At 45.9% G+C, this 72,089-nt stretch overlaps 1 pseudogene; it reads right to left on the reverse strand.

The window, feature by feature from the left end:
* Positions 1 to 30,684: 30,684 nt before the first annotated feature.
* Positions 30,685 to 35,170, reverse strand: LOC146172606 (spastin pseudogene; annotated as a pseudogene).
* Between the last annotated feature and the right edge of the window lie 36,919 nt (positions 35,171 to 72,089).

Consider the following 72,089-nt stretch of genomic DNA (forward strand, 5'->3'; position numbering starts at 1 on the left):
ATATGCTGCATTAAACATGTTTGAAATACGAATGTGAGTGATGGAATGTCGAATTTTCGGGCGGTGTTTGTAACTTCTGTAAACGTCGTTTTAGAAATCTTTTAAAAATCTACACCATAAAGTACAGTATGTGGAAGCGATGAACATTTGCAGCTGTAATTATGATATGCGTATCCCTGCTAATTTTTTCTTCATTCTTAATTTCTTAATTTTAGACTGAGCGTACCGTTCGAGGTCAAATGAAAGCAGCCCTAGCGAGACAATTTAATCCTACCAATAGTAAATGTTGCTATTAAATAGGGGCTCTGATCTTTTTATAGTAACAATCACACGGCGCTGTGTTGTGTTCTGATCCTGGAGCTCAAATGCTGTGCATTGAGAGAGGGCTGATGCTGACAATTCAAAATTGAACTATAAGTTCAATCTGCTCAGAAAAAGGACCCGGTCAGCAGTTTCACTCTCGAGAACAGACAAGTAAAACGAGCATTGCGATATAAGGCAGCGTATGCAAATGAGCGTCAGCTAAGAATTTTGACTGTTATTTGCTGTTAGTGTTAGAGGGAAAGCTAGGAAAATGGCGTGTAAACTTTTAAATAAGAGTAATTAGGCATATCCGCTTTGCACATGCTTAAACTCATGCAAAGGTGTGGTCGTCTCGCTTCACGTAAAGGACGTTTCTATATTCTCATTTTTCTTCACCTACGGAAGGACAAGAGCCCTGTATTTAATCTGAACCCATTCTGACAATCGCCTCTTTTTGTAATAAAAGAACCCTGAGGCTTGCCAACTTATCCCCCGTTTACAAGGACAACCTTAATTTTGACCCGACACCCCTGAGCACATTAAACATATCACTGAATACTGCTTTCTTAACTATATCATAAATCACATGGTATAGTTGAGCTCCGTTAAATTGTGAAGCTTCTCTGCTAACGAGTAACCTGCAAACGTTTTTGTTTCCAGGCGAAACTGCCAAGACCAAAATTGTGAAATATGGAAAAGTGTACCTGCCGCAAATAATCATGAAGTAATCATTAGATGAAAGCTCTAACTTTGACCTCTTTCATATTGGAAGGACCTACACAGTCTCAACGACTAATTCTTTAGCGTGCAAGCATGTACATGGCCACGTAGTTTGCATGCTCTCTTAGAGCATCTGTTCACGTACTGGCACAATGTGCTTCTACAAGCTCGCACAAATACGTGACCAGCTCATTCTCATTCAATCTTGCACAGTGGCTGTGCGTGCTTCTGTGAGCTCGCTCATGGGCTCATTCTAACTCACAAGAACTTGTACTATCTCATGCGTTCCTGCACAGTGGCTCTACGTGCTCTCATAAATCCACGTTTAATATCCCAAGAACTCACATATTCTTATACATTCTCATTCACTCTCACTCTTTCTTGTACAGCTCAAATAGTTTTTTCAGTAGGGTGCCCAGAATATGTATTCAATATCAACATACGAGATCTTTTACTGTCCAGCAAAAGACAAGAAGATTGAAGATTAGGTTTACCTTTGTAAAATCCAAATTTTTAGGTTTAGAAACTACTGCGCAGCCAGCGACACCTAACACATCAACTTGGGAAGCCTCCTTTAGCATTGGAAATACCAGAGCAGCCAGTGACACCTTACGCACCACCCAAATGGCAACCTGCTTTAGCATTAGAAGTTGGGGCAATAGAAATGACAGAGCAGCCAGCAACCCTTTGCGTACCATCTAAACAGCAGGCTACTTCAGCATTGGAAGGTGAGGAAATGGTCCACTTTCTGAGCCTGCTATTACTAAAAATAACTTGGGTTCAGTTCAGTTCAGTCGTTCAATCGTGTCCGACTCTTCGTGGTCCTATGGACCATATCACGCCACGCTTTCCGGTCTGTCATTATCTTCCTAGCATCACATAAATTCATCTGCAGCGCCTCGAAGATGCCATCTAACCATCGCGTTCGCGGCCTAGCCCTACTCCGGTAACCCTAAACCTTTCCCATGATCAAACGTTTCTCTAGCGACTCCTCTTTTCTCATCAGATGACCAAAGTAGCTAAGCTGTAACTTCAGATTTTGACCCTCCAATCAGCAGTCAGGGTTTATGGTCTACAGTATTGACTGATTTGATCTTCTGGCAGTCCAAGGAACTCTCAAGAATCTCCGCCAGTACCACAATTCAAACGCGCCAATTCTTCGGCGGTCAGCCTTCTTCACAGACCGACTCTTGCATCAATACATCACACTGGAAAGGCCATAGCACGAGTTATACGGATCTTGGTTGGCAGTCTGATGTCTGTAATCTTTACTAGGCGGTCAAGGCTTGCCATGGCTCTCTTTCCCAAAAGCAGACGTCTCCTAATTTTATGGCTGCAGTCGCCTTGAGGGGTGATCTTGGAGCCCAGGAAGAGAAAATCTGTCACGGCTTAACTTCTTGTCCCTTGATGCTCCGGGACTTTATAGGGCGAGACGCCATGATCTTCGCCTTTTTAATGTTCAGTTTAAGCCCAAACTTTTCACTCTCTTGTACGCGCATCAGAAGTCTCTTGAGTTCCACTTTACTTTCTGCCATTATAGTGGTATCATCCCCATATCTAAGGTTGTTGATAAGTTTTCCAGCAATATTCACTCCAGCTGAAGAGTCGTCCAGACCGACCTTGCTCAGCATATAGGTTATATAGGCAGGGCGACAGTATGCAGCCTTGTCTCACTCCTTTCTCAATCGGGAACCAATCAGTAAGACCATGCTCAGTTCTCACTGTTGCCTCTTGTCCTTCATACAGGTTCCTGAGGAGAAAGAGGAGGTGAATAGGAACTCCTATCTCTTGGAGAGCTTGCCACAATGATCTACCCAGTAAATCGCTTTCCCATAATCAATAAAGCAGAAGTAGATGTGTTTCTGGAACTGTCTTTCTTTTGCCAATATCCAGCGCATGTTTGCAATCTGGCCTCTCGTTACTCTTCCCTTGCGAAACCAAACTTGCACGTCCGGAAGCTCCCGATCCACATACTGCCGCAACCTACATTGGAGGATTTTCAACGTCACCTTGCTAGCATGCAAAACAAGCGCGATCGTGCGGTAGTTGGAACAATCTTTGGCACTGGCTTTCTTTGGAATGGGGATGTAAACTGACTTCCTCCAATTCTGTGGCCACTGCATTGTTGTCCAAATTTGTTGCCATAATTTATACAGAACGTTAACAGCGTCATAGTTAAGGTTTTTAAGCAACTCAGCTGGAATGCCATCAATTCCGCTAGCTTTGTTCTTAGCAAGCCTGGCTAAGGCCCCTTCAACTTCACTAATCAGGATGCCCGGCTAGAGATCAGTGATCACAATCGTCTTATGTTGGGTTTGCACACCCGGGTCTTTCTTGTACAGTTGTGTGTATTCTCGCCACCTCTTCTTTATCTCTGACGCTTCAGTGAGGACCCTGCCTCGTTTGTTCTTTATCACGTCTAGCTTTGCAGAGAAGTTTCCTTTGATATCTTTGATTGTATTATACAGGGCTCTTGTGTTCCTCAATTGGCTGTTGTCCTCAACTGCTAGGCACTGTTGGGTAGCCGACCCTTATTGTGCTAAAGATTCTCCTTCTGTCACTTAAACAATTGCACTTCTCGCCCTGTGGTTAAGCGTGTGTCTTCAGACAACATGTTTTTATCGGTGTCTAGGAACCTCGAAAGAAGACCGGGTGCTACAGCTGGAGCGACCGCTCAACCTCGACCTCCTCAAACAGCTTTCAGCTGAAGACACTTAACCATGTTGAACGTCTTTCCTGGTTTCTCTTCTTTTCTTTTATAACAGGGCATCGCCTACGATTTACTCCAGTATTGTACTCAAATGATATTTCTATGGCAGACATTGTGTCTACTTCCCCCTGATGCTGCAACCACCATTTGGCGGTTTAGTCTGAAACTGAAAATAGAGCTCTATATTATTAACCAGACACATACAAACTCCAATGTGGTGACTCATGCTTACCTTTCCGAAATAACCTTTATCTTTCTACACCGTGCATTCTCCCAAATAAAAAAGTCAATGGAAAACTAGTGTCTACCCCTTTATGGTGTTATGGCCTTTAATGACTACCAGTGTTTCTGCACAGGGCCTGCACGTCCCTCTGAGTGTTCTGCATTACAGTGAAGTGTACAGTGATTGTCAAGTACAATCTCTTTAGCCTCTCTACTTATTCTGCAGTAATTGTGTTATGTAGTGTACCTGTTACGGGAGCACTAGTCGGCTGTATACAATAAAGTTCTAAATACAAGCTGTTAGTAAAGTGTTTTTCTAATCCATCTCCTGCAAAGAAGTAGGTTGCCAGTCTATATCTGCATGCTAACTAGATTTGCCTACTTTGGTTAACCGTTCTACTTATCAAAAAGCCCTGAAGGACCCTCTGATAACGATGGTATTTAGAGGGGCGGGGGACCGAAATGGAGATGAATATTAAAATACAAATTGGAATACTACAATCGTAGCATTTTGCGTTATAGTGAATGGAGCCGTTAGAAAAAGACAAATTCATATATTAAAAAGGGAATAATGCTTACAAAAAGCACGCGACTGGATAAGGGCAGTTTGAACGATCGTAGCATGGAAAATTTTCAGTGGACGAGTGCAAGTCATATATGGTGCTATAGGTAATATATTGCAAGATAATGGAGCGCGAGCAAGTCTGCGACCTGTGCTATTGGTTCAATTCGCGTGTCTGTCAATTGCATTGCTTTAGACTGCCTGGCTTTGCATTGCGTGCAGCGGGGTTTCGTTGTAAGCTTCGTCTAATATTTCAGACGATCCCTACAGAATCGTGCATTGTAATGTTCTTTCTACCGGGGGATGCAAAACGTTTCCACGCAAAACTTGCATAATATTGTCATTACTTGTGTTTTTACATCATTAATGTCACAATTACGAGCTACTGCAACCGTTTCGCCATCTCTGACAGATCATGCTGTGCCAGCATGTTAAGCGAATCGGATGAGTTTTTGATGTTATGTTTTCAGAAAATGCACGATGCGCTTGGCATCGATGCCTGTGCCTTTACACGGCGCAAGGAAAAATAATGCCTGTAAATAGAGCGCGATGTACCTGCCAATAAAAAAAAAGCGAACTGCTTTAAATCGTCTGCCCCGCCGTGATCACAGCTCCTGTACGCCCAAGGAGTGGCTTTCCCGCAGAGCCCCCCTGCAGACGGAAGGAGCGGCTTTCCCGTAGAGCTTGGAACATAATGGCGGACCTTCGCGCTACTCTGCTCCCTGCGGGAGCATATACAGGAACACTACTCAAAGTGGAAGCGCAGTGCCTCTAGCGGGAGAACCACCTGCCGGCATGGCACGATCCGGCATCGCCCGACGACTTGACCTGATAGCCCATCTCTCGCAGCTGGTATGAACTAGATATGGAATACGAGGTACTTCCTTGAGCCTGCTTAGAAGTTACTTGAGCAACAGACCTCAATATGTCAAATGCAATAATTTTTTTTCAGATTTCTTGTGTGTTACTCAAGGTGTGCCGCAGGGATCTATTTTAGGCACACTTTTATTTTTAGTATACATAAATGATGTTTGTAACATACCTGATTCACCTGATTTGGTCATGTATGCTGATGATACGAATATATTTTTCACAGCCCGAACTCTGCCAGATTTAGAAACTACTGTAAATGACTACATGGTAAAATTGCACGCTTGGATGCAGGCAAATCAATTTAGCTTAAACTTGTCCAAGACTAGTTATATTATTTTCAGACCTATCAACGCCCCAATCCATTACTCACTTGATATAAGGTATGCTAACAAACAAATACAGCAGGTAACCACTCAGAAGTTTCTCGGTGTCTGGTTCAATGAACACCTATCCTGGAATACACATATTTCTAAACTTGCCACAGATCTTAGCAGAACTGTTGGCTGTCTCTACAGGACCAGTGACCTTTTACCTGTTTCATTAAAAGTATCTATGTATTATGCTCTATTTTTTTCTAAGTTATCTTATTGTGCACTGGTGTGGGGCACCACAACAAATAGCAATTATCACAAGCTTTTGATTCTGTAAAAAAAGGCACTCCGGGCTATTGAGGGTTATCATGGAAGACCGGAACACTTACCAACATCACCTCTATACCAAAAACAATCTACTTCAAGCTAACCGAGTCTACACATACCGCTTGTTACAACATATCCATAGCAATAGGCTTTCCTCCGTCTCTCCTAATCGATTTCCTACTAAATACCCTCTCAGACAACACAGGAACCTCGTCCCAAAAACAAGGATAAATTACGGTAAACAGAAGCTTAATTACCAGATTCCAACTATTCTCAAAAACCCATCCCTATGTTCAATGTTCCATCTCTCTAAATGCAGATTTAAAAGAGACATAAAAAAGCAGTTGATACTCTCCGAAGTGGAATAATTGTTTAGTCTGGTTTTGTATTTGACAAATGCAAATTTTCATCATGTTATGTTACTGTACAATTTTTTTTCCCTTTCCGTGTTTTGTGTGCCATATGCTGTTATTTCTTTTTGAGTGTACAGTGTACACTGTTCCTGTTTTTTAGGTTTTACTCCAGTATCATTAATTACCCCGTCTGCTGTAATGTTCTGTTATCGTTTGTTTTCCGTGTTGCGCGCCGCTGTGAACTGTATGGGGAACTGTGACCCCGTCAGGCCTAACCGCCTTTTGTCGCAGTTCCTTCTTTCATTTTTTGAAAGAGAAATAAAGAATATCTGATCTGATCTGATCTGAAAAAGTCATAGAGAGCGCGCCGCCTCTAGCGGGAGAACCGCCGGCCGGCGTGGCACGATCTGGGATCACCTGTCGACTCGACTTCGTAGTCAATCTCTCGTAGCTGGTATGACGTTACAGCGGGCGGGGCGCCTCTAGCGGAAGAACCGCCGGCCGGTGTGGCACGATCCGGGATCGCCCGACGACACGACTTGGTAGCCCATCTCTCGCAGCTGGTATGACGTCATAGGTCATCCACGGTTGGCGCGTAAAGGTCAAATGATGTGGCATGGTCCGGCATTACGCGAAAGGTCATTCATGGGCATGATATTGCTTTCGCAATAAAATGCGCAGACATATTTTGCAGTGCTCGACTAAACTTTAAAATTGTTAATCAGTCACAATGCACCTCCTTTAACAATTATGGCAGATGTTTGCTGATTAGAGCGACACTACGCGCGTTTTAAGCAGCCTTAACTATGAGTCGTCTAGTGGGCAACAGTCGGGCCTTTGGCGATCTGTTTTAAAGTACTTGCCTCAAAAATGCAATGAACATTCATAAGATTCCGGATGCTCAGCCGAGTACTAAAAGTGTGTTAATAACATCAAAGTATATTATATTAGCAAAAAAAGTTGGCTTAAGGCTTAGCTTGGTTAAGCCTGGCAGATTGCGAAGGCACGGTGCCGCCGCTTGACTGCAGCAGATCGTTCCAGCGTTGCCTTATACGCATCATCCGACATACCGTAAGGCTGCGCCCCGACTACTTCGAGGAGCCGACCCACAGCCTCATTTATCCACCTAGCATGACGTCACAAACAGCGAGCGCCCTCTCTTGGCTGCGACACAGAGCCTTGTATGGACTAGCCGCCATCATCCGATGGCGCGAGCTGGGGCCCCGTTTCGATCTGGCGTGACATCACACGGTCACGTGAAAATGGCGTGACGTCGTGCTGCAGCTCCTGTAAGGACTCACCGCCACCATCCGATGGCGCGAGCTGAGGCCCCGTCTCTCGGTCTAGCGTGACGTCACACGGTCACGTGAAAGGTCATGTATGGAGGCGCCACGACACCCCAAAGGCTCGAAGTACTAGCAGTATTGCTTTCGCAATAAAAGTACAAGGGTAGTCGGAAGTCTTCAGGCAATGGGTTCTGATTCTCGTTGCAATAATCTGGCACTTGAGATCCTATTAAAGCTATCATAATTATCTCAGAGGGTATAATAATCCTTCTTATACCCTCCATCGGTATTTTGAGATGTGTTCAGGGGCGTCTTAACTGCCTCACTATACCGCTCAGAAGCAGACCCTGTGGCCTGGGGACTTTTGACTACGCCTGTACATAGCTTATGCAGAAATTGAACATCTAAGCTCAATTCAACGGCAAAATCTGTCTGCCTCGTAATTATACTTGATGTCTCACGGCCTATCTGCTTCTTAGTGCAATTTTTCTCGGTTGGGTGTTTGGTTAAATGGTTAATAGGGTTTACCATGCCAAAGTAACTCCAATTTTTGTCCCCCTTAGTTAGCCAACCTTCTTAAATTTAGGCTTCGCAACAGACACGCCTAACACGTGTTGTAAACGCTTTCTTGGCCGACATGAAGCAGATGTGCTCAAGGGTGCTTCAACTGCTGTAAGGCTGAGAGCCGCGAGTACTTTTCGCTGTCTTACCGACAGCGTGAAAAGGCCCGGGCAGCGAGAAATCGAATGCTGAACTTTTTTATTACGATACCCATGGTCGTGACGGGCGATACTTGTCTGCTCATGGAAGAAGATCCTCTTCCTGCGGTGTTAACAACAGTAATTCTAGATTTTTGACTGACACTGACACAAAGTCCTCTTGTTTCATAATCCCTAATAAATTGTTTGATCAGTCTCTTTTACAGGTTGTATTCCCGATGATTGGAAAGTTGGAGAGGTGGTTCCCCTACATACGTCCTCAAATAAACAGTCTCTTGACAACATTCGTCTATAGCACGCACAAGTATTGCTTGTAAATTAATGGAACATGCCATTAACTCTCGTATTACTATCTGTTTAGAATCAAATTCCATTTTGAACATTGCCCGGTACGGAGTCCGTAAGCTATTTTCATGCGAAACTCACCTCCTTGACGGCGGGTCTCATGCAGATTGCATACTGATTGACTTCTCTAAAGGGTTTGACAACTTCTGTTCCTTAAATTAAGTAATCTTAACATAGACTCTAATGTACTTGCATGGCTCCACTGCTTTCCGTCTAATCGGGCCACTCTTATTACTCATCTGTATAAATGACTTGCCGGCTAACATTTCTTTTTGAATTAACCTTTTTGCAGATGACTTTATTATTTACCATAATATAAGAGACGACAATTATGTAATATGGCTTCTGTCTTACATTAACAAGGTTCTCGATTGGTGTGACAGCTGAAATATGAAACTGAATATTGACAAGTATAAGCATGTGCGCTTTTCTCGTATTTCATGCTTACCTAATACCTATCACATTAACGATGTTTCTCTTAACACTGTGTGTATCTTATAGATACCTTCGTGTTTACGTTTCTTCTAATCTGTGCTGGAAAACTTGCGTTGACTACGGTATATAAAACGCCAACCACATGCTTGGATATCTTCATAGACATGCTTCTCGTTGATTCAGTTCATTAACATTATTGCTTTATAAAACCCTTGTACGCTCAAAATCAGAATATTCACCGTCTGCCTGGAACCCCGGCATTGAATCACTTGTTTCCGACTTTGAAGCTGCGCAGAACCGCGCATGTAGTTTAATACTTTCTAACTACCCCATAACAAGTAGTGTAACTGTCATGAAATCAAGTTTGTCCTTTCATGATTCATTCATGCACAGAACTTGGGTCAGTTACAATACCTTCCCTATAATATCGTTGTTATGCCCGATTATAACTCATTTCACAAAACTGTTGTTTTTGTTTTGACGCTTGTATGCTTGTAACAAGGACAATATTTACTTTTATTGCCCAAAAATGAGGTTGTAATGTATACTAAGGGCATTCTGAATGTATTTTCGTCTTTATTGCAGCTATTTCTATATAAATATTTTTCTTTGTTATGGCCATACATATTTTAGTCTGATGTATCCTTACTCCCCTTTGTAATACCCTCGCGCCGTGAGTGTAAAATAAATAAATAATAAATAAACGTGCGCCATAATGTTCTAGGTATAGGCGCCACTGTGTTATTCGTCTCACGTGTTTCTAATAAAACTTGTGCTAGACAAGCAACCTGCCCCGAGGTACCCACTACGGGTGGCCCGCACGCTTCAATCGGTGCTAAGGGTAATTCGAGGAGCACCGCCTGCAATTCATGAATGGAATATCCGTTACGAGAAAAGTGTACGCGACTCTCTGGAGCTTATCAGTATCTCCTGAAATAGAGAGTAAGCTTAGATGATAGAGAGAAAACAGCCGTGGTCAACATCATGTATCTGCTTCTGTAACGACAGCGTTAAAATCCCCGTTCTAAAAAAAGCTATGATAGGTGACATAGATTTTAAGCCTTAGAGTTTATACGAGGTCACGCGACCACGTGGCATCGCAGATTTTTGTAGGTGGGTCCAACTCAAACTGTCAATACAAATAGGAGGCTGAGCCTCCAAGGACCTTTGCATTCCGATTCTGACATATGGCGCCCCCAGGTCACGCAGTGCGTTCGAACGGGTTTGTTAAGTCAGCGAATAGCAGAGTAGTGAGGTATTCTCCATCAACCCTCATCCCTAACTGTTCCCGTTCCAAGTCTGGGAATACTTCCTCCAAGCAAGCTGTGAATAGTGCTGTGGAGATCGCCTCGCCTCTTCGGAGATCGGCTAACAATTTTTTTATGGGAAGTTCGTCACTCAGCTTACGCAGAACTATGGTTGCTGTGCAGCCACAATAGATATCTCCCAGTACTTTCATGTATGGCTCGTCAACATCCTGATTTCGCAATGCCTGCATGACTGCCAAAGTCTCTACTGAGTCAAATGCTTTTTTGTAATCAATGAATGCTATATATAAGGACTGGTTATATTCCGATCATTTTTCTATCACCTCGTTTAGGATATGGGAATGCTCGATAGTGGAATATCCTTTCGGAAAACCTGCTTGATCTTTTACTTGATTCAAGTATAAGGTTGTCCTGATTCTGTTAGCGATTATCTTAGTAAACACCTTTTAGGTAACAGACAGTAAGCTGATTGGTCTAATATTTTAAGTCCTTGTCTTCCCCGTTATATTAAATTACTATTCTCTCATTATTCCACAGGGTGGCCAGATTTTCTAGCAGGATATCCCCCCATGCCCTTCAACACATCTCTAGTTAAGTGATCCTCCACATCTGCTTTTCTCCTTTTCCTAGTATCCAAGTATCTTGTCCATACCGTGATGACATTGCCCGCCTTATCTCTTAGAGCTTACATCTGAATTTTTCCTATGCCTAATATCCTCTTCATCGCTTTAAGGCTGCCCGCGTTCTTTAGAGCATGCTAAATTTTCCCAAACGTTATACTTCTTTTTGTCGGCCTATTTACGGCGGCTTGTTGATTAGCTTTGATATCCCTGCCAGTGCTATCCTGCATGTAGGGTTGAAAGCTTTCATATTGTGGCGTTTCTTAATCAAATCTTTCGTCTCCTTAGACAGTTTATAGGTATCCTCTCTAAGATCCTACAGCCTTCTTCTACCGCGCAATTAGTAATGATTTATCTGACATTATTGTTCGTCACTTCGTCGTCGGTTAAAGCTGAAAATCTATTTGGTAGTGAGATCCTAAATTCCTCTATTTTCGGTTCTGAGCTACATTCTATCTTTGATTACGGACTTCTTGTTTCGCTCTCTCTGTTCAGAACTAGACTAATTCGAGACCTTATCATCCTGTGGTCACTGCGTCGCACCTTTCCGATTACCTCTGCATAAGTTCGAACACAGTACGAAACCAGTTTCATTTCTTGTCTCCCTGGTAGGGCTTTCCCATGTGCATTTCCGGTTCTTTCGTTTGCTAAAGAAGGTATTCATGATGCTTAAGTTATAGCACTTTGCAAACTCAACTAGTAACTCCCCTTTCTATTCCTAGGACCAGCTCTGTAGTCACCTGCTGCTTGGGTTCCAGCCAGCTTTTTCCCTACCTTGAAATTCGAGTCACCCATTAGTAACGTTATACTGCGTATTTAATTAAACTTTGTATAACTAAAACTGACGTTTAAGCGCCGCATCTAAATTTATTCTTGTCTCCATCCCCCATTGCAAATCAAATGTCTAAACTTTAGCGACGGACACCGGCTTGTATGTTTCCTCTGTGTCTCCGTGTTGCTCCTTGCGCTGTTTTTAGAATGCTTACCAACTAGTCCAGCATATCCCACGTATACTGAGCCATCTCAAGTATTTTCGTTTTTCATCTAGAGGGCTGGCATACTAATTCAGGCCTGAATATTAGGATAAAGTCACTTTCTTGCGATGTTACGCGCATAATATTTTTCAATGTGTGGCATTTAAAACATTAGATGATTTTTATCATAAAATACTGCAGTACATAAAAGAATGCAAAACTTGTTTGAGCTGAATTGCTAAAGAGAATTATAAATATCACATGTTTTTCCTAGTTGCTGATGCAAGAAAAAATGAAATAGTTTTGCAAAGATTCATTCATGGAATCACATGAAAGAACGTGAAATATTCGCCTAGGATTTGTGATTGGAACTTCTTTATTCAGATTTGATTTACGAGATATTACTTTAAGTAACTTTTATTGTTTCGCAGAGAGTTAATATTGTTTCGCGGAGACAGTGCTTACACTCTTCCCCTTTCACTGACTGAATAAAATAAAGAAGTTTTGTCCTCCTCCTCTTGTTTCCTCTCCCGAACGGAAGTGACCATCCGGGCCGCAGGTTATATGAAGGTCAATGGTTAAAGTGTTTCAATCGCGACACGGGTACTACCTTTGTGCCGTGACAGCGACGATCATGAACACTCGATGCAAGGGTGTTTAGGTAGTTCGCAGGGGATGTTTGCTTCGGGACCGTGTACGCGCCAATAATTCGGCTCAGAAATTTTTTCACAAAAGATGGGAATGCGATTGGGCGTCCAGAGCGATACTTCGTCGCCAGGGCAGAAGGATACTGAGCGGTGGGTGGAACCATAAGTGCTTTTTCTGGAAGTTTGAGTGGTTTCAGTTTGGAGGCGGGCAAGCTCACGGCAGTGAGCGATGCAAGAAACGAATTGTTCGTACGAAGGTATGTCAGAATGGTTGGTTGGTTGGTTTGTGGGGTTTAACGTCCCAAAGCGACTCAGGCTATGAGAGACGCCGTAGTGGAGGACTCCGGAAATTTCGACCACCTGGGGTTCTTTAACGTGCAGTGACATCGCACAGCACACGGGCGCCTTGCTTTTCGCCTCCATCGAAAAGCTGCCGCCCAGGCTGGGATTCGATCCCGCGTCCTTGGGAACAGTAGTCGAGCGCCGTAACCACTGCGCCACCCCGGCGGGGTATATGTCAGAATGTGTGGTAGCTGAAAAGAAACATGCTTCGAGCGGGAAGGCAGGGGAGCGGCCATAAACAAGAAAAGAAAAGCGGATAATAGATGGCAGTTGGTTGCAGGGCAGTGTTGTAGGCAAAGAGGAGTAAAGAACACCGTTGTTGTGATGAGGGTGAATGTAAGTGGACAGCATGTTAGAAAGATTGTGATGAAAGCGTTCTGTGAGGCCATTTCTTGGGGGGGGGGGGGTCTTAAGTGGACGTAGTTTTGTGTACTGTGCCCGAAGCATGAAGCACTGCTGCGAGTACGGAGGAGATGAACAACTTTCCATGATCAATGAGGAGGAGACGTGGAAAAAATGTATGGTGTGGAGAAAGAAGTTAGCGATTTCAGCAGCAGAGCCGGAAGGAAGAGCAGCGGTTTAAGCGTATCAGAGATGGTCGGCCGCTGTAACGACCCAGCGGTTGCCCGCTGGTGTTCAGGACAGGGGTCCATACAAGTCGATGCCGGCCGCTTCGAAAGGCGTGAAAGGACATGGGAGAGGCTGCAGAAGACCGGCCGGAGGTGACGCAGACCGCTTGCGTCGTTGCCAAAGGATGCAGGACACGACGCATTTCAATACAAAGGTTCACAGGCCAGGCCAGAAAAAACGGCTGTTGATGCGATTGTAGAATTTGTGGTAGCCTAGATAGCCAGCGGTGGGATTGTCGTGAAAGGCTTGCAGAATCCGAGGGCTCAGAGAGGGGGGAATTACGGGAAGCCAGGCGTCCCTTACGGAAATCCCATATCTGCTCCAGATATGGAACATATGCTGCCAGATACAAATATATAAGGCAGCAAATAAGACCTTATCTGAGCCAGATAAGGTCATATATGCGCAAAATGTTGCCCGTATATGGCTCAGATTTGGCCATATCATACAACATATAATCCATATCTGAACGGGTAACGGGACCTTATATGCCTTGATCAGGGGCATATATAGTATCCTCGCGACCTTATGTGGCCTGATAAAGGGCATATATGGAATCGTCATGACCTTATATAGACAGACCAGGGCCATGCCTGGCATCAACAGGACTTTATAAAACCTCATCGGGGCCTTAATTCTGTAAGCGCCATAGTGATTGTATGTTAGCAATATATGACTTTCGTCTACCTTCTGCAAATATTCAATATTGGCATCATGTGGTCGAGCTTAAATTTTTCTACACTCAGCAAGGCCTGCATGCTTAGTGTTAATTGTATCCAACTTAGAAAATATCTACGACTCCTAATATTTCAAATATTCTGCAGATTTTCATCATCATCATCACCATCAGCCTGATTATACCCACTGCAGGGCGAAGGCCTCTCCCATATTTCTCCACTTAACCCGGTTCTGTGCTAGCTGCATCCATTTGAACCCTGCGAACTTCTTAATCTCATCCGCCCACCTAACTTTCTGCCGCCCCCTGCTACGCTTTCCTCCTCTTGGAATCCAGTTTGTTACCCTCAGCGACCATCGGTTATGCTCTCTTCGCACTACATGTCCTGCCCATGTCCATTTCTTCTTCTTAATTTCTACTAGAATGTCGGTAACGTGAGTTATTTCTCTGACCCACCCTGCGCGCTTTCTATCTCTTAATGTTACCCCTACCATTTTTCGTTCCATAGCCCTCTGGGTTGTCCTCAACTTAAGTAGAACTCTCTCGGTTAGCCTCCACGTTTCAGCCCCATAGGTGAGTGCAGGCAAGGTGCAACTGTTGTATACTTTCCTCTTCAGCGATACCGGTAAGCTGCTAGTCATAATCTGCGAGTGCTTGCCAAATGCGCTCCATCCCAATCGTATTCTTCTTGTTATTTCCTTTTCGTGGTCCGGATTTGCGGTTACTACCTGTCCTACGTAGACATATTCGCCTACTACTTCCAGTATTTTGCTACTTAATGTAAAGTGCTGTTCCTTCCCGAGGCTGTTGAACATTACCTTAGTCTTCTGCATATTGATTTTCAAGCCTACCTTTCTACTTTTCCTGTCTAGGTCATCAATCATTATTTGCAGTTCATCCCCCGAGTTGCTTAGAAAGGCAATGTCATCAGCAAATCGCAGATTACTGAGGTATTCCCCATCTACCCTTATCCCTAACTGCTCCCATTCTAAGTCTCTGAATACTTCCTCTAAACAAGCTGTGAATAGTACTGGGGAGATTGTGTCTCCTTGCCTAACACCTTTCTTTATGGGAATTTTGTTACTTTCTTTATGCAGAACTATGGTTGCTGTGCAGCCGCTATATATATCTTCCAGCACTATCAAGTATGGCTCGTCTACCCCCTGATTTCGCAATGCCTGCATCACCGCCGAGGTTTCAACTGAGTCAAATGCTTTTTCGTAATCTATGAATGCTATGTATAAGGGCTGGTTATATTCCGAGCATTTTTCTATCACCTGATTGATGGTATGGATATGATCGATAGTAGAGTACCGTTTCCGAAACCCTGCTTGATCCTTTGCTTGATTGCAGTCTAAGGTTGTCCTGATTCCATTAGCGATTACCTTAGTAAATACCTTATACGTAACAGACAGTAAGCTGATTGGTCTGTAATTTGTAAGGTCCTCAGAGTCCCCTATCTTGTGAATGAGGATAATGTTTGCATTCTTCCATGCTGCAGATTTTGCTGCACTATAATTATTACACCATGTGTTCCTTAATCCAAGAGGGCGCTGGGTTTTGACTACATGCTCCTCTTTCCGTCTACTAACTCGCATTTTCATTTAAAATGCGGCGGCAGTCCGGTGCACAAACGCATGGTCGGTTAAGTTGAGCGTTTCAAAATATCAAGAAAATGATGGAAGTTAGTGCAGCGGTGGCGTAGCGGTAGAACATCCGCCTCGCATGCAAGAGGACCGGGGTTCAAATCCCGATGCTGCTCAATTCTCCACCGGATGACAAAAAAAAAATCCGCGTGTCGATGGAATTGCATATACAGGTTTGGGGTGCGACCTGATGCCGGTAAACACCTCCGGCAACGCACTCCCTCACCAGAACAGGAGTTGGCCACCCTGGTGCAGTAATTGGCCACAACCTCCTATGATAAGCTCCATAAAACCCCGGCCCTCAGTCACCAGCGGCTGCGGAACAACTGACCACGGCGGCGGTCAGACCTGTGACGCAGCAGGGGGTGCTAAGAAAGCCTGGCTCCGCTGGGCAGGCCGCCATTGGAAACTGACCCTGGCAACGTTTAATGCTAGAGCCCTTGCTAGTGAAGCTAGTTTAGCAGTGCTGTTAGAGGAACTAGACGGCATGAAATGGGATGTCATAGGGCTTAGTGAGGTTAGGAGGCCGAATGAGGCATATACTGTACTGAAGGATGGGCATGTACTGTGTTATCGAGGATTACCAGAGAGGCGACAACTAGGGGTAGGTTTCCTTGTCAATAAGTATATAGCGGGTAATATAGATGATTTCTATAGTAATTATGAGAGGGTTGCAGGCATCGTAATTAGGCTTAATAAGCGGTATAAACTGAAGGTTGTACAGGCCTATGCACCTACATGTAGTTATGATGACCAGGCAGTTGAAAGCTTCTATGAAGATGTAGAATCGGCAATGCGAAAAGTAAAGACGCAGTATACTGTACTAATGGGCGACTTCAATGCCAAGGTAGGGAAAAAACAGGCAGGAGACAAGGCAGTAGGTGACTATGGCATTGGTTCTAGGAACAGCAGGGGGGAGTTACTAGTTGAGTTTGCAGCGCAATAACTTACGAATCATGAATACCTTCTTCAGCAAACGGAAGAACCGGAAATGGACATGGAAAAGTCCTAACGGAGAGACTAAAAATGAAATCGACTTCATAATGTGTTCAACCCCCGCCATTGTGCAGGATGTAGAGGTAATCGGGAAAGTTCGATGTAGTGACCACAGGATGGTGAGGTCCCGAATTAGCCTAAATCTGAAGAAGGAACGCAATAGATTAGTAAGAAAGAAACCCATCAACGAATTAGCGGTGAGGGGGAGGGCAGAAGAGTTCAGGATCTCACTAAAGAATAGGTATTCAGCTCTAACTGAGGATGGCGACATTACCTGAGAGGCAATGAACAATAATTTCAGAGATAGCATTACTGAGTGCGCGGTAGAAATAGGCGGTAGGATAGTTAGAGAGGATACCGATAAGCTGTCTAAGGAGACGAATGATTTGATTAAGAAACGCCAGAGTATGAAAGCTTCCAATCAAAAAGACTATATTGAATTGGCCGAGATATCAAAGCTAATCAATAAGCGCAACGTGGCCGATATAAGGAAGTATAACATGGAGAAAATTGAGCATGCTGTAAAGAACGGGGGAAGCCTTAAAGCGGTAAAGAAGAAATTGGGCATAGGCAAAAACCAGATGTATGCGATAAGGGACAAGGCGGGCAACGTCATCACTAATATGGACAAGATAGTCAAAGTAGGCGAGGAGTTCTATACAGATCTCTACAGTAGCCAAAGCAATCAGGACTGTAATGAGATTGGCGGTAGGGAAAAACAGTCAGATGTTCCACCAGTGACGAAGGACGATGTCAAGAAAGCACTAGAAACTATGAAAAGGGGGAAATCAGCTGGAGAGGATCAGATAACTACAGATTTGCTGAAGGACGGGGGGATATCGTGCTAGAAAAAACTGGCCACCCTGTATACGCAGTGCCTGGTGTCATCGACGGTACCGGAAGCATGGAAGAATGCAAACATTATCCTCATTCACAAGAAAGCGGACTCTAAGGACCTTAAAAATTACAGACCAATCAGCTTACTGTCTGTTACGTATAAGGTATTTACTAAGGTAATCGCTAATAGAATCAGGACAACCTTAGACTGCAATCAAGCAAAGGATCAAGCAGGGTTTTGGAAACGGTAGTCTACTATCGATCATATCCATACCATCAATCAGGTGATGGAAAAATGCTCGGAATATAACCAGCCCTTATACATAGCATTCATTGATTACGAAAAAGCATTTGACTCAGTTGAAACCTCGGCGGTGATGCAGGCATTGCGAAATCAGGGGGTAGACGAGCCGTACGTGAAAGTGCTGGAAGATATATATAGTGGCTGCACAGCAACCATAGTTCTACATAAAGAAAGCAACAAAATTCCCATAAAGAAAGGTGTTAGGCAAGGAGACACAATCTCCCCAGTACTATTTACAGCTTGTTTAGAGGAAGTATTCAGGGACTTGGAATGGGAGCAGTTAGGGATAAGGGTAGATGGAGAATACTTCAGTAATCTGCGATTTGCTGACGACATTGCCTTGCTAAGCAACTCGGGGGATGAACTGCAAATAATGATTGATGACCTAGACAGGAAAAGTAGAAAGGTAGGCTTGAAAATCAATATGCAGAAGACTAAGGTAATGTTCAACAGTCTCGGGAAGGAACAGCAGTTTACATTAGGTAGCGAAATACTGGAAATAGTAGGCGAATATGTCTACTTAGGACAGACAGTAACCGCAGATCCGGACCATGAAAAGGAAATATCAAGAAGAATAAGATTGGGATGGAGCGCATTTGGCAAGCACTCGCAGATTATGACTAGCAGCTTACCGGTATCGCTCAAGAGGAAAGTATACAACAGTTGCACCTTGCCTGCACTCACCTATGGGGCTGAAACGTGGAGGCTAACCAAGAGAGTTCTACTTAAGTTGAGGACAACCCAGAGGGCTATGAACGAAAAATGGTAGGGGTAACATTAAGAGATAGAAAGCGTGCGGAGTGGGTCAGAGAAATAACTCAAGTTACCGACATTCTAGTGGAAATTAAGAAGAAGAAATGGACATGGGCAGGACATGTAGTGCGAAGAGAGGATAACCGATGGTCGCTTAGGGTAACAAATTGGATTCCAAGGGAAGGAAAGCGTAGCAGGGGGAGGCAGAAAGTTAGGTGGGCGGATGAGATTAAGAAGTTCGCTGGGGTCAAGTGGATGCAGCTAGCACAGAACCGGGTTAAGTGGAGAAATATGGGAGAGGCCTTCGCCCTGCAGTGGGTATAATCAGGCTGATGATGATGATGGCAGTTCAGTATACGGCCCCCTCCGAGCTGTCTAGACGGTGACTCTCCCTCAGAGACAGCTGGCGATTGCTACGTGGAGGGCCGCACTGGCTAGACAGTTACTCCTCCTCTCCCGCGTTCCCCTCTTCCCACCTCAAACAGCTGCAGCCCCTGCGTCGCGGGCTCGCATTTCATCTCTCCTCCTCGCTGCCACGCTCTATACCGCGTAGGCCGCGAGCTCTTTGTTTTGTGTGTGCTTGCTTCTTTCTCCTCCCCCTTTCAACTCCGTGCGCCTAAGCACTTGTCTCGTTCCTTTCGCGGTGGCAGACATCGGAGATCGGTGCGGCTGGCGAGCGTGCTGCATGTTGTGTATGCTGGTGTGTGTGTGCCAGCGCCTGTTCGTTATTAGCTGTGTGCATGTAACAAAAATGCGACAGCAAACCTACAAGAGCTTCAGTCGGACTGTAGGCACAGAGGAAATTACTGTGTCTCACTGCGGGTGGAAGCTGCCTCCCCAGCCTTGGCAGTGAACCTGATGGTCGATTTAGCTTTTCGAGGCTTCTGCCGTGGGTGGCCCGGCCAAATCTTCACCATTGCGTCGGATCGCACCCTCATCGTGCCGCCTCATCTTCACGCCCGATCATCAAAACCGTGAGCGTGAGACTTCTTGTCGGGAACTAGCACTTGCGAGCCTCAGGATATTGTTCCCTTTATTATTTTGATGGAAAAATTTTCCAATCAGTAAATTGGATGGTAATTGCCAGTATGTGATATTTTTCCGTACATTTCGTTGCTAATTTGTCATTCGCTTCAGCAATTTTAACATATTTCAGTGAGTGGACAGGGCCCTTCGTTGTTCATTATTATTATTATTTGCATTACCTAAGTAGCTTCATGCTTGATTTGGTTTAGCGGCACCTGTCATGACAAATGCCATCGGACATGCTTTTTTGGATTTCTCTCCAAATTTGAAAGGCAACCACGAGTTAGGCGCGTTCGCTCATTTTGCACTGCAGTCTCTGCTTAAGGTAACACCAGTACTTCCTGACAGCCTATATGTACTTTGCTAAGGTTTAGGTATTATCAGCAGTCCCAGCAGTGTGTGTTTTATCGCCCTGCAGTTTAGCGGTACCTTTTCCGGGTATCGACAAACCTTTAAATTCCCTTTCAATAGTCTAGTTCGATTATTAGTCGTTTATTTTATTTAGCTTCGCAAGTAAACCAGCTCAAAATAAAAGCATTTACTGGTTAAAGCTCTGTGTGTAAAAGAGTAGAATAAAAATGTAATATCTAATTTAATAGGTTAATGTTTTCACTTTAACTTCTCGTGTAGATATTATTCTGTTCAGATATCCCATTAGTTTGTTATAGTATCGCGCCTAAATGAGTAGAATCTCAATATTTTCTAACGAATGAGCATGCCTTTGACCCTCGGTATACACACGTAATTCAGCCCCGTCTTTGACCGATTCCATATAGGCAGGGAAAAAGAAAACCTGTGGTTTCAAAGCTATTTTCTTGTAATGTTTGAAATAAAAGGGGAAATTCAGGTTTCCATTGGTAAACTTGATTGAGCGTGCGTTTAGCTGGAATACTGGAATTGTCTTGTGTATGGTGTAATAAAGTGTTATGTTGATATGCAGATATATAGATCTTGTTACGACCAAGCATCCGCATTTGCGCGCTCTATTGTTCGCCTGTGGGCATGGATAAGTGCTGTGAATATGTGGTGATGGTCCAATGGCTCTAAGTGAGCCTGTTTCCAGGAATCCTGTTTTGTAAGCCTGTTTTGCTTTGTGGACACTCTGCAAATGCCAAATTGACCCTGCCAAGAGAACGTCTGGAAAAACACAAAGAAACGTCCCCCTGCGGGAAATGCAGGAAGTGCTTTCTTTCTTTTGTTCACCCTTCCAGTCGATAAGCCCTATCGTCCAGTGAGGAATGCCTACTTTCCAAAGGAGACGACAGAGTGACATGTCCGCTGACGTGCAGGACAAGAAAGGAGCATGACGCATACAGCCATTAAGTGATTTCCCAGGAATGCAGGAAAGATTTGCAATTGTCGAAAACGGACAATGCTGGGAGCGGATGCGGCGCGCACGTGTACTTGGGTTTCTGAGAAGTAAATCCTCTTGCCGGAACCAGCTGCCTATCGATTCTTGGCTGAAGAATAGAAATGTACCTCCTCTCCTCGCCGTTCCCAAGCTTTTCCCGCCAACAAGTGATCACGCCCAACGAAACAATGCCGGACCAGTCAGTGCTTCAGACCATCAGTGCAGTGATGTGTTCGATTGGATGCCGATATCTGAGGGGCGTGCCCTGGATTTGGTTGGTCAGCATCTTCAGAGAGGGGCTGGACATAGGGGGGGTTTTAAGGACGCTGCAGAGCACGAAATGTCGCTCTGGGCCCTGGGTAAACGGCTCATCCAGTCGCTTCTCGCTATGAACTCTTAACGCTTGCCATTTTGCTGATGTACCCATCTTTTTTCGTGTAAATAATCTTGTAAATAAGTTTTCTCAAAGTGCCATTAAACCTGCTTGTACATATTTCACCAACTTCGAAGATTCAATCCTACTTCAACCCCGAGTCTCTGCACGCTACCAAGTGAAGGCCGGGTCGACTTAGTCCCAGCGTCACGACAACTGGTGACCAGCGTTGGGATCTGGATCTACAAGCTACAACATCTGGTGATTCGAGGTGGGATCTGAATCTACAAGCCACTACATCTGGTGATCGGAGGTGGCATCTCAAGCAACAAGCAGGCGCAACAATCGGCCAACAAGAGAGCAGCTCGGAACATCGATCGCATGTGTGGGTGAGTGCTTGGCTTTTCTTCTGATGTGGACCAGGTTCTAGAACAGGGTTAGATTTTAGAACTGGTAAAAAGTGTTGAAACGCCTTTAGGTTTGGTAGTTTGCACTGTTGTTTTGGAAGTAGCCGACACTCGGAGCGATCATGGACCTACAAAAGCTGCAGAAACCGGAACTGTTGCTATTGTGTGAGGAATTGGGAATTAATACAAGTGGTTTGGCACGAAAACCCTTGATTATAAAGGCAATCACTGATTTGGGAACAGATGATGAGGAGCTCAGTGAAGCATGGAACCTCATCGGACAAAAAAAGGAGGAGCAGCTCAGACAGCAGAAAGAGCGGGAAAACGAGGAAAAGAGGCGTGAGCGTGAACTTGAGAGGGAAAAAGAGGAAAAGAAGCGTGAACTTGAGAGGGAAAGAGAGGAAAAGAAGCGTGAACTTGAGAGGGAAAAAGAGGAAAAGAAGCGTGAAATTGAAAGAGAAGCAAAAAGGCTGGAGCTAGAAATTGAGCTCCGGAAATTAGAACTAGAGTTGAGCAAGAGGTCGGGCAATTGTCCCCAGCTAGCGGTGCCTCTTCTCAACAAGGAGGCAGATTTCAAGATGTCAAAGTACATGCAGCCATATGTGATATCAGGGGATATCGGTCTGTATCTGGCTAACTTTGAGCGAACCTGCGAAAAACTGTCCTTCCAGCGAGACACTTGGTCTCAGAGATTATTGACGGTTCTGCCCAGCGAGGCAGCGGAGGTTGTCGCGCGGCTAAGCAAGGAGGACGCGGACAACTACGAGAAGGTCAAAGCTTGCCTTCTGAGAAAGTATAGGCTTAGCGCCGAGGCGTTCAGACAACGTTTTCGGAACGCTACTAAGTCCAGGGACGAGAGTTACCCTGAATTCCTGTACAATTTAAGAGTCAATTTGGGCGAGTGGCTAAAGAGCACTGATTCCTACAGTGATAGGGACGCTGTAGTCGAGCGAATTCTTTTGGAGCACTTTTATAGCTGCCTCCCAGAAAAAGAAAGAAATTGGTTACAGGACCGAAGCGACATTAAGTCGGCAACTGAAGCTGCCGAACTCATTGAGGAGTACGCTTCGCGCCGACAATTCAGCAACCCAGCAGTGGATAGGCTCCGCAATCCCAAGTTCAGTGTGAATAACCGTCAGAAAAGGCACTTTGCTAGATTTGCAAACGAAGAAAGGAAGGCTTCTTCAGGCAAACGCCCTAGAAAGGACGGCAGTGAGAAAAGTGGGGAAGTGACCAACGCGCAGAACACAAAGAAAAAGCTTGATGCTAGGAAGCCGCTCACATGCTTTAGGTGTAATGAGCAGGGTCACATTGCCGTCGACTGCCGGAAAGAAAAGATTGCTTTCTCGTATGTCAGTGACTGCGATGAAAATATGCAGCTTTTAGAACCCTACCTGCATGACCTAGTAGTCAACGGGAAGCCTTGCAAGGTACTGCGCGATTCGGCCGTAACGATGGATGTTGTCCATCCGGCGTATGTGTCGCCTTCCGACTATACAGGACAGTGTGCGTGGATCCGCCAGGTAGTGGAGGAACAGAGTGTGTGCTTGCCAATCGCGAACGTGGTCATCGAGGGCCCTTTCGGCGAGTTAACAACCGAGGCTGCCGTTTCAGAAAAGCTGCCTAAGTGCTATCCGTATTTGTTTTCCAACAAATCGGACATGCTACTGCGAAAGAGGGGCATCCTTTTCGGAGACAGTGTTGTGCAAGCCTTAACACGTTCAAAGGCGCGAGAACTAGCTACACTGCTCATTCCAGAAAAATCCACAGCGGAGGAAACGGCAGTTAAAACAGTGGTCGATGCGGAAGATAGCAGGTCAGAAAACTTTGAGAGCGAGGCATCTCAGATAAGTCAACTAGAAAGTGAGCTTGATAAGACACGGAATGAGGACGTTCTAGAGAGTAACCTCTTGCCGCCAGTGTCTAGTAATCTCACGAGACTTTTAAGTGGAACCCGAGAGGACTTAGCTATGGAGCAAGCCGTGGTAAATCTAACGTTACACCTTCCCGAGGAGATGGGGGACAACTTGATTTGCCTCAGCGGAAAAGGAAGCAACGCTCAGGAGTTTCTCAAAAAGACGGAGCAGAGAGGAGAACTAAAGAAATCCCAGCTGTCCGATCTGGGCGAAATAATAACAGAGTTTGAGGCCTGCTTCGTGGACAGGCCAGGCAGGACTGATTTGACTGAGCACGATATTGAGCTGACTTCAGACGTGCCAGTGCGATCAAGGTGCTACCGATTTTCTCCAAGGCAAAGAGAAATTCTGGATAGGGAAGTAACTCGCATGCTGGAATTGGGAGTAATAAAACCCTCGGAAAGCGATTATGCTTCGCCTATGATCTTAGTAGAAGCTCCAGGTAAAGACCCTAGGCCTGTGGTAGACTACCGAAAGCTAAATTCTCTCACCAGGGATCAAGTGTATCCTATTCCGAATATTGAGGAGAGAGTAGAACAGGTCAGTAGAGCGGCATATGTGACTACGCTGGACCTTACTCGAGGATACTGGCAAGTACCGCTCACTGAACGCGCCAGCAGATACGCGGCTTTCGTCACTCCGACGGGCAGCTACCAGCCAACAATGATGAGTTTCGGGCTCAAAAATGCTCCATTTTGTTTTTCTCGACTCATGGATAGGGTTTTAAAGGGGTGTGAAACATTCGCGGTGCCTTATTTAGACGACATTGCGGTTTTTTCCGACTCATGGGCGGACCATATGGTACATCTAAGAGCTGTACTGAGCCTTTTGCGTCAAGCTGGACTAACCGTAAAGGCCGAGAAATGTTGCCTGGCAAGGGCGACCGTGGACTACTTGGGTCACAATGTAGGTCAAGGTTTCAGGAAACCCAGCGAGATTAAGATTTCTGCGGTAGCAGACTACCCGCGGCCGAGCACGAAGACGGAAATTCGAGCATTCCTGGGTCTGACTGGGTACTACAATCACTACATCCCTAACTATTCAGCTTTGGCTAGCCCTCTGACCGACGCTCTCCGCAAGACAGAACCGACAAATGTAGTCTGGGACGAACAAAAGGAAGCCTCCTTCGTAAACCTGAAGGCTGTGCTGATTAGCCGTCCGGTATTGCGAGCTCCAGACTATGACCGAGAATTCACGGTCCAGTGTGATGCCAGTGATCGAGGGCTAGGTGCTGTTCTCTGCCAGAGAGATGACGACGGTAATGAGCACCCCGTGCTCTACTTGAGCAGAAAACTGAGTTCTAGAGAGAGGGCTTATTGCGCGTCAGAGAAAGAGTGCGCTTGCATTGTATGGGCCATTCAAAAATTGAAGTGCTATCTTGGAGGGGCCAAATTCACCGTAGAGACGGACCATTGTCCCCTGGCTTGGCTGCAAACTGCGACATCGAAGAACAGTCGCCTTCTTAGGTGGAGCTTGATTTTACAGCAGTACAATTTTGAAATAAGATACAAAAAGGGGAAGTTAAATGGGAATGCGGACGCGCTTAGCCGCTCTTTCTAAGCGGTCCGAGATGTTCCTCACCATGTATCCAAATTGATAATCAGGTTTTTTTTTTTTTTCGTGCGCTTGTATATGTGTGGCTATGTAAAGCAGCACGTTTGGTTTTCTAGGAATACGTGGGTCCCGAACGTCTTGAGAGTGGGCTTTTCTCGAACAACAATGGCAGTTTTCTTTTAACCTGGTCTCTTCAGCCGGGAGCCGAGTGCTTGCTTCGACATGTGGTTGAGTTTCAGACAGCTCGAGCAATTTGGCCTACAACAATCGAGACAACGCGACAAGCAACAGCGAGCTTCAAGCGTTCACGTGCAGGCCATTAAGTCGTCTCTTCATGCAGCAGCTGGGACTGCTGCCCTCCGAGACTCTTCTGGCGGGGGAGGAGGCTGTTACGACCAAGCATCCGCATTTGCGCGCTCTATTGTTCGCCTGTGGGCATGGATAAGTGCTGTGAATATGTGGTGATGGTCCAATGGCTCTAAGTGAGCCTGTTTCCAGGAATCCTGTTTTGTAAGCCTGTTTTGCTTTGTGGACACTCTGCAAATGCCAAATTGACCCTGCCAAGAGAACGTCTGGAAAAACACAAAGAAACGTCCCCCTGCGGGAAATGCAGGAAGTGCTTTCTTTCTTTTGTTCACCCTTCCAGTCGATAAGCCCTATCGTCCAGTGAGGAATGCCTACTTTCCAAAGGAGACGACAGAGTGACATGTCCGCTGACGTGCAGGACAAGAAAGGAGCATGACGCATACAGCCATTAAGTGATTTCCCAGGAATGCAGGAAAGATTTGCAATTGTCGAAAACGGACAATGCTGGGAGCGGATGCGGCGCGCACGTGTACTTGGGTTTCTGAGAAGTAAATCCTCTTGCCGGAACCAGCTGCCTATCGATTCTTGGCTGAAGAATAGAAATGTACCTCCTCTCCTCGCCGTTCCCAAGCTTTTCCCGCCAACAAGTGATCACGCCCAACGAAACAATGCCGGACAAGTCAGTGCTTCAGACCATCAGTGCAGTGATGTGTTCGATTGGATGCCGATATCTGAGGGGCGTGCCCTGGATTTGGTTGGTCAGCATCTTCAGAGAGGGGCTGGACATAGGGGGGGGTTTAAGGACGCTGCAGAGCACGAAATGTCGCTCTGTGCCCTGGGTAAACGGCTCATCCAGTCGCTTCTCGCTATGAACTCTTAACGCTTGCCATTTTGCTGATGTACCCATCTTTTTCGTGTAAATAATCTTGTAAATAAGTTTTCTCAAAGTGCCATTAAACCTGCTTGTACATATTTCACCAACTTCGAAGATTCAATCCTACTTCAACCCCGAGTCTCTGCACGCTACCAAGTGAAGGCCGGGTCGACTTAGTCCCAGCGTCACGACAATCTATAGTTCAAAACCTACATGCCATGCGGGCTAGATCTTTAAATCAAGAATTAGGTTGATAAGGCATATCTGACCAGATATGCCTTATCTAGTACTCGAAATCAGGAATTGGACAGATCAGGCATATACAACCAGATATGCCTTATCTGGTACTGGAAATCAGGAATTGGGCAGATATGCCTTATATGGCCAAGATCTGCCCTAATATACCATATCTCCCCAATTCCTGATATACCTGATCCGGATTTTTTTTATAAGTCCAGATATGGCATTTCCGTAAGGGGTGGCCCAGTGGGCTGTATTTGTGCCAAAATAGCGTGCCGTCCCTTAACTTGAAATTGTTAAGCTGGCTATTGGACCTCTGGTAACACCATTCAGACGATCAATCAGCTTTCGACATTACCATTCAGCACGTTGGCGGTGAAGGAGATAGCAGTCTATTTCTGGCGCGGGAGCAATGAAGGCGGTGGACAAAGGCTGCATGACTATAGGCTCTGAACAGTGCGGTTCCGAAGCAGCAGTTGAGGAAGGCGAAGACATATGTTGCAACGGCGAAGGATTAGGACAACGAGAGAGAGAGCATCGGCATCCGTGTGCTGCTTACCCGATTTGTAATTAACTGCGAAGTCGTACTCTTGAAGACGGAGAATGCATCGGCCGGAAGACCGGGCAGGTTTTTCAACGAAGTAACCAGTATAGGGCATGATGGTCAGTGATGACCGTACAGATATGGACGAAGATTCTGAATGGCCCAGATGACGTCGAGACATTCTTACTCTGTAACAGTGTAGCTTTGCTCAGCAGGAGTCAGAGTGTTGCTTGCATAGGCAATAACTTTCTCCGTAGAGCTGTCTTGGCATTGCAGAAGAACAGCGACACTGCCATGACTGTTTGCGTCAGTGTGCAAAATAGTCGGAGCATTACCATCAAAACAGCAGATGATGGGATCCAAAGTCGGATCACGCTTTAGAGCTTAAAATGCTGACTCACAAGCAGAACACAAGACGAAGGGCGTATCGATGTGGAGAAGCGCATCTAAAGGGAGGAAATACAGGAAAATTGTGGATCAAACGGCAAAGTAGAATGCCAATCCCAGGCAACTGCGAATATCTTTGACCCGATTCAGACGTCGAAAGCACAGTGCAGCAGCAATTTCCTCAGGATCAGGCCTAATTCCGTTGCTTCTTTTGAGATGGCCAAGAACTTTTATACATTTTGATGCAAAGCAGTATTTCTTCGTGTTCAGCTGAAGGCCAGCGTTAGGAAGTGCTGCCAAAACTTTGTGGAGGTGAGTGAGATCATGAGAAAATGTCGAAGAAGAAATTAAGATGTCGTCCAAGTAACAGAGATACGTTTTCCATTTGAGCCCTCGTAGAGCTCTGCCAATCATGCGATCGAATGTTGCAGGAGCACTGCAGAGCCCGAAGGGTATGAAATTTAATTCGTATAAACCACCCGGTGCGGCAAAGGCGGTCTTCTGTGTGTCATCTTCACGCATGGCAATTTGCAAGTAACCTGATCGTAAGTTACGGCTCGGGAAAAATTGGGCACCTTAAAGACAGTCAAGGGAGTCGTCAGTTTGAGGAAAGGGGTGCACATCCTTGCGAGTATTCTATTGAGAGCACGGTAATGTACAGAGAATCGGAACGAGCCGTTCTTTAATTCTCTTCGCTAACACCACGGGTGATGACCAAGAGCTAGACGAAGGGCTGAGCAATGGCAGGGGACGTGGGGTTCACAAAGGAAGCATGCGTGCCCAGCGAATGCAGTATATAAATGTTAGACCGGATATTTTTAATAGAGAGCTGCTTGCCAAGTATGAATTTCTTCCGAATCTACAGCCTACAGTAAAGCACTGCGATTTCCTGTATTGGTCCGCACTTGCAAATCAAGGCATGTCAATAGCTCAGAAACACAAAAAGGGTAAAGTGTTACCTGCTCTGCTGCCTTCTTCCAAGAGGGTAAAGTGCGCTGCACCGAGGCGTCGAAACATAGATAATGAACCTGGCCGACTAGCGCCAACTGGATAAGATTTGTTTTTGGCTTCCAACACTTCGACTGCTCTTTATAAAGCGAAATATTTTCTATCCCCACAGATCAGAAAAGCAGTCGGCGAGGTTTTCACTTTCACGGAATCAAACCACAATTATTCGTCCGCAACAGTACGAAGCCAGCGTGAGCATGTGGAAGGGGAGTGATGCGGGCAATCGTAGCATGCTTGCAAAAATAGGGAGCCCAACTATACACGCCTCAGACCAACGAGTGCATGGGTCGGAGAACGGGCTTGCTTGCTAGTCCGCCGCTTGTGATCTTGGAAGACGTGCTTGAAATCGACTGAAGGTCACAACAGGGCAGAGTGAGTTATATAAATATGTCTAGTGCTTCAGTGGACAATCTTGAATTCAGAACTGCTATATACAGGAAGCTAAAAAAAGATTGAGGAACATGCTCTTTGCCTTGGCGGACGTAATTTAGTGCAACAATTATTTTAGTTACGAATTCAACTATTAAATACTTATTGCCATTATCCTTACCGGGTGATCGAAGAAAACAGAGAATTGGACGCCACGGGCAAGAAAAGGTCATCTATTTTTAAATTAAAAAAAATTTCTTAGGCTCGTAGGTTTGTGGAAATCCGCCGCTTTTTTTCACAAAATGGAAGCCTAAATTACGGATTGAAAGCTATTTATTAAAACTAGAAAGCACGCTCGAGCAATAGATATTCCATCAATCCTCTCCGCAACGCAAGAATGCTTAAGCCAGCTTTATCAGCCGAGATCATATCGGCGGTCGAGAATGGCGCTCCTCTTCTTCCTCAACTGAGTCTGTGTGGAAGCTGTTGCGTAAGAAAAATGAAGAAAACAAGCCACGATGGCGCCCCATAACGCCTCATGCCGCCTTCGTCACTTGAGAGTGTCCAATGAGTGGGCGCACCCGGCAAACCCCAATAACTTCATGGGGAGGATTGTGCGATTATGTATCGCCCTACTCTCTGGCCAGCGGTGGCCAAGAGATCCTTATAAAACTTCTGTGTGTAGTATAGGCTCCAGCTAAACCTTTTGAATTTACTCGAATACTCACTATGACCTCTATGAGTTTCTTGCATAATAATATTACCTCCATTATCAATTGCCGTTTCAGGAGTCAGTTAAGCGCACGAGACGCTCAAAAAGTTCAGGGAAAACAGTACATGTGCTGCTGATTCAGCAGTGAATACAGCGCCTAATTCAAACTACTTCACTATGCCACTCCACGAATATTCCTGCTCTCTATCTCTCAAAAAAAAACAACCACCATGGAATTAGCAATGACGCTAGTTTTCCTTTCGTGGCACCGTAGATCAGGTAGTTTTAATATGCCGCAGTGGTGTGTGTAACATATCATCAGCGGACGCTGCGTCCACACCTAGATTCCTGCTCGTCTAATGTGCTCAATTTCTGTTCCTGTGGAAAGAAGTGCCGGATTTCGACACCTGATAGAGTTTTCAGAAATTATTTTTATTCTATTTTAAAAACTCGGATACCATAGTCTTACCATTGGTTTCAAATTTCACATTGACACGAGCCACCCAAATAGGTCAATTAGAAAGATAGTTCGAAAGCATTAGTTCAATAGCTACGAAAAAACAAGAATTTTAAATTACGTGTGCTGTGGCTGAAAGTTTCTTTCTTAATATGTTTTTCTATTTTGATCTTTCTATTTTTTAGGACTTACTCAAATGTTCACTCAAACAACCGTATGTACTCTTAAGCATATAACGAGTGAAAATGTGAGCGCGTATGTTCTAGATGCAAAAGGCTCTACGAATTTGTTCGAGCCCCACTTAAATGCTCATAAAGCTTTTCAATAGCTTCTCCAGGAGAACCAGCCGGCTGTTTTCATCTGGCAGCGTCACATGCACTGGCTTTGTGCAGCGCCTCAATTCCGCGTCGTCCAGCCCCTGAAGTCTGTAAGTACGCCCATTACAAACACTCGCTTTTCACTGCCAGTGTGAACCCATCAAATTCCACCGTGTTCACTCGTGCTTGTTGTCTATCCTCTGACTCAGCAGAGATTCACTCTAATAAATAATGATGATGCTTGGATGAAGCTCCCGCGCAACAGCAGAGAGTGCTGGCACCAACTTCTCACACTTGCCAAGGTAATTTGATGTTGCAGCACTGATTTTCAGCAACACTGAGTTGGAGTCCTGGGCAACTGTCTGGGCCTGCATAGTCTTCCCATTGCCAGGGGGACCAAATAGCATGCGGGCCTTTGGGTGGTGCTCGCAGGCAAGTGAAGAGCTCTGGCCGGTCTGTGTGCAGGATAATCCTCTCACTGAGAGACTGCTCGGCAACCTCCTGACCGGCAATGTCACTGCAGAGCACTGTGGCCCATCCGTCCCCGATCTCGTCCAGGATCATGTGGGCCAGCCTTGAATCATGCCTCCTTGAGTCTGGACATCGTGCTATTTGGAGTGTGGCCGCCGTGGAATGACCCGCCGCGTGCACTGGGTCACGTTAGTGGCATTGTCTGTGCTGGCTTCCGGCCCTTTTGATGGTACTGAGCATTTGGCTGTTTCGCCTCCAAGCACCCAATGGTTGCCGTTGGTGTTTTTACTGGGGCAGCATCGTTACCTACCGGTCGGCTGCCGACCCGCGATGTGGACTTGGCCGTTGTCCGAGGAAAGGGTAGTTCATTGCGTGGCAAGGTTTGAGCCAAAGCTCGGACGCCGTGCGTAATCATGCTACCTCGTGAACACGCAGGCGTCTGGCTTTTGATAGCCACACGAGAGCATGTCTGTGGTGTTAGCATGGGCAACTTGCAGCGCCTGTACCTGTCATGTGGCTGGTCATTGTTGGAAACGCCTCCATTTTCCGTCATATTCAGTCAAGACGGGACATCCTGGCTGGTGAAGGCGGTGTTATGGCCAAGGGCCGTGCTCTGCCACACTCAACGTCTCTGGCCATCCTGGGGCCGAGCAACACTCGTATGCCCCTGCAGGTCGTCGCCTAGGTGCTCAAACTGCACCATGCTTTCTAGGAAGTCTAGCCTGTCCCTGACCATCTGTACGTTCTTCCTCATCTTGTCTCTGAGCCTTTGTGGGCACTCCCAGGTGAGACTTTTTCATTGAGAAAAGTAGGAATGCCCTTCTGGAGTTCAGTCTTCTTGCGGTAGAAGTCAGTCACCAGTTCCTTTAAATCATCATTCTTCTTGTATTTAAGTGCCTTGGAGGGGACGTGGAATGCCTTTTCGTGGTGCTGCTTCTGCCCAATGACCAGGTGGGCATCGGAATCCCCACTGGCAGCCGCCATCACCTCAGTGCCGTCCGCTGCCATAAGATGGCTCTCGATCTGGACGGCGACACGGCTGCCGCGGCGTACACAACCGAGCACCACCCGCACCTTGCTGCACACCCATCGCAAAAGCCAGCAAACTACAAGCACCGGGTAGAATTTCTAAATAACGCTCAGTGCGCCCCGGTGACAGGGGGCTCCCGTAGCATCCGGCGTGTTGGTGCTGTCGTCGGCGGTGTCGTTCGCGAAGTTGTTCTGCGGCACGGCGCCGCAAGTAGCCCTCTGTACGTCGTCATAACAAGCCACTTACGACAGGTAATAGCCCCAGATCCAGTCCATGAGAGGGAAATAACAAGGAGAACAAGATTACGATGGAGCGCATTTGGCAAGCACTCGCTGATTATAACTAGCAGCTTACCGGTATCGCTCAAGAGGAAAGTATACAACAGTTGCATCTTACTTATACTCACCTGTGGGGCTGAAATGGGGAGGCTAATGTTCTACTTAAGTTGAGGACTATGGAACAAAAAATGGTAGGGGTAACATTAAGAGATAGGAGGCGTGTAGACTTTTGTAAGAGAAATAACTGAAGTTACTGACATTCTAGTGGAAATCAAGAAGAATAAATTGGTATGGGCAGGACATGTAGTGCGAAGAGAGGATAACAGATGGTCGCTTAGGGTAACAAATTAGGTTCCAAGGGAATGAAAGCATTGCAGGAAGCAGCAGAAAGTTTGAGGTGCGGATGAGGTTAAGAAGTTCGCAGGGGTCAAGCTGATGCAGCTAACACAGGACCAGGTTAATTGGAGGAATATGGGAGAAGCCTTCGCCCTGCAGTAGGTATAGTCAGGTTGATGATGTTGATAACAAACCATTAGTCAGCTATGTATATATGTGTGTGTGTGTGTGTGTGTGTGTGTGTGTGTGTGTGTGTGTGTGTGTGTGTGTGTGTGTGTGTGTGTGTGTGTGTGTGTGTGTGTGTGTGTGTGTGTGTGTGTGTGTGTGTGTGTGTGTGCGTGTCCGTGTGTGTGTGTGTGTGTAAGATGAGGTAGGAGCGCCCACACGAAAACAATGGTTTATTTCAGACGTTTCGGTCGGGACCCGGCCTTCGGCAAGGAAGGACGAAGGCCGGGTGCCGGCCGAAACGTCGGAAATAAACTATTGTTTTTGTTCGTGCGCCTCTACCTCATCTTATACATATTTCAGGATCCGAGAAGACTATACATACATACATATATATATATATATATATATATATATATATATATACATATATATATATATATATATATATATATATATATATATATATATATATATATATATATAATCTATATGCAATAAACTTTTCTTGATTGTAGTAGCCCTTGTTCTGCCCTGCCTTTCCATCTTATCGTTTATGGCCGTATGCCTTCTGGTCATTTTTGAATTCTTATAACATCAACGTATTTTACTAGTCGAAAAAGTATATAACCCTCGGAGAAATCGAATATCCGAGCTCCATTGAATGAATGGCGAAATATTTTCCCGGCAAATCCTCTCGCCATTTCACGGGCTATACATATTTCTTATGCGAGCATTTTCGGTTGGTTGGTAGGCTGGTTATAAGGTTTAGCATCCTAAAAAACTAGTACTTTTCGCACCGGTAGTTAACTAATCTTGGGTTTGGGTGGCGCAGACGACGCACCAGACACGTGCTATAAAATGGCTCTTGGTCGGCATGAAGTAGAAGGATGAAAGGATGCTTCTATGACTGTATGGCTGAAATGCTGTTTGTACATTGCGATGCTTTCGCTGCAGCATGAAAGATTCGCACACAGCAAGAAAAGGAACGCTAGATTATTTACTACGCTATCTGTGGTCGTGAAGGGCGATGCGATTCGCGTGGGTACGGTGAAGATTACCGAAATATGTGTTACGAAGTTCTAGGTGTCTGTGCGTTGCATGCGTCTCACGTGTTTCTGAGTAGAATTGTACTATAGCCGCAACTTATCTCACGGAACCTAATACGAGTGGCCCGTACAGTTCATTAGGTGCTGCAAGGTATGCGAGGAGTATTGCGTGTAATTGATGTATTGAATGTCGCTTACGCGATAACCCTACATAACTGTGTGGAACCTGTACACATATCTATTGAAACAAGGAACCAGCTTAGATATTGTTGTGGTACGACGAGCTGTGGATAATATCACGTATCTGTTTCTCAACGTGGAATCGTTAAAAACTTCGTTCCCCAAAAAATTCGGCGTTCGCGGTATCAGCGTCATCGTCAGCGCTGTGAGAAACAAACCACGGGTATGACTTTGGCAGCTGCTGGAGGCGAATACTGATAAGCCTTAGGCTTCAACGACATCACGAGACCGCTTGGCATTGCCGATGTTGTAGGATCGGCTAACGCTGGCTTGCTAATTCTGATAGCAGGGTGAAGGGAATCAGGATCCTTGTATTTTGAGCCTGACATCCCACTCCTTGGCCAAGCAGGTAGCTTCGAATACGCCTTTGTTAAGCGGGGCTTCACGACTATGTCGGGCGGCCTTTCTCATAACATCGCACCTGACGAAAGTGCGTTAAATGCTATTTATGAGGTAACAGAAATAACAAATGAAGTGATGGGTGATTAAACGAGTAGCAAACTGCATGATCGCGAATCGGCACTTCGATTCGCCGACGGAAGCTGTTAGCGCTGTCACGTGATGCCATTTATTGCGAAGCTTAAATGTCCCCTTCCACGTCTCGTTTTGTTCTCCTCGTCTCTCCCTCTCAACAGGAAATAACCTGCTAAGGTCTAAGTGTTGTAGCGTTCGGCGTTGAGCAGCTCTACTTAGAAAGCGCGAATTCTACTGCTCCTGCGGTTGCCTGTCTTGTCCAAATATCAACAGGGAGTTTAACTACAGTAGCTAGTCTTAATTCTAATCTTACTGGCTCTGCTGGCAGTACTCGACGCTTGTCTTGCGCCTCGAGTGTGCGCGCTGGCGCTGACACTGGAGGGTCCCCGCGGGCATCAACAGTAGCCGGCTGCGGCGACTCGGCCATTTAGTTGATATTGACCGCATTGCGCTATGCACGTCAGATAAATACAGGTCTGCCTGGGCCTAGACATAATGCTCCATGTTCCCCGGAATGCTTCCAGGTCGGACTCAGCAGAGATGGTTGTGGGGCCGTTGGGAAGTGTTGGGTACCTCGTCAAATATGGCCAAGTTGCTGGACCCGGAGAGGCGGTCCGTATGCCTCGCATAGTTGTCCATTATGGGCAGAAAAGTTCGGAGTTAGGTGCCGTGTTAGATTCGGAAACTGGTCCTCTCGAAAGGTCAGCCTGCTAATACACGCGTAACTGCCGCCGCAGCTCATACGGAAGCCACGTCTCGAATGCCAGCGCGTGGCACTCTTGTTCTTCTACCTTGATAAATGGCACGTACCCACGAAGGGGGATTGGATAGGGTTCAGTGTGGGCTGCCCAATGTCCTACATCTACTGAATAATTGTATTTTAGTATTTATCAACTAAACAAAAGACCTAAGATTTAAGATCTCAAAATTAAATGAATGAAAACAAAAATACGGAGCGAAAATCTGGAAGTTTGTAAATTTGGAATACAATTAGCAAGGGAATCTGTCCGTAGCTGTGATGTAGTTATGTGAATACTGACAAATTTAAGGCAACGCAAATCCTTCCGCACTGGACCCAAAAGAAAGTAGAAGCGGGGCCGACAACGTAAATCCCCGATTGTGGTATTGGATTTTTTCAATGTACCCTTCTCTGATGCGAAAACCTTCGGAAAGCGATAAGAAAATTTTAAATATTTTCAATCTCACCGCAAGCCTCACAAAGGTTTGTGGGACTGAGCCCGCATCTACATTAGTAAAGATTTAGGCGGGGAATCCTGCATCACAAGCGAGTCAGCGTTACCCCATACTGCCGTGATTTACATGAACGAACTTTTCATGAGTATATGTGATGTTGGTATTCGGCTGTAGGTAGCAAAGGATCATTGCGTGAAGCGGCTAGGTATTGATATCGCTGGAAACGGGGCATTCCAAAAATGGTGATATTAGGGATGGTACATGGAACAGGCGCGTCAAGAGCTGATTTAGCCAAGAAGCGTGCCGCTTCGTTGTGAAAAATGCCGCAGTGACCATGCCCCCAACTGAAGCACGTTTCTTTCACCCATCCTTGTAAAAAATACTTTAGTGAGCTGTTCAAAACAGCATGTCGTGCTGACTCCAGTGACAATAAAACAGAGTCTGATAGAAAAATTATTTTTCACTGATTGTAGGGAACTTTTAATAGTGCAAGCCCGATTGCTATACACTCTGCTAAAAAGATCGATGTGTAATCTAGGATGCGCACCGAAAAACTCCAGGAAAGAGAGAGAAAATTCTAATCCCTTCTTTCTGCGCCGTCACAGACGCATCAGTGGCGATTACAGTGTGATCGGAGAACTTTTCAAGGTGATCAGATAGGAGACTTGAAGGTAAGTGCTTCACGTTATATGAAAATATAGAATTAAAATTGATATACACAGGTGACGTTAAGCAACCAATAGTACCTATAGAACCGAGGTCCACACCTATGTGTGCTAAAATGCTCTGAGCGAAAATAATCGGCGGCATGCCACCTTTGCCACAGGTGAGTGAGAAAGAGGGCCGGGTTTGACACGAAAATAGGTATAGCTCCACCGGGAGTAGCCTAAATGACCGCAAGAAGGATCTGGCAGTTAGAAAGCGGAAACAGGAGCTAAGGTCCAGAATGCGGGCATCCAAGTACAAAAAGTGTCGAGACTGTCATTGAAAGACGTAAGCAGAGTCTCAGTGCATGTCCCTCTAAAAGCAGCAAAGGATGCAGCTTGTATTTTGGACAACCAGAAAAAAGAATGAAGCCAAATTCCAGAATCGGTTCACATAGGCTTTCTACAGAAGTAGAAGAGTATCTCGACGCATTGCAAATTTCCTGATACGTATCCGTATGAGCCTAACAAGTGCACGTTCACCTTTGAGAACATTAAACCTAATGTGAGAACTCCAATTCATATTAGCATCATATGTAATGCCGAAATACCGCACAGATATTCTACTTGAGTTATGATGAGTGGTAGGTTAAGAAAACATATAAGGAGGTTTGGTTATAAAAAGTAGCATGCTACATTTGCACATATTTAAAACCAACATAGTTTTGTCCAACCAGACCTAAAGTGCATTTAGGTAAGCCTGTAGTGAACGATACAGGGCATGAATATCTTTTGCAGAGGCGAAGAATGCTTTGTCATCTACATATACATATACAGTGACATCAGGATGGACCGGAATATTGAACATTGATATATTAAATGGGTGTGGCGAGAGCACACAGCCCTGGGGCGCCCATCTTGTCTGTGCGTAGGCATCTGAGATAAATGAGCCATCAATGCCGAAAAATTATCGTCCTTTCAAAAATTCACCGATCCACGCATAAATTTTAAACGCGGGACGTATTAATAATAACTTGTTTAGTGGAATGGGATGTTCAATGCTTTCATAGGCTTTGGCAATATCGAGCATCGCTAACACTGATACCTCATTGTTGCATATAGCACGGCTAATTCTACTTTTTAATTGCATATGTGCATAGCATATTGAGAATCCATGGCGGAAGCCAATCTGGAGAGAGCTTAAAGGATTGACCTCTGAAATATGCTTTGAGAGGCGGCCATGCATGATTCTTTCTATTAATTTTGCCAGATTTGAAGTCATAGCGTTAAGCCGAATGTTTTCAACATGGAATCTCTACCCAGGGTCTTTCGACAGCAATATAATGTTGGCCACTTTCCAGACGTGCGGTAGGCATGTAGATTCTAATGATGTGTTGACCAGATCCAGGAGATCCCGAATTAACTCGTGTGCTAAAACTTTGAGCATACCTACCGTAACACCGTTCCACCGTGCAGCCAGGATTGCATGGAAGAAGTCACAGATAGGAGTTCCGACCTTTCAACCTCAACACAATCGGAGCAGGAAATGGGGCGTGCAAAGGAAATCTGCACTGCTCCTGGAAACATAATTCTAGCCTTTGTGCAATTTGTTCCAACACAGCTGTTGCCTCCTGTGGAGTCAACACTACTGAACTTAATAACTGAGAAACGTGTGAGTTCCTTTTCGTTCCATGAAACGATACAAAGCCTTCCTGCGTTTTCGGTCGGACAGAAAAATATTTTAATTTTAGCTTTACTCGTCCTTTACAAGAGCTATGGCTCTTTTAAATGACGCCGAACAAAATTGTAGGTTATCCAATATACTGGGCTCTGGTTTTAAGAAAGGCTTCATCATGTTGGTTTCCTGTGGCGGAAGGCTGTCTCACACGCATCATTCTACCATGGGGATGGAAACTTATTGCTTACAGCAGACCGCACAGTGAACTAGGAATTTTCAGTCGCATTCACAACTGAAGAAAATACCCGCTGTGCTCTGTCGGTCCTACAAGAACAAAGGTTAGATGCGAGGGAGGAGCGTGGCGATGGTGCATAAGTGGCGTTGTTTATTAGTTTACAGGCAAACGCGAGGGTCACTAGCTGAACCACAGTCTACTGCTTCCCAGTTCAAACCTTTCCTCAGCCTTGACTTCGCGAGTAAAATCTATGCTTGCCCCAGTGATAAGTTGTATCGTGGCGCGGTGAGATGCGGGCGGCCTGCTAGGCTTTACCCCATACTACGTATACGCCTTTTGTCGAGAGTTTAGAACCAAGTGGGCTTGCTTCTAAGCCATGTAGGGGGGGGGGGAGACTAGTGTCGCATATGTGGGGCCTCTAGAGTAGGCGCGCAGGTCATGTAAGGAAAGCTGCCCTGTGTTCGCAGGTCGCCTCCGTTTATTGATGTTGCCGCGGCTGGTCAGCCGGCGGATCAGACTGATCACGTACGTAGTGCTGCTGCCTGGCACGGTTGCTGGGGCCGTTCTTTAGTGAACAAACGTTCGAGCTAGGGCTTGCGGCTATAACTTCGTATTCGCCGTCGACGAAGATAGCGTTGGTGCCGGCGGTAGCGCCGTTACATTTCTACCCAAACAAGGAGGCAAGAAGAACACTTTTCTTGCTTTCAGAAGATGCACAAAGCGGGGAAGCATTACAATGCATGCGATGCACACAAAAGGAAGTAACTCGGCTCAAAACTTTTGACAAAGGCTGCGCATAATTTCGTTTCTTTACCTGTGCTAGTGACATTTTCGCTCTATCGGCAAACCTCTTGAGTGAAATCGTGAGCTGTAGAATCTTCTTTCTTTTTCTACTCAACGTGTGCCGAGTTAATCAAGGCTATTATGTCATGGAAGAGAAGCAGAAGAGAACGAAGAGCTAGTCCGAGAACATAGCTACCGCCTTCGCTCGAGCAGCGTAGTCAGAAGCCCTTCTAAGACGTCCCACCAGCCGGCACCTGCGGCTAGGACTGCTAGAGCCGCACCAGGGCGCTCATCATGAACGTTGCCAGTATCATGTCCATACATTTCGTGGTCGAGTTCATCCTCGGCCACCTGGATACAAAGGACCTGTTCACGTGTGCTGAAGTGAACCGGGTGTGGAAGTCGGTGGCCCTGTCGCTGCTGCGCAGGAAACTGATCTCCGTCTCCGTCACCTGCGCGCCGGTGAGGCACTCGTTACTTCCCTTTTGGGAAAGCGCTACTTCTTGAGGTCTGACCGGTTCACCGTTCCCTGCGTCGCCAAAGCCTGTCAACCGCCAACTTGGGCTTCGCCATTGAGACGGGGGGGGGGGGGGGGGGGGTCAGATAGGCCGGAACCCAGCCTTTCAGTACCCTTAGTTCTAGAGCTAAAGAAGCGATGACAGGGTCGTTCGGTGTATTGCCGTTTTATACTTCTGGGAATAATATACAAGTCTGTGATTCTACTTGCAAAGATTAATTAGTGCCTAGCGCGCGTAGAATATACAAAAATCGCGATAGAAATCGGCATCTGGAAACTCTTACCCCCGATAGCGACCTCCGTATTGAAATGCTCGTGTGAAGTCACTGAAGAATAGGCGGTGGAGCGTGGTCTGCAACCCAGGCTGCAATATCATAAGACACGTCTCATTTTCTTTTGTGGACCACTGACACAGGGTTCGTTCCTCGTGCAGAAGTGCTTTAAGATGTTACCGCACAAAAGCGATATACAGTACGGTATGCTTTTTTCAACATAAGGCACGCTCACATTCAGTGGGCTGCGCAATAGCTTTCTTAGCTTGTCGACACATTGATTTTCCGCATTACACCGTTGACGACGCCAGAACGACCAACTGTCGCCTATCGCCGTAGTGTGAGGTTTTCGGCCTCGCGAAGCTGACGGAACTGATAAGCGGACGATTGTCCGATCTGTTTTGGTTTTCGTCAGATGAAGGCCGAGAGAGAACTTGACACCCGATGAGTTAAAGGCCTGAACAGCTGCGATAGACTGTAGCTTAATCGTGTTAGAAAAAGGGAAACAAGCAGTTACACTTTATATGTTCGCCCTTCTCATCAGCAATTACCTTGGTCAGAAAGTTCAGTCGGCGCCGAACTGTTGGCCCGCTCCTCGACGAGTATAGGACTAGCACGAGTACGCGGGGTTTCGGTCTACAGTTTCGGCGATTACGGAACGCGCATTCACATGTTTCAGTTGTTGCATGTCCCCACAGACTGTACCTCTGGCAATAGTCACTCCAAATCTATGACTGTTATATTGCAAAGCGCGTGCACATTTAGCGGGAAGCGTCAATACGGCCTAGGGACTGTTCAATTCTAAATGCTGAATTAAATCTTATGCCAATACTGCCGTAAATGAGAAATGTCAACGGGCCTTTAGTGTGCTTGGATGGCGAAGTCTAGGGGAGAGTTCATCGAGTATACTGCAATCGATCGACTGTGGCCAGTTTCTGGATGTTTGCAAATGGTTACCCCGCTTATGAGTTTGATGGAAGGATCACTTTCTTCACTAAACCGCGTCCTGAGCTTCAGGGCTGTATTGCGCAAGATGCGTTAGGGTGAGCGAATATTCGACTTGTTGACCATGACGAATTGTCGCGAGCTGCTGGAACCGCGTTACGTCTGCGGCAGAGTGCCACTTGCCCTGTGCTGATACGAGTGCTGCTGTCGTGTATGCGCAGGACCCGGATGAACTTCACGCTTTGCCACCGGTGCCTAGCATGCACTCCTGCGTGGATATATTCTTCACCAAGTTCGCAAGGTGTCGCAACATTGCCCGGATGGCCGGGATGCTACCATCACTTGTGTTCATCTCGTGCCACGCAGACCTAAACGAGGACAAGAGAGGTACGCCTAAGGCCACTGTGTATAAAGGCGGCCATGATGCGAACGGTATACGTATATTCCTGGTCATATAGAGAGTGATTAGTTAGCAATCCATTCAGAAGCTCACTTAGTGACATGCGCACTTTGGATACGGTCGCTAGTCTGACCGAGCAGGGGTCTCAGACCCGCTGAGTCATATAGAGGTAATAAAAAAATCGGGTAAATAAGTCATTGACCACAACACGGGTCTAACATAACCATCTTGCGTTGGAGGTACGAAATCAGGTCCTGCTGCACATCGCTGCAGGGCATGCCGACCAGTCATCCGGCATACGGCATACGAACCAGGCATACGGACACACCGCGAAAAGACGCAGCCAAGAATAAACAAATCAGCAAGGGTTACATTTGCAAGGCATATCTAATTATCTCGCTCAGAGAGAGGCAGTCATCAGTTAGAAATATCAAAAATTAATAAAACTGCCTCTCCCTCCTCTACTCCGCCGTCGACAAAACAAAAACAAAAGCGCACGTGACTAGCCTCCCCCTCTCCCTTTTTTGCGTTGGTCTAAATGTCCCGTAGTCATACCTAGCGAACAGACCTCACTCCGTCGCCGTGCGCACAATGCAAGCGATATTATAGGTGCATCATGGGAAAAACGAGACTACAGAATAAAGACACGCGCTTTCAATAATCTGAAGTCGTGATAAAGCTATGTAGGTTCTTTAGTTATGAGACCTAGCTAGCTCTCAAGCAACGCCCGATAATGCCATATAATCACATGCAACGTTTCGTGCAGTGGTGGAGCGTCTGCGTCAGCTGCTGCCTCCAGATACCGTGATCGTGTATTTCAAGCTTGACCTCGTACGCGGTCCGGAAGCTGACAATGAGAAAGGCGTGCACGAGGGTGTGTTCGGAACAATACACTTCCGTACCGAAGAGCTTCCTCACGTGTTCGCCTCTTATCAGGACAGAGACAGCTCTGACGGTCAGCAGTCGCCGCCGGACGCCACTCTCGCCGCCCAGTGAGTGCTACCGATAGTCTTGTACTGAAGTCCCTCAGCTTTATTGAATTGTTTACTGCCGATAGAGGCTGCCCAAAATCCTGAGAACACGCAAAATATCCAAAACGTCTGTGGGCATTGGTCGTGCAGTAAGAGACGTATCTGTGCTAGACGTAAAAGTCGCCGGCCCTCCCACGCTGACTGCGGACGTTGTGCATCCTACGCTCAATGCGACAGCAGTCTGAACAGACACATTATGTTTCATGCGCTAGCGGGTAAGATCCTTACGTACGGTACTTACGGTGTGCACGTAGTCTGAACGCGGCGACATGAAAAGGGAGCCGTCAGTTTCGGGCATTCAACCTTCCTCACTTCACCTGTCTACGCCGCTGATCTAAACCGCGCTTCAGTTCCCCTGCGAGAGGTGCTTGCAGTTCTGCTCCCCTGTGGCACACTTTTCAGATGTTCAACGTCAGGAGGCCGTAGCTCTCTGGGCCTGTGGCCATCCGTGCAACAAAAGATAATGTCGGGTTACGGAAATCGGTAGGGTTACGGCTAGGAGCATGAGGCCGGTGTGGGTGCAGACTTCGGGAACTCCAAGTACCCTGTAGTTGATTTTTCTCGCAATTGATTACCGGTTATGTGTTGTGGTACATTAGCTTTCCCCAATCTACTAGTACACATGAACATTGTCAAGGCTGATGAAGCTGCTGAAATGAAGCTGTAGTCAATGAAGATATATGAAACATTAAAAGGACTGGGGCGGTGACGTATTCAGTGCGAAAAATATGGTGTCATTATTGGGCGTATTTTTGTTTTTATTACGCAAGCTTGCCATAAGGCATATCATAAAAAACTGTATAAATTATTTTCCGTTAGGAACCAGAGAAGGCTCCTGCTGTTATTGTCGATAAGCCGTTTGGAAAAGTCCTCTTCCCTTGTTGCGGCTAGTCCCACTTCCTGCAGAATCTTTATCCTTGATGCCCTTGTCCCTGCACAAGTCCACAGCAGGTGGCGGCTTGGGAATGAGGCATTTGCTTTTACTTTCTTGTGCTGTCTGCATGTATGTAAATCGGGGCAGAAGGCTGCGTTTCAAGGTTCATATTGCTACGTAGTGACAAGCGAAGAGGACAGCACAACATGGCGATAGGGTGAAGGATGATTTATTGGTTGGCCTAGCGCGAGGGCTCCTCTTGCGCCACTGCCTACCTTCTCCCTCGTAACACTTCCCGGGGCTACCGAGCGATCGTCCCTATTGGTTCGCTTGAAGTTGATGGGACGTGACGATGAGATTGTTCAAGGAAAGACAGGACTGAATCAATTGCTTGCCACCACGATGTTCGATGCGTGGGTGATCCGCCTCCCCTGGAGCTGTTAACCATCTGTCACCAGAGTCCATGGGATCGATGGCTCGCGGTCACGTCGGGCGGCTTGGGCGGAGGTTACGTGTTCGTGTCCATCGATTCCTTCGTGTCATTCGGGTCTTTTGGGTCCTTTGTCTCGGTTCTGGTTGGTCTGTCTGTTCTCCTTGTCTTCAGGTCCGGACTGGGGGCTGGGGCGAAGCTGCTCGGTGATGTCCCTTGGCCCTCGGTCGATGGTCCCGGCTTACAGATGGCGTCGATGCTCCAAAGGGAGGATGGGGACGACCTACGCCGCACCTCCAACCAAAAATGTTACGTGATGACAAGCGAAGAGGACAGCACAACATGGCGATAGGGTGAAGGGTGATTTAATGGTTGGCCTAGCGCGAGGGCTCCTCTCGCACCACTGCCTGTCTTCCTCTTCGCAACAATATCTTTAAATAAGATAGTGCCTTGCTCAGTCAAAACATAGTGGATTCATTGCAAGCTGGACGTTTTGTTTCTTTGTTTGTTTGCTTGAGGTATGCATCCGAAGAAGACTCACAGCAGGACTTTTCGCGTGCGAGCGAGCATTTCATACCTGTGTGCCATCAGTGAAGTCTTTTCTTATGTGTCCTCGAGATTGACCTGCCCGTGGCCCACGTCATTAAAATTCATCCAATAAACATTGAAGATTCATTAACAGATATGCGCACTTTCGAGGAGTTACCTGCTGGATACCACTACTGTATTGTAATCGTGCATGTTACATTGGTGACACGGCGAAATTCTGGAGAAGGATAGGATTAATCCACTTGATGCGAATTAACTCGAATACGCTTCCAGACCACGCACGCGAAACTGGCCACCGATTTTGACCGGAGCGACACATCTATTTTATTCTAAAAAATGAACCTGATGACGCTCCTTTTGATCGAATTCATACACATCTAGACCCCAAAGGAAGGAAATCCCCATGGCCAAGCATCTACGCCCAGTCAATATGATATACGTTTTGCACTTAAATACGCCACCGTGCCTTTTCTGCCCCATGTAGACGAGGCTACTGTGGCAGTAATGTAGTGCGTCGTCTGCTGCCAACATCATCATGGCGGATTACCCAGCATGCATCGCTTCATGCAAGCTCCCTATAGATACGAGCAATGAAAGCAGCAAACCTCTTCGCGATTCATGGAACGCAGTACTCAAACTTGCGAGCCGCGAATACTTTTTGAACGTTCAGGGTGACATATTTCTAAGTTGTAGCCAAGCCCCGTATTTCCTTCGCTGTACAAGGAAAGGCGAAAAAGAGTGGAAAGTTAGCCACTTGCGCCGTGCGTACAACACCTGCAAAAATTTACGGAAATGGTTTAATTAGTGCCGGTAGTCGTATTTTTTTCCTGTTCTGTTCACGGACGCCGGAATGGTATATATTGCCTGACGAATGAGTCTCACGACCGAAGCAAGTTTTTTCGATAGAAGCTAAGAAGGCGTGGTTTTTGCATTCAAAATTCCCCTTTATAGTGTAGTACGCACGCTTGCATATGCCCCTAAAGAAGGGGGGGGGGGGGCGTTCGGGCAGGTTGTCCATGGCAGCTTTTACCAATTATTGCTTTTGTTAGAGTCCTATGCAGCTAATCAGCATTTGTTTCTGCTTCGGTGCTGATCTCATCTGTTCAGGCTTAATGCAATATATGTTCATTATACAGTGTTACGAACGTGTATGTATCAACAAACGCCGGCCAAATGCGTTTTCACGCGTGGTCCTGGGTGGCATAAAGCATGCATCATAGTTGTGAATAATTGTAGGCTTTTATTTGAGTCCGCTCAGACTTAACGCACTTAAAGCGCGTTTTCCCAAACGTGTCCTATTTGGGCACATTATTTTACAAAGACCAACGGCGTATCCACTGAAATGGATATGACAGAAATTCCAGAACCCGTAAGGTACAGTAGTGTACCTAATCCTTTTGGAGGAAATGTTACCTTCAACCTTCGTGGGCTTACTAGGCAATGATACTGGTTGGAACTTTCGGATTTTAGTCTTGGAAATTGCTCTTTCTGCTCATAGCGGAACTGAAATCTTGTACTTTTTTATTTTAAACGTACATTTTCGCTGAATTAGTTCCTACCTTTTTTGCCTTTATATGTGGTAATGCTCTATGGTTCAAAGTTTATGTCAGAGTTCTTTAAGGCCAAATTTTTATTTACCAGTTATCAAAGTGAGCGCACATGATAGATCTTGGAGCTGTGCTTGAAAAAGAAATTGCTGACGTCATTTAAATTGATTGCCTTAGTTCCAACACTGTATTAAAACCGGAATGTGCGACACTCACGTGGTTTAATTTTTTATGAAAGGTATAAAATTTCTCAGTCATCACGGCAGCTAGGACATATATTGCGCAACAAACACTGTTCCCACCCTGAAAGCGGAAGCAAAGGCCGGCATTCCTTGGAGGCATCCTATTTTCCGAGGTGCCCCAAATCTTCCTTCCGGAAAACAACTCTGCCTTCCTAGGTTCCTTCGCCAAATACCTATGGCAAGTGTGCTGTTAACATCACGAGATGGCGCCACGGTTGTTATCGCTCTGGTAGTGGCTCGTTTTGTTTCGCTGACACAGACGGGACTTAGTTTTTCAAAGGCGCTTTGTGGCCTTATTTTTTCCCCTCTTTTTCTAGCCGAGGCAAATGGAAGTATGGGCAGCCTAAAGAAGCGGCGAAGAGTTTAGGTGGGAGGTGACTCGGGAGTATCGTGCTCCCCCTCCCTCTCCCCTCAGAATACTTGGGCACCATTTCGTTTCAGAACCTCAGCTTGACGACCTGAACAACGTCATTGCAAACGACAAGCGTAAAATTTTGCAAAACGCAAATAAGCACGCAGGCGCAGCACCTCCTCGAACTGCGATGGCTGGTCGATTGCTCCGCGCTTGCTGCTCTCCGCGCTTAGTTCTTTGCTCAGGATCTGTCAGTATGAAATGGAACAAACAGCTTAAAAAAGGCGATTGTTTTTTCTCTACTAAAGTCGAAAACGACTTTTGGAAATTACACATATATGTTATCAGGAATTCTAGTCCGCAACAAAAAAAAATTATGCTTGGCACATCTAATGACAAAGTTCATATATCGGTTACCTTGATTTGAATGCCAAGATTTTTTCCCTTTTTTATTGAGGGACCCTGTGCAGGTTGGGAAGGGTAACTTATCTAGATTTGTGCAACCTAAACAGGGCAAGGCTGTGGACTAGTAATTAAAAGACAAGTTGTAGAAACTGCTATGTAGGAAAGTGGGGCAAATAAAATGATTTAATAGCTAGGATATCGATGTAGGGTAGTAGAGCAATGAGTAGGGGGGGGGGGGGGGAGGCTGAGGAGTTTGAAGTTTAGGTAGGCATTTATACAGGATGCCTCTGTAGCGGTAGCACTGCTTCTTGCAAAGTTAAAAGCAATAAGGCAGACAAGTATACTCTTAGCAGCTCAATCTTTTGTGTACCTTGATTAGGACGTAACCTTTATTTTAGAGAGGTATGCGTGGTTCAACGTTTATATCTCCTTTCATTTGTAAGTTTTGAAGGCTTACACAGTTGTTCACAGAGATCTCAAGCTAAATTTAGAGGTATGAAGTTAGTCGCTTCGGGACGTTAAACCCCACAACCGAATCAAACCAAGCTCGCGTACAGATTTGAGGGTAACCTCAATAGCTTAATGACAGAGCACCTTATACGTTTAGGCTCCTGAACTCTCAACAAAAAGAAGGCGAGGGTCCCATATTCGGAGATGGGGATCAAGAACGATATCAATACAAGCCCAAGCGATTGGAATTGCTCGCTGCGGAATGATCGGCTTGGATCACTTTAAGGGCAGCACGCACAAAAAACAAAAAATCGCCTTCGCTTCGTTTGTTCTTTGACCTTGATATAACTTTTAGCGTTTTCTACTTGCGTATCTTTATTTTCTATGTGTTACCCACCACTTATAGAGCGAGAGAAAGATGATTGCTGCACAGTATGAAAGAACATTGAACAATAATTGTAGGTGTCTTATTTTCCAAGCCGACGCAACGTTCCTTCAAGGGCACTTGTCTTCGTCTAGGCGAGGGGTCCACGAAGGCCCAGATGAAATAAAAGTCGCCTTTTAGAAACGCTGGCTTGGCTCACAAACTGAGGCCATGCCCCCCCCCCCCCCTCCTCGCCCCCCCTCCCTTTTCCTTGTTCAGTGCTCTTTCATACAGACCTTTTATATAATTCCCTCAGGGGTGGGGGCCTTTAGGTATAAAGTGAAGCGAAGCCTCTTTAGTTCGGGCATCACTGTGCTCGTTCACTCGTTCGGTCTCTTTCTATGCTCACTAGTTCCTTCTCTTCTACGCTCGTTACTTTATCTCTTAAATCAGAGGTTCTCAAACTTGGTTCTGCGAGATGCTATTGAACTGCTCCTCCCCTTCTCTCTCCTACACTTCTTCTATATCAGTCTAATAGAGGCAAAAATTATTTGTTAACAGTTTTTGTAAAACGGAAACACTTTGATGACCAATAGTGTGAAGTGGTGCACCAATGCAGTATAATAAATCTGTTAATATAACACATATTGCTTAGTTAATTAACGTTTTAAGAACCTAGGTCAACTGATTGGGATCGTTGATGCTAGTTAATAATGCGAACAAGGAATTATGCTTTTTTACAGGTTCTTGCAAATTATTTTTGGGCTATTGTCACGGTATTGCAATCGTGCACTGAAACCCTTTGTTTGGGTAACTGAGGCGAGGAGAAATAGCGTGGTGGTCAGTGCGCGTACGAACCCAGGTACAGTGCCTATTTCGTTTAAACCCCTGTCATAGGGTTAACTTGTCTTAAACATTTCTTCAATTTTCCTGCACTGTAAGAAATATCTGGTAAATAACACAAACGTTGATTGTCTGTTTTTTGTGCTGAAATATTTCTGAAGTAGAAGCAACAGAATATTCTTTACTTAGACTGGTGTTTTTAGTTCGTGCTATATATTTACTTTTCCGTGAATTAGGAGGTAATGTTTACGCAAGGAACGTGGTTGTTTTTATATTTAACAGAAAAGGTCTCTTTACGTGAATCTTTAATCGAACACCTCTGTCGTGAATGTTTTTTGATACTGGGCTATGAAAGCTACACTCGGGCGTTTTCACAAGTTGCTTGCAGCGCAACAAAATGTAAGGACGACCTATTAATTGTCAGGATAGCTACACTACATGGTCGGGCTCGTACGCTCCTATCGCCTAAAGAAGCGCAGTATTGTACGATCTCAGTCATGCTGTAGAATCCTGATTGTCTCATCTGGTGGTGGTGAAAACGTTTATTAAAAGGAGAGAGTTACGTGGATGTTGTTCTGGGGACAGTCTTAGTGCCCGTCCTCTATAATACACTAGGTGGAGTACCCAGTACGGGACCCCAGTGATTCCGCTGCCGCCATTGCGCCATTTGACCAAAACCTTTTGGGCTTTCAGGCCGGAGCAGGCGAATAGGGCCACCTCCCAATCCTCCCAGGTGGGGTTTGGGTTATGTGCAAGGGCAGGATTTAAAGGGCACGCCCACATCATGTGGAAGAGGTCCGAGTACATAACCCCGCAGTGCGGGCACTCCCCGCAGAAGGCAGTGTCAAGTGACGCCGGGCATATCATGGGCTTCGTATGGAAGCGAAGAAACACGTGTACCTCCGCTCTCGTTAATTCTTTGCATAGGTGGGGGTAAAGATTGTGTCTGTTTTGGTACAGCTGAGTAAATTGCCTGAAACTGTAGGCTGGTGTGAATTCTTCTTCTGACGAGGACGGGGACGAGGTTCCCCGGTTAGAAATGGCGTAGGTGGAGACATCTGCTGGGTCGTTTCCTCCTAGCTCCGAGTTGGCCGAAGCCCAGACTATGAAGCGGCGGGATGGACCTTCTACTTATGAACTGTTTTGCAGTAGTCGGTAAGCCAGGTCTGAGCTGTTTTTTATTAAGCGGGTAGGCCAGGTACGGGAGCCAGCCCCGTTGAACATTCCTACACGTCGCTCGCGACTCAGATATGGTTGCTTTGGAGTCAGAGTGTGTTGCTGCTAACACGACGGCGACCTCCTCTACCTGTATTACGTTTCGGGCTTGAAATGTGAGCCCGTTCACCGTTTTCGACTCGTGGATCACTGCCGCCGTGTATCACCCGCCTTGGTTCGGGCCAGACGCATCCATATAGTACACTCCGGGTTTCCTTCTGTAGGGGTGAGCTAAGGCCTCTGCCCTGGCCATGCGCCAACCCTCGTGGTCGTCCTTGGACATGTTAGAGGGCAGTGGGTTTACGTGCAGGCCGTATCGCCACTCCTGGGGAAGCATTACTCTTTCCTTGGTTACAGTCGTTAGTTGTATGTGTATACGGGTAATTAGGCGACGCCGTGACGGCGTCTGCGACGGGTGGGCTTCTCTCAGCTCCTCGAACGAGTTCGTCATACCCAGACCTTGGAGGCTCAGAGTCGACGTGGTGATAGGGAGGTCGAGGACCTTCTTCGCTATTTTGCGCTTGATCACCTCGAGGATGTTCTCGTCGTGTTTCTTGAGGCGGAGATAGGGGGTCGACTACAGGATTCTTCTGCTTGTTACAAAAGCATTGGCCAGTCGTAGAGAATCTTTGCTTCTCAGTTCCCCTTTCTTGTTTTAGACTCTGCAGAACATTCGGCCCACCTGGTCTCCCACCTTTTTAAGCTTGTCGAGCGCGGTCGTCGCTAGCTTACGGTGGTGAATGGTATCGGTTCTTATGCAAGCCGCAATTCTATATATTTTCTGCATTTTTGGAGGGCCGAATATGGACGAATTCAGATTTTTTCGGTGAGCAATGACGGCCGAATTTTTTCGCGCACTCATTTACAACGGTGGCTGCCTCCTGCAGGCTGGACTCTATTTCTCCCTAAGAGCACTTCGTGGCCCATATGGAGATTGCTTCCAAGTACAGTGCGTGCTGCACACCCGAGACTTCTTCATTGTCATATTGAAAAGTAGTGGGGATAGCACCACTCTTTGTGGCGTTCCTCTCGTGCCGATAGAAACGGGCCCTCTTCTGCGTTCTGGATATCCACGTAGGCCTGCCTGTCTGAGATGAGGAGTTTTATATACTCGAACTCGTTCTTTCCAAACTTCGTCTCCGAAAGGTGTGTCAGGATTGCCTCGTGCGTCACATTATCGAAGGCTCCCTTCAGATATAGGGCCAGCAATAGCTTATCCCCGTTCGGATGTTCTATCGGATTTAGTATCTTTCTGCTAAGCTGCAACAGGACGCCCTGAACCAATTATTTGGCTTGAAGCCATACACCGAGTCGGCGAAGAGGCGCTTGATTTGCTAGATACTCGGAGAGTCTCTCTGGGACCATTATTGTTTCCATCAATTTGCCCACGCATGACGTGAGAGAATTAAATGGGCCTGAGGTTGTCCGTATCTATGGCTTTGCCCACCTTTGGGATGAAAGCTATAGGTGCCGTCTTCCATTCGGTGGGAAGAGGAACTTCGCCCGTCCAGATCGAATTAAAGTGTTCCAGAAGGGATTGGTATGCGTGTTCTGGTAGGTTTGCTTAGAGATTTACTGTGATCCCGTCCCTTCCTGGCCGGACCCGCGTTTCTTTCTCAGTAGCGCGGCCTTGAGCTTGTATAGTTTGAAACGTTCATCCAGCTCAACATTTTCGTCTCCATTCTTCTCCCCTTGGGTCTTGGGTTGTGCGCAAGTACTGGTCCCGGAGCTTCAGTGCTAGCTGAGCCCTATTTCTTTGATATGCGTGTATTGCTCTCTGCTGGTGTTTCTGCATCTTAGAGCGTGTCTGGTTTGGATCTATGATCGCTCGGAAGAGAGGCCATGAGTTTTTGCCAGACATCTGCCTAGCTGCCGCGTTCCACCACTCTACCCAGTTAGCGTCCGCGAGTTGCGCCGCGTATTCTGGCTTCTCTTTAATATTGCCGCGTTCTGGGTTCTTAGCATGCAGTTATGTTTCTGCCTGCGCTATCTTTTCAGCATGCTGCGCCTGGCTATCCAGAGGTAAAGGAGGTGGATGTCTAGATCCGTCACGGCGCTTCTGACAGCTTTACCCGAATTTCCGTCAAACGGAGGCTGATCAGCAACTGTTTGGTCCAGGGTTGGTATCCCTGCTCCTGGACAGAACTAACATTGTATTCTTTTTTGAATTTTGCCCAGTCCGGCAGACTAGTCTGCCTCGTCGGTCTGGTCCTCTCGGTTATAGCCCCATGAGAGGCTCTGCGCGTCGAAATCTGCTATCAATACTAGCGGATCTCTTCCCGCTTCCCTGATAGCCCTGCTCAAAGTGTTGAGAAGGTTGTTTTTTGCTTTAGGTGGGCAGTGCACGTTCAGGATGTGAAGCGGCGGATCATCCTTTTTATGGGCAGGACAGTCACCATCACGTGTGAAAAGCTTGCTTGTAATTCTAGATTTATAAATTTGCTGTGATATTTGTGCACGAAGATGCATGTCAGGGAGCCGAGTCGCCGTTATCTTTTGTAGTGCTGCAAACAGCTGATGCCCCGTTTGTGGTGCCGCAGTGGTCAGGACCCTCGACCACTGAGCCAAAGTGTGTGTGATCGAATACTTTGTACAGCGTTCAGTGTGGTCTCATACCATTTTGTTCCCCATGTTACATCCTTTCTCCAGTCCAGGTGGAGGCTAGCTTGATACTACAATTCAAACCGACCACATACGCACATCTGACAACTGGAGGTGTCCACTGATAATGGAGACACGTGCGCCATCTCCCCAACCATCAACTTAAAGAAAAAATTTAAAAGCGTTCGCGGAAAAAAAAAGGCGGCGTGTAACAGACGCTTCCCGTGTAATCTCATTTCTGTGTCATGTTTAGGGCGCGCATAGCGCTATGCTTTCGCACATAAAAACTGTGGATGCTTAATGGTACTTTGCTATCGAACTTAGCCGCTAGATTTACTTTCATGTGAATAAATGGAAACAATACTAATGAGAATTAGGTTTATGCAGGTCCCATTATAAATAATTGCTACAACCGGAGAACGCATGGTATAAACACTCCCTCCTCCTACCCCCCCCCCCCCCCCCTAAGGAAACAAATATCTACTTTGGCACAAGACACCGAGCAAATTCCGTGCCACAAACTGTGTGGCATTCACCTTTAAGTTTAGACAGGATATGCAGTATGCAGGTGGGTGCTACAGCACCTTTATTCGGCATATTCCGTGGGTACTCTTCACCTAACATTTCTCCACACGCAGCCATTTTGGCAGCAGCGGTAAAGGGATACGGAAATCAAATAATTCTGTTCTGAATTTTACAGTGGTGATGCTTGGCGGACGTGCGAGTTTTTTCAAGAGTCTTTTCTGCGGCGGCGGCGAATCCTGTACTTCAAGAGGAACCACTTTTTCTTCGACGTGTACTCCCTGGGCGAGGCGGACATAAAGTCGCGCTTTCCTTTAATTCCTGACTGTCGAGCGCTGGCCGGCGCCCCTTCCCTGTCATATTCATCGCAATCAGTTTGCGCGGGCTGCGCCTACATCACGTATTACCTGATTTCTACACATTGTGGGCGGATGCACTTTGTAAGGCCTTCCACTACTAAACTCTAATTAAACTTTGTTTACGGTGGTATAGTGTGCACGAGTATGAATTTGTAACTGTGTAGCATTCAATACAGTGTAGTTTACCATAAATGAAGAATTGAATCCTCCCTTATCGCTAAGTGAGGGGCTGAACGAGAAGCCCCTTTTTGCCGGATATTACACTGTGTCATTGCCATTTCTTGTCTCCTGTAGTAATTCATTTTTATTCTCGATTGATAGCAGTGCATAACTGAAAAATGAAATTCAATGATCCCTCAAGTCCTTATTGCTTTTCTAAAGCTAACATTCGATCTTTTTCTTAAGGCATGCATACCTCGGGCAGGAAATAAATAATAATGGCAAGTAACATCTGAGATGAATTAGGTTCAGCCGATATATTTCTGTGTCAGTGATTATAATTTTACTGAGCTGGGGGCTGATATTGCTACTTCTAGGCATGGCTGATGTAGCTGCATATGGCGTATAAATGAAAATATTGGTGATAGTAATTTTGTAGCCAAACACTAGGAAAGCCCTGCAATTTCGGAAATGTCGACCCTTCTGACATCTAACTTTTCAGATTCCATGGTACTTGCAAATAGTACTCTGGTGCACTAATCTAGGCTCCTGTTTCGTTTTCCTTAGGGCAGTTTCAGCAATTAACTCTGAAGGAAGCACGGCAACAGAAGTGCCAAGACAACAGCGTTATCTCTAGAAGTATGTGACAGTCTTGGCGAATGCCCAGAAAAATAGAAATTTAAAATTCTTAACAAAATGCAAAACTAGGAAGCTGACACCACTGCTTTGAACTCACTGTGTTAACTCAAAATTACCTGTAGGTAAATTCCTTCTTCGTGTTCCTTCCCAAGCTGAGTGTATTGTTGGTTTGCGGCTGTTTTACAATAATACTTTGCGTTAAACATTTCGTACAGCCTGTCAATTCTTTAACAGCACCGCGCGAGCGTCGACTGCCCGGTGCAGCGACGCCGAGCCGAAACAGAGCGGAAATTGGGAGAGGGAACGAGCAAGGCGGCGTAATCATGCTGCTTGAGCGAGTGTCGTCTGCTTGGCTGTTCTGCGCAGTCGGACGCAACCCCTTGATTCAAGTTTCATGCCCTTATTCTGCAAGCGCTTCTTCTAACTGCTGTATTCTCGTGGCTTCGATTGGTGATAGCGTGTGACCTTAACCTCCCATGATTAGTCCTATCAAACCCCGGGCCTCAGTCACCAGAGGCTGCGGAACAACTGACCACAGCGGCGGTCAGACCTGTGACGCAGCAGGGGGTGCAAAGAATTCCTGGCTCCGCTGGAGAGGCCGCCATTAGAAACTGACCCTGGCAACGTTTAACGCTAGAATTCTAGATAGTGAAGCTAGTTTAGCAGTGCTGTTAGAGAAACTGGAGCGAATTGAATGGGATGTCATAGGGCTTAGTGAGGTTAGGAGGCCGAGTGAGGCACATACTGTACTGAAGGATGGGCATGTACTGTGTTATCGAGGTTTAACGGAGTGGCGAGAACTAGGAGTAGGTATCCTTATCAATAAGTATATAGCGGGTAATATAGATGAATTCTATAGTAATAGTGAGAGGGTGGCAGACATCGTAATTAGGCTTAATAAGCGGTATAAACTGAAGGTTGTACAGGCCTATGCATCCACATGTAATTATGATAACTAAGCAGTTGAAAGCTTCTACGAAGATGTAGAATCGGCAATGCGAAAAGTAAAGACGCCGTATACGGTACGTAGAGAAAAAGCTGGCAGGAGACAGACAAATGAAACTGACCATACAAATATTTCAACTTGTCTCTGTGGCCTACAGCATACATGCAGTAAAGAAGCAAAAGCAGCCAAGCTGCTTGTTCCATGAAGCATAAATAATTATGCACTGCTGTTGGAAACTGCACAGCGTATATTGGTGGACGATCGTTGAACGTGCAGCTTTCTTCAATAGGTTACGCATCTCGCGTGACGCAGCCTACAGTGACACTGAAAAATATGCCATCTAAAAGACATTTCCTTGCAATATTATGCTGCAGCATATATGTGTATAGTATGCATAGCTTCGAGATGCAACGCATATACTGTTGGTATCGCCCCTAATAAAGTACTAGGATTTTTGCATCTTTTCATCAGTCTAAGATCACCGATTCAATCGTTTCTTTTTTTTTTTTCATTTGACAATGAGACGGACAGCATTTGCAAGTGTCATTATGCAGCAGAAAGCTTCAATTCAGAGAGTTCAGTTCAGCAAGGGTTTGTTATAGTCTCAGGAAACTTAAAAATGGCGTATAGATGTAGATGTGCAAGTAAAAACTCAAAAGGCTCTAGCAACTTTTTTGCTCGGCATATCCTTGTGCTGAAAAAGAGAGTCAGTCCGGTTGTTTATAATCAGCCAAATGAGTGATGCAGAGAAAGAAGCAGAATTGTTGTCATCTTCTCTCCCATCCCATCTGTTAGTGCTGTTCAGTCGTTTGAGAATTGTCTTTCTGTGGTCTTTGCAAGGGATTATGAGTTCGTGAAGTTCAGTACTGGAGTTGGCTTTCACATTTCTGTTATCACACTAACATTTCCTTCTACAGATGAAACTCCAAGCCAATTCTTCATACAAACTTGTGATGCCTGACGGTGGTAAAGCTGTGCAGTTATAGTGCGTCACCTCCATTCATATGCAAAACACAATATAAGGGTGATTTTGACTGCCAGTTTGACTATCGTATACATAGCAGGCAACACATCAACATTGTGCACACAGCATAGTGGCAGATACAATGAACGAAGGGCAGTGCTAGTCAAGGTGTGCAGCAGGAACATCATTTACTAAACTTTAAGTGAACAGTTCTCATTCGACTGAAAAGATTCTGCACAATAAATACCAAAAAAGTCCTGATTAGTCGACATATTGGTCATGACATCACAGTTACATGACCTCGCGTGAGAATTTCAAACATCTCACAGTGAAATAAAGCTAACAAAATAGGGAGGGTGCAAATGAAGCCAATTATCAAGGAAGCTCTTCTAATGAGGACATTTCAGAAAATAGTAGTTTAACAAAATAAATACGTTGATACTAAAGCGCGAACCCATGTGTGCCCTCTGAATGCAATGTCAATAGCCATGTAGGGTCAAAGGTGTGTTAGTGGGGCATTTAGGGAATGCTGTTACATTGGTAATAATTTTGAAAAGTAGATAACTTTAAACGAGAAAAATTATATAAAAATTTGCAGAATGAAAATGCAGTTCATGTTTAAGATGCTGTCACGTCTATTATTGAGGTAAACTAGCTGAAGCTCTAAAATTATTTTAACTTTGTGTAACTACTTTCTCTTCTTATATTTTGCACTGATCATTATAATTAATCTTTGATCTTCTGCATGTTATGGCACTGATGTGCGTTCAATGAATTAAGTTACAATGCTCAAATCTTGTCTTAGTTCATCTTATTTCTTCCGCATTTCTTTCATGCCATGATATATATATTGCTGATACATTTTTGTTTTGTGATATGTTCATGCTGAACTCTGTATTTATTAAAGAATATGTATTCTATTGCCTATATTTTACATTCAATGTAAGCAGCACGCCCATGTAGATATACGAAAGCATTAAACTTAAAATATATACGGCATATATATCAATGATTATTCAGGAATTAACATGTAAATACAATATGGTTCGCCAACCAGATGAAGGAAATTGGTATCAACTGTCTAACTCGGTGATAAACTGTAAAACTATGATACAAACTTTAATTCTCTTAATGATCTTTTCTATTTAACTGTCAAATATGAGGACATACATGCGGATGATACCACTAAATGGCAGAAAGTGAAGTGGAGCTCAAGAGACTTCTGATGCGCGTACAAGAAGAGAGTGAGAAGTTTGGACTTAAACTGAACATTAAAAAGACAAAGATCATGATGTCTTGCCCCATCAAGTCCTGGAGCATAGAGGGACAAGAAGTGGAAACTGTGACAGATTTTCTCTTCTTGGGCTCCAAGGTAACCCCGGAAGGAGACTGCAGCCATGAAATTAGGAGACGCCTACTTCTGGGAAAGAGAGCCATGGCTAGCCTTGACTGCCTAGTAAAGAGCAGAGACATTAGTCTGCCAACCAAGATCCGTATAATTCGTGCTATGGTCTTTCCAGTTGTGATGTATGGATGCGAGAGTTGGGCTGTGAAGAAGGCTGACAGGCGAAGAATTGACTCGTTTGAATTGTGGTGCTGGCGGAGAATCTTGAGAGTTCCTTGGACGGCCAGAAGATCAAATCAGTCGATATTGTCGACCATAAACCCTGACTGCTCATTGGAGGTTCAAGTTTCTAAAGTTAAAGCTCAGCTACTTTGGTCATCTGATGAGAAGAGAGGAGTCGATGGAGAAAGATTTGATGTTGGGAAAGGTTGAGGGTCACAGGAGAAGGGGTAGGCAGCGAACGCGATGATTAGATGGCATCCTCGAGGCGCTGCAGATGAAGTTATGTGATGCTAGGAAGATAGTGAGAGACCGGAAAGTGTGGCGTGATATGGTTCATAGGGTCACGAAGAGTTGCACACGACTGAACGACTGAACTGAACTGAACGGATGAGGACATACGCCTATGAATATCTTCCAAACCAACTAGAACATCCAATTGAGAACTGTATATATACCATATGAAGTGCCATTTGAAATCCCGGGGACCAATTCAAATTTTCAAAACCACTTTGAATATCCAATAGGGTAGGACATATATAAATTGTAATCCTGTATAATATGGAAAATCCAGTTGGGATTCTAAATGATCATTATGAACGTGAGAACAATTGGGAGTGCCCATTGTTTGCAAAACCATTTGGGTAATTCCGTTAGCTGCCAAATTGGTCGTAATTTTGTGCCCATTTGAGCTCATATATGGCTGTATCTAATTGGGTCAGTGTGGGGCCGAATGGAACCATGTTATAAATGGTTTAATTTTTTACGGGGAGGCTTAGTGAGCCAACTGAACTCGCATGGAACCTGAATGAGCACTGCGAAATCGAGTGCTGGTGCTGTACGAGCATCATGATTTTAAGCGAGCGTTACGATGTCTCCTACAACTGAGCGTACGAGCTCTACGAGACCGCGTACGGCGTCTGCGGGGGTTTTACGTGAACTGTACGAGATCGTCTACAAGCTGCTTGAGCCCTCGTACATCTGTACGAGACATCCTACAATCCTCGTACAACTCTACGAGACAACGTAGACGCTCTAAGAGACCTCATAGAATTCTTGTACAATTCGCATAGCTCTTAGAAATCTCCCACATTTCTCGTACACATCGTAGCAATCTCGTACATTTCGCATACACTTTTTCAGTAGGGCTGCTTTGGGTTATATATGTCCTTATCTCAGGGATTTTCACTCCTCCTTAATTCTTCCTTCGTTCCCGACTTCTTAGTAGCTACTTCTGAATAACTCTGTAGGTGCGGCTCTGCCTTACCTGCTTTGCTCTTGCCCTCCATGCCAGGGCTGGTCCCAGCACGTAGCCCACACTAGAATGTCTGTCCTCGATGCTTTCAAGGACAATGTCGGCCATTTTTGTTTTTTATTTGAGGAACCTATCGCAGCAGTTCCTGATTTTCTGCTCTTAATAAACCTGATTCATTTTGTAAGGCTTCTACACGCGACACTAGACCGACGTTTTCTAGTCCAAACCTGTTTAGGCGCGCACACATAATGCAACGCCAGCACAAAAAGTTATTGCCTTCCGCTTCCTCTACCAAGTTGAAACGCGTTTCCTTGAGATTAGCCTGCGCCTCACACTGAGTACAATTAACCTTCTTTTGGTTGCACACCTTAAGTCTCTATCAACTGAACTATGTTTACCATGAGTTCTCAGAATATACATTATGCCAAGGAAAGACACAAAAACTACTAGCAAACACGAGTTCAAATAAACTCTGCGAAAACTAATAACCTAGAAAAAAGAATAGTCATCTAACAAGCTAACAAAATAGTTAAAGAAAAAAAGTTAAAGAAATAGGTAAAGAATACTTATAAAAAAATAGATTTTAGCTCTTTGTCCTAGCGGCCTGGTTTTTCGTGCCGGCCGCTAGGACAAAGAGCTAAAATCTATTTTTTTTTCGATAAGTATGCCACAAGGCATAAGCTGAAAAAGGGGGAATGGGATGCAGGAGATGGAAAGTTAAAAGAAAGAGTGAAGACCAGTTGCACTTAGGGATTCGCAGAGGTTGGCGGTGTATTGATTGTTGGTTGGTTGGTTGGTTGGTTGGTTCGCAGGAAGGGAAAGGCGCAGTATCTGTCACACTTGCTCTGTGGACACCTGAACCGCACCGTAAGGGAAGGGAGGAAGGTGGGAGTGAAAGTAGAAAGAGAGAAAGGGGAGCCGTAGTGGAGGGCTACGTAGTAATTTCGACCACTTGGGGATCTTTAACGTGCGCTGACATCGCACAGCACACGGACGCCACTTCGTTCCGCCTCCATCGAAACGCAGCCGCCGAGGTCGGGTTCGAACCCCGGAACTCCGGCACAGTAGTCGGGCGTCTTACCACTGCGCCACCCCGGCGGGGCAGTGTATTGATTGTCCATTGTCCACTTCTGGTAATCACAATAGCGGTTCCACCACAGGCTCACCTTCATTAGTAGTCGTTGTCTAACTGGAGCCGTCGTTGTCTAACTGGAGCCGTTGCTGCACACGTCCACAACAAGTTACGCACATCACAGTTCTCAGTGTAATGTCAGTGAGGGCGCCTGTCAGTCACTGCCAGATCTTTATCACGATAACGACGTAGTACAGATGGGGTCAGAGCCGCCCTTGCCCGAATCCGGCGCACTGATACCTCCTCCTGCCGAGTAAAATTACGGAGGAGAGGGTGCGAACACGGAGAAATGAGAGCGCGTGTTCGCTGGCGCAGAACTTCAGAATCGGAAATGTAGGACAGGAACGGATCTGGGGGAAGAGGGGAAGGTGGTGGATCGCCTGATGTGTTTATGGGCGTCATAGCATCCGCTTGAATATTATGTGGATCGCGAGCATGGCCGCGAATCCAGTGTATGCGCACAGGACATGGGTGCTTTGAACAGAGCAAATGAATGGACTGTGTTATTTGGAATGTGCGTCGAACGACCTGAAGCTGTTTAAGGGCAGTAAGAGAGTCGGTGTACTGATAAACTGCATTGAATCTAGGAACGGGCGGAAGGGAATAAATGGCATTGTAAATGGCTTGAAGTTCCAGTGCCAGAGGGGTGCACGTATCCGCGGTATATGTAATGTATCAGTCGCGCATGCGCTGTGGCCGTTATCATGCAGCCGCTTGTAGGCTATAATTACCAGCATGCAATCTTGAATAAATGCTCTTCTTCTTGCTTCCACGCTGCTTGTTCGTTGTTGGGCGCTGGAACATGGTGTCAGAAGTGGGATAGCGTTCACGTATGCAGTAACGCGCTGATCGAAGCGGTGGTGTCACTGTGCACTGCACAATGGATTTAGTGAACCCACCGCAGCCGCTGGTGCTGTCCGGTAGCACCGCGAAGAAGCCTCTTCAAGCAGCGGTTCGGGCTGTTCCTGCAGGCCACTGAGACGACGAAAGAACCACGGACGGAAGGAGCCAAAACCGCACTGCTGCTCACCGTAGCCGGGGAAGACGCCCTAGAGGTATTCAACAACTTTGTTTTCGGAGAACGAAAGCAAGGAAGATTATCAAACTGTTACAAAAAAGTTTGAGGAATGCTGCAAACAGCAGCAAAACGAAGTGTATGAACGCTATGTCTTTCGTTCAAGAATGCAAGCTGAGGGCGAACCCTTCAAACTCTTTTCACGAAACTTGAAGAGACTTGCACGAAGCTGCAATTTTGGAACCTTGAGTGACTCCATGGTCAGGGACCAGGCTGTCTTTGGCCCAAATAATCCGAAATTGCGCGAAAAGATGCTGAAAGTTAAGGACCTTACTTTACTGAGGGCGGAGGAAATTTGCAAGGCTGAAGAGGTATGCGCCGAACAAAACAATACATGGGCTCAAGCGGAGAAGCAAGTAGCACGAATTGAAACGCGCCAGCAAGGCAACTTTTCAGCCTATGAAGAGTGTGCAGAATGTTCAGAGCAGGACGAGGCTCAACGAGAACAGGAAGTTGCTCGTATAAAAACACGCCGGCAGTTCAAATGCTCCAAGTGCAACCATGTACACGAACGCGGCAGATGCCCAGCGTTCGGCAAAACATCCCACACGGCATTTGACATCCGAAGGACTACCGTCGGTATGCCCGCTTCGGACGTTCGGGCCTCCGTCGGTCATCCGGTTTTTGTCCCCAAGTCACCTCTCGGACGTCCTAAGCACCATCCGTTGCAAGACCGCAGAACATGTACAGTTAATCCAGCGGACGTCCGAACGCGGACATACGGACTATTCACGGACGTTTCATAGTAGCATGCATACCTAGCAAATCCGCGTGGTTTCTACACGCATTTGTTCATAAAACGGTGGCAGGCCACTGTTTTTATTAAAAGAACCAGTCGCAAGTGAAATGAAAGTTTTATTTCACGATATGTACATACATCAAGAAAAACGTGCTTAGTCAGATGTGCTCTTGCGGGTTGAGCTGACCGTTCCGATGAATGCCTCGGCCACAATTTCGCGACAGCCTCAGAGGTGCCCCTTGAGTCCGAGTGTAGGCTCCTCACTGCAGCTAGAAAAAAAGGCAGTTCAAAATACCACAATGAGAACTCGAAATTGTTTGGTCGCGGAAAACATTTGCACAGCGAATGACAATCATGGTGCGAGATTACTACTACTATTATCTAAAAAGATAAAAGCAGTGTCTCTGGGAGCAAACAGTAGGAACGTATGCGATTTTAACCAGAGCTGCGTTCTAGCTGTTGCAACTTGTAACACTGAACGCGAATCGTAACATCTTTCTATCCGTTAATCCGCTCGGTTATTCGGCTGTTATATGCCAGATATAACATAACTGTATCGTTTTTAATATCAGTTTCGGCAATTTACTTGCCTGATACGATTAGAATCAAGCTGAAACTTGTGCCTGCAGCATCGGCGGTCGGCGACCCAGATAACGAGGCTTGGCTGCTTATGGGTCGCCGTGGCAACGATGCTGCAGAAGGATTTCGAATGATTTGTGGTCGAATCAGGCAAGTACATAATCTAAACTGGTATTAAAAAAGACAGACGGTTGTATGCTATACGTGTGCCGAATTTCAGCATGAATAAGCGAGCGGTTTAACTGACAGAAGCATTTTGCGGTCCGTGTTGACCGTTGGAACACTCGTACCAAATGAACCACTCCCAAATCCAAAATTTGCGCTGTTAATTACTAGACAGATTGAAGAGTACTTAAAAAACCCTGATGGGTGCATTAAAAGATGTTTACTTACCACGACACAGCTAGATGCACCGGATTGTGAATCGCACGCCGACGAGCAAAGGTACGGTGAGAACACGGCCACTCGTGCTGAGCGGCTAGTGGCTATTGCTGGCGTAGGCTTAGGCTGGCTTAGCCGAGACTTTGGCTTAACCGCCAGTAACGCATATGTGGCATGTTACCCCATTATACCAAAATAAAACTTCCAGTTAAAATTTTAATGATGTGTCACAATAAATAATATGCAGTATGTTGTATTAAAACAATTTTTAACAGCTGTTTATTAATATTATTTGTACACTTTGAGTCAAGACGAGTCGAATCCATTTATGATATGTAAACAAACATGGCGGATAAAACATCGATAACATATTCAATATACCATAGTTATAGTGCGTTCGAAGCGCTGGCTCAATGCATGTGCGATTGAAGTTTATAAACTGAGGACGTTTCTTCGCGGTTAGTGACATCATAAATGTAGTAAATAGGATCAGAGCGCTCTGAGCGCGTCCAAGAATCGAGCGGTGCGAAAAGACCAGTGCACTGCTGAACAACGCAGAACTGCCCTGACAGCTTCTTAAATGGATAGCTTTTCGCAAGAAAATGCGACTGTTGATAACTTGATATAAATTGCAATGACTGGCAGGGATTATTGCTTTTTTACAGGTACATTGATGTTATAATGAGTGCAATCAGGTAGGAATTCCCTTGGTAGCCCATTCCACTAATGAGTGCCCACCAGTGTCCAAACATGAACTGATGAGCAAGGGTTCTGTTGAGGTCTGTATCGAGAGACTATTTTTCTGAAATAATTGAATGTTGATCCGAGAAAGATGATCCCTCGTGAATCCTACGGACACCCCATTACGGATGTCCGTTTTCGGCTGTGTTTCGTTCCTACCGGTTTATGTCCCAATTCAGATGATCCGTTTTCGGATGTGTTTCGTTCTTCCGGCGGTCGTCCCGCTCCGGCTCCGGACTTTAACCGGACGTCCGACGGACATTATTGGCCATGTGGGATGCTTCCGGTGCCGTGGCGCTTATCATTTTTCGGCCTGTTGCAAAAACGTGTCTCAAGTAAGCGAAGTACGCGGCGAGCAGGAAGGTTTTGAAATACTCGACGTCTGCTTAGGCAACAGAGCTGATTGGGTCATTCACGCGAGAGTGGCTTCCCAAGTAGTGTCTCTGAAAGTAAACGCAGGCTCGTAAGCGAATTTATTGCCTTAATCCGTTTTTCAAAGGCTCAAAGCGAAGTCTGGTTTAAGAGCAAGCCATCCGTCCTCCGCTCATACACCGGTGACGTTATAAAGTACATAGGCGCGGCTACGCTCCAAGTGGTTGTGAACGACCAAAGTGGGTACCTCGACTTCTTCATTGTAAAAAAGGGCAACCAGGCCATAATGGGACTGTCTGCAAGTGAAGCGTTAGGTCTGTTGTCGCGTTCTGTGAACACTGTGCACATGAACAGCACTGACCAAGTGGTTAAGGAATTTACCGAGTTGTTTCAGGGCATCGGCTGCCTAGCACGCCCTTACCACATGGTTCTGCGCGAGGATGCAACATCGGTAGTCCAGCCGGTGCGACGGGTGCCCTTGGCGTTGCTCGAGCCCCTGCGAGAAGAGTTGGATCGGATGGAGCGGGCAGGCATCATGGCCAAAGTCACCGAACCCACTGATTGGGTGAGTCCGTTTGTTGCAGCAAGAAAAAAGAATGGGAAACTGCTCATATGTATTGACCCCAGACGAATTAACGAGTGCCTAAAGCGAGAACATTATCAAATGCCTAAGCGAGATGACATTGAGGCTGAGCTTGCCGGGGCCTCCTTTTTCTCTCGCATCGACGCGCATTCGCGGTTCCACGAAATCCCCTTAGATGAAGCTACATCAAAGGTATGCACAATCGGAACACCCTTCGGGCCCTACCGTTTCTTGCCACTTCGCTTCGGCATTGCTTCGGCGCCTGAGGTTTTCCAGAGAACTATGAATGAAATATTCGACCAGGTTCCAGGGGTCCGAATCTATGTCGATGACATATTGATATGGGGGAGCACAAGGGGAGAGCACGATACTCGCCTCCGCACAGCCTTGCAACTAGCCAAAAATGCCGGCCTGACGCTCAATGCAGCGAAATGCAAATTCGGTGTCACGGAAATGGACTTTTTGGGTGACATCATAAACAAAAACGGAATAAGACCGAACCCCGCTCTGATCGCACCATTAAGTGAAATGCCTCAGCCGAAGGACAAAGCCGGCGTTCACAGAATGCTCGGGGTAGTACTACTTCGGAAAGTATATACCGCATCTAGAGGAAAGGACGACGCTTTTACGAAGCCTCATTAAAAAAGACGCCCTTTTTGAATGGTCTGCCAACCACTGTAAGGAATGGCAAGCTGTATGTGACGCACTTACTGGTCCTCCTTTGCTAGCCATTTTCGATCCTGCTAAAGAGACCAAGGTCGTTGCTGATGCTTCGAAAAATGGGATTGGTGCTGCCCTTCTTCAGAACTACGGTGGTAGTTGGCGGCCTGTCGCCTATGCATCACGCACAATGACGGAGGCAGAACAAAGATACGCGCAAATCGAGAAAGAAGCAATGGCGATTACTTTCGGCTGTGAAAAATTTTTTCATTTCGTTTACGGCCGCAAGTTCGCCATGGAAACAGACCCCAGACCGCTGATAGCAATTGCTTCGAAAGCCATTGATGACATGCCACCAAGACTGCAACGATTTTTCCTGCGCTTGCTAAGATACGATACGTTCTTCACTTTGTTCCAGGCAAACAGCCGTTCCTGGCCGATATGCTTTCAAGATCGTCGCCAGCCATTCGAAGCGAACGTGATGACTTCACTGCAGACGTCGACGTTCATGCAGTGAGCGTGACTTTAGAGCTGGTGAGCAAGAAAATGTTTGATCGACTGGCAGAAGCGACAGCCTCTCACCCAGACTTGCAAACAGTGTTGCGGCAACTAAGGAATGGAGAAGAAATTGGAGGCTCGATGAAACCATTTGGTCCTGAGTTATCAGAAGTTAAGGGTATTATTATGAAGGGGACAAAGGTTGTCATTCCAAAGAATATGAGAGCTGAACTTCTGGGTCGTATTCATGATGGTCACTTAGGCATAAATAAGTGCAAAGCGAGAGCCCGTCGCTTGGTATTCTGGCCGAGACTGAATACGGACATTGAAACCATGGTGAAGACCTGTTCTGTTTATCAGAAATACGCTAACAAACAAGAAACCGAACCAGTGCTGCTTAGGCCGATCCCAGGCCATGCCTGGTACAGGGTGGGTGTTGACATCTTTATGTACGGCGGAAACTCCTACCTGTGCGTGTTCGATGCGTTTTCAAACTTCCCTGAAGTCGAAAAGCATACTGACACAACGACATGCACTGTCATTGCTAAGCTTAGCTCAATTTTTGCACGGTATGGGATTCCGTTGGAAGTCTGCACCGACAACGGTCTTCAGTTTTCATCACATGAATTTGCTTTGTTCGCTTCTAGATACGACTTCAAGCATGTCACGTCCAGTCCGCGATTCCCACGATCCAATGGCTTCTCCGAGAAGGGAGTCCAAATTGTCAAAAAAGAATAATGAAGAAGACTGGCGAACTCAACGAGGACTTCTGGTTGGGCCTTCTCGGTTATCGCTCGACTCCACTAGCCGAAGGCCGGTCCCCTGGAGAGCTTCTTCAAGGCAGAAAGTTACGCACTCGGCTACCAGACTTCGTGTCATGCTCCAGTCAACAGAAGTCCCGGCGCCAACCAGGCCAGCAAAGGCCCTCAAAAGGGAAAAATCTGCCTGAACTAAAAAAAGATGCAGTTGTAAGAGTACGAGGGAATGCATGGGACTGCAAGGCTCGAGTCATGGGCCTGGTAGCACCAAGGTCCTATCGCGTCCTTACAGAGGACAATAAAGTGCTTCGACGCAACCGACATCTCCTAGCCACACGTGAACCATTCCGAAGCGACTTAACGGAAGATGACTGTGGCAGCGAAGACATTTCCCAGGAAAACGTGGAAGCATCGCAGTCTACAATACAGCCCACTCAATTTGTGCCAAGGCGATCCACCCAACAAAAGAGACAGCCCAATCGTCTTCACTACGACCAGAATTTCCAACAAGTGTCGCGTATTGTGCTCTCAGACTTTTAAAGATTACACCAAGGAAGATGTAATGTATAAGTCGCGCATGCGCTTTGGCCGTTATCATGCAGCCGCTTGTAGGCTATAAATACCAGCATGCAATCTCGAATAAACACTCTTCTTTTTTGCTTCCACGCTGCTTGTTCGTTGTTGGACGTGAGTGTTCAGATGCGGATGATAGGGACTATACGCAGAAGTAACGCCTCGCTCTGCAGTATGTAATGCATCGGTACATAATATGCACCCTTCAGGAAGGTGTGCGGATGATACCGACGAGGGAGGAGTGGGGCGATTGTCCATGAGCTGGCAGTACGACCAAAGAGGTAGTGTCTTTAAACGATGGAGTTGTAAAGACTTTTTGCCAGCTCTGTTTGCCATCCGCTGATCAATGAGTTCAGTGAGCGTATTTAGCGGGGCGTACTCCTGAAGTACTGGTATGGGTGTTAGACGGGGGAGACATGTTATAGCACGTATAGCCTCACGATTGATGGCCTCAAGGGAGTCCCACTGTCTGCGGGTGAGACGTCGAAACTGTGCCTGGTAGGTTATACGCGCCTGGAGGACAGAGCGAACAAGCTGGCTGGCCGTGTGAGCACGCGCGCCGCCAGAGGGCATAGCTATGCGACGAATCAGACCTAGAGTAGCGTTAGCGGACTTACGGGTGGCTGTAAGCCACGGGTGCCAGTCCCAGAGGAATGAAGGAGAAGACCAAGAATGCGAACCTAACCTAACTAGCTGAAAACTGAATAAAGTAATAAAAGGAAGACCTCACCTATTTGACGCTTTCGGAAGCTCCCGCTGTCGCCAGCTCGTTAGTTTCCGGTAGGCACGTGCAATCGGAGGATTGATGGAACACACATCCGCTCCACACGGCTGTCAACTATTCCCTCCTCGGAGCGGTGTCACCTAGCGAGAAATAGCAGAAATTTTATGCCAACAAATGTTAAGAAGAAATCAATGAATATGCTTACAATTGCTCACTCCCGCGGTATTTGCGGCGCAATGCCTTGAAATTCGCAATATTTTAATGAAAACCAGCGAGAGCTATTCGAATCCCCTACGTCAATTTTTTTTCACTTTTTATTTATTTACAATTTACAACAAGCAATTAAATTACTGCCATCTTTTATGGCGATGTGTTCCATTTTTGTTGCATTATGGAATGCTTTTGGATGTAAACAGACGTGAAATCTGTGGTCAACACAGCCAGAAGGCGGCATGAAATGTTAAGGTGTCTTAATGATGACGATACGCACTTTACTGCACCATAATCTCTTAAGGCCATGTATGGATGTGTGTTCCCATTTAAGGTGCATTCAGAAAAATAATTCATTTGAAATCGCTTTTCGCCTTGCTGTACGAGGACCAGTTAGGAGACAGAACAAGTTGTAGGAGCCTATCGTTGAAATTCCTGCTTGGCGCTTTCAGTTTTTTCGGAATCGCGTGTGAAATTTTCGTTGTATATGCCACAGCACATTCGCCATTCTTCCGTGTGGCATGGGCCGTTTTATCGGGCCGAGAAGAAGGAGAACAAGAACAAGAAGAAGAAGAAGAAACGAAACTAAAGTATTGTGTTGCGGAAGCCAAATTTAAAGCCTAGTAGGAAACGGTGCATTTAAAGCAGCAAGAACTGAGCCGCTCACAACCTAGAAACACAAGACACTTCTGCGGGTTGCGGCGAGTAACTTTGTGGCGAAGTATGTCATATACACATATCCAAAAGCACTAGATACCACTTCTACTGCGGCTACATAGTACCCGCTCGGCTGACGTCACAGAAGTCGTGCCCAGCTCATCGGGTGCGGTTGCTATCATGCAGCAGTATACCACAAGCTGCTGAAACGATTATGTCTTGCAGAGCGAAGAGACACCAGGAGCACATTGGGAGAAAGACATGTTGGCAAGCAATTGCCCACTCAAATGTCACCAGAGGCTACAACGCTGGTCCCAGCAGAGAACTAAACTTGTGCTCACCTGTGAGTGTTTCTTTCTCAATGCTACCTTTCTGGCTTCTGAAGCTGATTTCTTCGTGTTATATTCCAGCCGCTCATTTTCCTCTTCGAGATCAGTGGTTTGTAAGTTTGTTCACTAATGATAGATCTGATTTAAAAACGTCGACTTTAACGGGTTTGTTTGTTGCTTTACTTTAACGAAATAGCGTTAAATGCCCCGTTCATCCCAACACCCGGCGTTGGAGTTGATGGGGCGTATTGCCATTTCCTGAAAACTGCAGCAACGGAAGTGCCGGGTGGCATCACTAAAAAATAAAACACAACGAAAAGGAGGTCAATAAAGCTATATGTTCTTTTTTAGTATACATTGCAGTGTATAAACTGAAATGCATACACAATAAAAAAGTTTCCTGGAATAACATTTCTTGCACTCATCGGCGTAGTGGTCGGCTATTTATGTGAAAAATCACAAGCAGATGCCGGCAGCTGGTTTGCGGACCGCTAGCGTGGGTACTGAATCTTTGACCGCCGGTGTGGCTTCATATCACATGTTATGATAAGGTTGGGAGGAGCTGTAATCTTGGATTGCTCATTTGCGGCGAAGTGGAATAAGAATACAGTTTCCAGTGCTCTTGGCCACTGGCACTATACTCTTGGAGTACGCAGGCACGTACCGTCTTTGCCAAAAGTAACCAGGCTGCAGGGTTTCCTTCTAAACCGTGTTTGGAGCCCTTGATCTATTTCAAAAGGAAAACATTTGTCTTTACAGATATGAGTGATGGGCTTTTTTTCCGCACAGGTGATTCATAATTTGGCATGTCCTATAGAACGCCCAACTACAGGGCTGAGGAGCAAAGGGGCAGCCTGGTTACTTTTGGCAAAGACGGTAAATTCGGGATGGGTGAAGCTGAGCTTTAAATTTTGGCACGCTGCCATGTGATAACCTTCATTGCGGAGCTTAAATGTCCTCCTAATTTTTTTTACATTGATGCACTTTTAGTTTTCATATTCTTTGCGCTTTCAAGCTACACCACAGAACTTGATGACCGAAAATACTGTCTCCGAGAAAGAAAAAGATTGACATCGAACATAACCCACATTCACAAAGACAAAGGATTTTAAATCAGTATTCTAACGCTGTTGGTCCACCCTGGAGGCTTTGTACAAGGTATTGAAGGGGAAAGATTTGTGGAAAAGTAAACCAGAAAGCATACTGCACAATTTAAGACTTAAGTGCGATTAGGCAGAAGCATCTATTGAGCGTCTATTTATCCTTACGGCTAAGTTAAAGTGTTCACGGATCTTTGTGACAGATACATCGCCTTTTCTTTCCTGTAAACCAATTTCAAACGCCACTGATGCCTGCTGTACTGCGTCTGTTTCTGTAGGCTGTGTGTTGCGGGGTTTGAGGAAGCGCCAAATGAAAGGCGCTGCACGCACCCATGGGTGGGAGGCACACCGGGGTCCGCTTCCTGTTTGCGTCAATCGCCTGGTGACGTCAGGACCAGTCACCTCTGTCATTATCATCTTTACTGTCACAAGCACTAACTACTACAAACTATCATTTTCGGTTACTATCTACCATTAACTGCGGTTGCGGTCCCAATGCTAACCGCTCTGACAGGATGCTAGACAAGGAGAAGTAAGATACGTTTCTCACGTGCCCGGCGTGGCTAAGTCAGATTGACAGCTATAGTGGGACAGAACACCGGACTCGAGTACGAGGCATTAAACGCTTTCACCATAAAACGTTACCCAGGTATAAAGCTTTGATTTTGTGGACACATGACAAAGAGGATTACTCAGATGAAATAAAAGATTTATACAAAAACCATCAAAAATTGGATTGTTTTCAGAACTCTGTTAACAACATTATAACATTATGGTCACTAGAAAAACTTCGAACAGTCGGATACCACTGGATGCGCCATGGTGCTAACGCGTCGCCAAGTGGGTAATGTGCTGTATTCAAAGTCGCTGGTTGCGATTGTGGCTCAGTTAGACGAGGAATAAATATACTAGACATAGCGTGTGGTGTGTTGGAATACCGTAATTTAGAGTATGGCCGAAGCATGCACGGCCTCAAAGCTTCCCTCTGTGCATTAGCAACCAGTACAAAACCTATAGCAAAAGGACTAGCCGGTGAACAATTATAAGTGTCAATCTTTCATTAAAGTTGTTAGGTGTCCTGACGTCACCAGGCGAATTACGCAAATACGAAGCTGAACCCGTCGTGCGTCCGACCCATGCGTACGTGCGGCGCCTTTCATTTCAAAGATGGTGATCAAGATGGTAATCAGAGTATCACTAATTCAATCCAAAGCAGTGCGATGCCACATGTAGGTAGACACGTGTGAATAAGCATTTCGATTTTACCCATGTTTTAACTCGTGCCAAGGTGTGGTCGTCTCGGTTCTAGTAAAAGAAGCTTCTTTATTCTTGTTTTCTCCACCTACGGATGCAGAAGAGGCCTGTATTTGATCTGACCCCAATCTGAGAGTAGCCTCTTCTTGTAATGAAGGAGCATTGAGGCATCTAACTTAACCTCCGTTTAGAAGGGCAACCTTAATTTTCACCCACCGCCTCTGAGCACATTCGACATATCACTGAATACTTCGTTCCTTACCATATTATAAACCACATGGTATAGTTGAGCTCCGTTAAATTGTGAAGCTTCTCTGCTCTCGAAAAACCAGTAAACTAATATTTTTTTTTTCAGACCAAACTGCTTTTGTTCAATTGAAACAGGAAGGTACTGAGTATGCCTACTTAGGCTTGATACTCCCGTTGGATCCAATGCCAAGTCGTCCGGTATAACGAGGCAGACATGTAAGCACTAAATTCATTTGCCACAACTCTTCTCCGGACAGAACAAAACTATCATAACGTACTGCTTGCATTCATTTATATACATGGCCCTCCGTTAGCAGCACTGAATACAGCGTACGTAACTGTGTACAATACATTCAATTATATTTGTTTCTGAATCGATACGAACTTTGGCCATCCCTCTACGAATCTTCAGTGCTAAATCAGAAGTTGGTACGTGAGTAAAACCCATCGTCTTCTTGCTACAAAAAGACAAGAGTCGTTTTCCTTTCTGGCCGATACAACTGAGGGCGCCAAAAGGGTAACACCCCGAGACGAGTCATACAACAGCGGAAAAATCGATCCCGAGTTCAGCGGCAGTTTATGCCTGTAGAACGCCAACGTCGTACGCAAGACATGCTTGCTTGGTATTTCGTCGTGGAATAATATTCGCTAGCAGCCTTCCTTCTGGTTGAACCTAACATGATAAAGTAATGGTCCTCGTAACCACATCTGGAGCTCTCTGTTAAGTTGAGACTACGCCATCTAGGTAACAGG

Source organism: Amblyomma maculatum, unplaced genomic scaffold, assembly GCF_055883805.1.
Source record: "Amblyomma maculatum isolate TAMU_Amacu unplaced genomic scaffold, ASM5588380v1 scaffold_13, whole genome shotgun sequence".
In the NCBI taxonomy this organism is placed as follows: domain Eukaryota; kingdom Metazoa; phylum Arthropoda; class Arachnida; order Ixodida; family Ixodidae; genus Amblyomma; species Amblyomma maculatum.